The sequence below is a fragment of the Sesamum indicum genome, linkage group LG2 (genome assembly GCF_026168435.1).
Source record: "Sesamum indicum cultivar Baizhima isolate 11 linkage group LG2, ASM2616843v1, whole genome shotgun sequence".
Taxonomy (NCBI): Eukaryota; Viridiplantae; Streptophyta; class Magnoliopsida; order Lamiales; family Pedaliaceae; genus Sesamum; species Sesamum indicum.
In genome coordinates this window covers 16512512-16569770 of record NC_142658.1, presented here as the reverse complement: position 1 = coordinate 16569770, position 57259 = coordinate 16512512, and the positions used below count along the sequence as shown (strand labels likewise).

The following is a 57259-nucleotide window of genomic DNA, read 5'->3' as shown; positions in this document are numbered from 1 at the left end:
TAACAATATTTGTGTAAATAAGTTGGGGGCTTCATATTGAGCTTTGATAGTACAATTGTCTTATGAAACGTATATTTTTAGCACACAAATAATACATTAAGCCCAAATGTTGGTCTCGCCCATTTGGAGGCTCAATCCGCCCAGACGTATGGTTGGGCCCGACCTATTTGGAGGCCCAATCAACCCAGCGGTAGGGGGGTCCTGAGGCGCACATGGCCCAAAACGGGGTAGCCCCCCATGGTTCGGACCCCGTGCATTGTCTTGTGGGGGGATAATTACAGTTTTGGTCCTCATATATTGCCACTAATTCGTTTTCAATTTCTAAAAATTTTGTAGTTTTATTTTAGTCTTTCAATTTCTAAAATATTAACAGTTTCGATCCTTGGGCCTAATTAGTGACCATTTTGCCCTTTCAAAGAAAACATATAGTCCAACTATCTTTTTTTCTGTGCTTATTATCATGCCCAATATGCTTCCGAAAATAAAATTAAACCTCTATAAATTCATACATTTCTTTGATCGCCTTATTACCGTGCATTCCAGGTCCTCGGTATTCCTAAGCAATGTGCCTGGAGAAAGTCCCTAAAATAGAGGACTTGGAATACTCCAGGAATAAAGCAGCCAAAGAAAAATATATATGAATTTATAGAGGCTTAATTTTATTTTCAAAAGTATGTTGGGCCTGGTCATGAGTATAGTGCAAAGATAATTGGACTATATGTTTTCTTTGAAAGGGCAAAATAGTTATTAATTAGGCTTAAGGACCGAAATTGTTAATATTTAAAAAATTGAAGGATTAAAATAGAATTTTGATATGTTTTGGGACTGAAAGGACTTAGTGATAATATGTGAACCAAAACTGTAATTATCCGACTTGTGGGGGATGGGCCACATAATCCACGACCATCAGCCCAATGCACTCGATGCTGACTTGGTAGCTGAGTTGGCCATCCTTCCCAGTGGCTGGAGATCATTAGCTCTAAAAGTGAGCGAGCATCAACATAAACAATCACAAGGATTAGGTGCTACTCATGCCTCCGATAACCTCATGAAATCTCTGCACATATCCCTTAGGGAGCTTATTCCATAAAAACTTTTCCTCACGATCAAGACTCTTTAGAGATTTCTACCTACAATTTTGGAGTTTGAAGAGACTTATCCATAAAATCTACTGACCCGAGTCCCCCCAAGATCTTGCTTCCTCATCCGCTAGGGGTTACAACTATAAAAATTAGCCTTCCCATTTGATTTAGGGCAACATTCTCTTAATACAAGCATACACATCAACTTATTACTTGAACATCCTTATCAGCAAGATTAATTTTTTACCTTTTAAGCACTTCTTGCTATTTTATTCTTCTTGGGGTTTATCTTTCTACAATCATTTACTAATTTGATTGTCGGAGTGCTAACATCTTTTGCAGGTCTCATTTATTAGGCTTTCTAAAGATTCAACTCAAAGATTTTAAGTCCAAAAAATTCTTTAGTGGGGATTTTTGCTTGCATCAATTTCAATTTAAAATATTAGTGTACCTAATCAATTTTATTATTTTGATATGTGTGTATCGTATAATGTATATGTGATATCTCTTTCAAAAGGAAAAGAAAATGGTAATCAATTATACCCCTATATTGAATTTGATACTATTTATGCTTTTTCAATAATTTACAATATATATCAAGGAGAACACTTTTTTGGTGTCTCTCTTTTTTTTATTTGTCCAATATATAATTGAATAATTTTACGAAAAAATTACTTTTTTAGCCCGTTAAATATATTTAATATTAATTTTAGTTCAATAACTATGCTCATTTTTTTTAAATTTAGTGAGTTGAAAAATTGATTAAAAAAAGTCCTCTAATGAACATTTTTTTTTAATGGCTGCAAATATTAGGTGGCATGCCAGCTGGATATATTTTGGTGATTTTTAAGCTTATATAGAAATGGAGATGAGGTGGAAAAATATGTTGGACATATTTTTAATTATATTATAATTTATAAAATTAAAATTATTATTAAAAAAATAACCCACCACCACTCCCTCCTCCTCCCCTGCTGCCTACCCTTCTCCCTGCCCCAGACCCTCCCCCCTGCTCCGTGGCCTCTAGAATCTTGCCCCCTCCATCATCGCCTGTCCTTCTCCCCATCTCCAGCACCCCCCCCCCCCAGAAGGGGGTGATATTGGTCTGAGTGACTAGCGTCGACCTTGGGCGACAGCTTCGCCCTCTGCTGTGGTGGGTGACGACGATGAGGGGGCGGGACGCCACCGTCATCCTCTCCAGTGGCGCGACAGCGACATTCAATTAAATTTTAATTAATTTATTTTTATTTAATATAAAAAGCAATTAAAGTGATTAATTTAATTTTGATTAATTTAATTAAAAGTGATTTAAAGATATTAGAAATTTTAAACTAAATAATTATTCAAATTAATTAAAATTTAATTTTATAATTAATTAATTTAGTCATATAAATATTTCATTTGAAAAATAAATTCATTATATTAATTTTTTTTAATGAAATTATAATTTAATTTTTCATTTTGAAATTACAAATTTTAAAATTTTTATATATTGCTTTAGAATTTTAATATTAAAATAATATCCAGTCCACAATAATGGTCACATATTAGGGGTGTGCAAAAAAACCGAAAACCGGCCGAACCGAACCGAAACCGAAAATTCGGTTCGAACCTTTCGGTTTTTTAAAAAAGAAAAATTCGGTTTTCGGTTCGGTTTTTTGGTCACCAATTCGGTAACCGAACCGAACCGAAAACCGAAATTTTGTAAATAATAAAAAAATATATATTTTTTATACATATAAAAATTATATAATTATATATATATATATATTATAATATTAATATTATATAATTTATATTAGTAAAACTAAAGAAAAGTGTACTATTTTTAGATATTGAATATTGACATATTGAAGTTGTTCTACACTTGTGACTTATACTATTAAATTAGAATTTAATTTTGGTATTTTGGTATTTGTATTTTTGGATAAAGTTGCAACATTATCACAATTTCGACTTAAAATATCAAAATATATTATTTTAAAAAATAAAAAATAAAAAAACGGTTTTTTTCGGTTTTAAAATCGAAAAAACCGAACTTCCGTTCGGTTTTAACCGAACCGAACCGGTTGGTACCGGTTCGGTTTTCGGTTTTCCAAACGGCCGAACCGAATTTTCGGTTAACCGAAAATTCGGTTCGGTTCGGTTCGGTTAACCGAAATGGACACTCCTATCACATATCATTCCACATGATTGTCCACGTGTATAAGTTGTCGGAAGTTCACAACTTATATGCCATGGATATGTCACAAGTTATTAGTTAGCAAAAAAAAGAGACTTTTTGTCTTGGATTGACAATATTTTTTTCTTAAGTTTCTCTTGAACTTGTATGTTTGTTTCCACTTTTTTCTAAGTGGTAAAACTAAATTTTAGGTTTTTTTAATATTTGTTTCTCTATTTTCTTTCTCTCTAGATCAATAATATTCCATTCATATACATTTAAAACAAAATTTCTTTCTTTTTAGCTTTTATCCAGTTCTTGATTTCAGTCTTCTTTTATTTAATTTAATTAAATAAATATAATAAAATTTCAAACTATGCATATAAATCGAATGTGGTATTGAGCGGCCGCATGCCACTGGTGTGATAAAGCATCTATAATATACGGATATTTTAAAAAATTATCTAATACAATACTGGACACAAAAATAATTCGAACACGACATCCGCATATTTAAAAATATAAAATTAATGATAAAAAAAAATGGTGCCGGACACGTCATAACTCCTTTTGGCATATCCAATTATTTTATATGTTATTTTGATGTTTTTATATTACACTCCACTTTATGAGGTTTGGCGCAATTATATGTAGACCTCATGTAGTTTGAAAAATTACATCTAACACCCCTAAGGTTTGCTTTTGTCTAACAAATAAATCTTTTCGTCAGTCAAAATTAATTGAATTTACTGATGTTAACAAAAAAATCTATATTTACCTCTAATTGACTTATTACTGGTTTATTGTAGGTAAAATAAATCTTTTTATGATCAAATTATCCTCATACGTCGTCACGCTTTAATGCATATGATAAGGTATATCTTTACTGTTATAAGAATAGTTTAGTCGGAAAAAATTATTTAATCTATAATAAGTCAGTAATAAATCAATCGATGGTAAATAACAATTTTTACTCAGTTTTTTTTATTAATATTAACAAATTCAGTGAATTTTGACTAATAGAGGGACTTATTTGTTAGACAAAAGCAAACCTCAAAAGTGTTAAATAATTTTTTAAATTATAAGATATTAGGTATAATTACATTAAACCTTAGAAAATAAAAGTGCAATTATCCCTATTATATATTTTAATTTTAATCTGTACCATGTCAGTGTCCGTGCATTGTATTAAAGCACGACCACCTATGAGGTACTTTCTAGTAGAGATGTGTGCATTTCGGTGAACCAAACCGAACCACGAATTTCCAGTCACCGATTCCAGGAATCAGAACCGAACCGAACATCAATTATAACCGAATTCGTTTGATTTTTTAATCAAAAAAATCAATTTATTTAAAAAAATTATATAAAGAATTTTAGTATTTTTCCAAAAATACCTATATAAAAATATTAAAATCTAAAAAATAAAATGTATAATAAATAAAATATTTATGAATGAAATTCAAAATTTAAATCAAAATAACATTATTACAATTCATTCATTTAATTTAATCTAAAATCAAAATAAAAATTAAAACTAAAATATAATAGTACAATATTTAAGATCCAAATAATAATATAGCGAATAACATTGATGTGTTTGTTTAATGACATCACGTCAGTTGCCAGTTGAGACTTGGAAATCCTGAAAATCTTTCTCTGACATTGAAGTTCTTGCGCTAGCTATCGACCATCAACTTATAACTATTTATTAAATATGCATTATATTAAATATTTATTTACAAAAAAACTATCAAAGTGTATTAAATTATTGATTAAGATTGTTAGTAGATAATATAAACTAAAATACCATATTTTAGATATTTGAAGAATGAAGAATTGAAAATTGAGAAATGAGTTAGAAAAAGAGAGAGCGGACAAAAAGTAAAGTAAAAAAAAAATATATAATACATTATATAATAATATATTTTAATACAATTAATAAAATTTAAAAATATATAAAAAAATTCGATTTTCAACTCGATTCAATTTAATTATCAAAATGGTGAAAAGAAAAAACAACCGAAAAAACTGACATAGTGTTTGGATCCACTTTTTGAGTGTTTCGTTGTGTTTTATGGAAATAGAGAGATAAAAACAAAGATAAATAAGTGTGTGTTAGAGATAGTATGTATGTTTGGATTTGTTTTTGGAGATAATTTAAAATAAGTATTATATGTTTAATGTTGTGTTTTGGGAATAAAAAATTACTATTTATTATCAAATTATATATTTTTTATGTATATTTATGTATATGTATGTGTATATATATGTATGTATTTATGCTAAAATACTAAAAACACCTAAATAAGATATTTTTGAATGATGATAAATATTGAGTATATTTTGACTCATCTCGAATATAAATTAAAAATTAAAAAAAAAACATAGCGTGAATGTTTTTAATAAAGCCAAAAAGTTAGAACCGAATTTTCAATCGACTTTGGGCTGGTTAACCGAATTATGCAGAGACCCATCATTATGTTTGGATTAATGTTTTGGATGTTTTTGTTTTGGTTTTCTTGGAGATAGAGAGAGAAAAATAGAGATAAGTAAGTATGTGTTTTGAGATAGATGATATGTTTAGATTTGTGTTTTGATATAATATAAAATAGTGTAAAATGAGTGGTGTAGGTTTGATGTTGGGATTTGGGAGACGTAAGTTACTGTTCATTGTCAAATCATGTCTTTGAATATATATATTTAGTAATATATATGTGTATGTATATAGTATTTTGTTTGTTAGTGAAATATAATATATATATTTATGTTAAGTAATTGTTTTTATTGAGAAATTTCTTTTTATATTTTAAATAATAATTATAATTTTAATACATAATTAAATACATTGTTGTATTATCTCCAAAATGATTTTGTTAGACTTTATCTTTGGAATGAAAAAATATAATATATAAAATTTAAATAAAAAATTTAGAATTAAGTATGTATTATTGGTATATTGTCCTCAAATTTCAAATTTCTCAAATATTCAGTGAAATAGGAAAAATTATAAGTACAAAAGATTTAAATGATCTAAGTTGAAAAAATTTATAATCAAGAGTTAAATGCATTATATAACATGTTGAAAATACATTCATTAGAATTTTATATGTGAACTGATAAATTTTAATAGATAATTGAAGTAATAAAAATACGAATTAGGTATATAGTACTGATATATTGTCAGTAGTGTACGCAACTGCTAAAATATTTTCGTTAGGTAGAAAAATTTTATATATTTTAACTAAGTATTATTGATATTAAATATCTTTAATACAAATGATTTCATAAGTTAATAATTAGTTTTTAGTAGCAATTATTAATTACATTTCACAAAGAAAGAGAAGAAGGAGAGAGAAGAAGGCTGCGACAAGACGCAAGAAGAGAGAGAAAAGAATAAAAAAAATAGAATATTTAAAATTAAAATTACACACCTAGTGTAAGTGTGTAAATTACAAAAACAAATACATTATGTTTGGTTTCGATTTTGGGCCATCTCAGAAACCGAAGCAATGTTTGGCATTCAATATTTTGCCAATTTTTGGCTCGTTTCTAGGTATTTTGCAACAGTGAGTGGGGGACAAAATTGAAATTTCTCTCTCTTTATTTACAAATAAATTATATATATTTATATATATATATATATAGAAGAGACATGATTTGACAATAAACAGTACTTTTTGTCTCCTCACTACCCAACATCAAATATACCATACTTATTTTATATTATCTCCAAAAACAAATCCAAACATACATACTATCTCTAACTTATTTTTATTTATCTTTATTTTTCTCTCTCGATCTACACAAAATACTAAAAAACAAGTTAAAAACAAAACCAAACATTATGATAAGATTTTGTACTTTGGCCCTCTAATCACAAAACCAAACATAGGGTGCTTTTTAGACATTTCAACGTTTTCGAAGTGCACGTGTTCTGGAACACGCTTTTCCTCCGTTCCCTGTAGGAATATAGGATACCTGATGGCAGCTGTAGGTGAAAAGCATTCGCTGACCCAAGAACGCATTTGAATTCACTTCTGGATCCTAATCAATCGAGTGGGGATTTGAGGGAACCAGATCTCCTGTTCATCTGAGTGGATCGGGGGTCTCGAGATCGTAGCCATGCCCGTGGCAGCTTCCGCTATTTACTTCCTCAATCTTCGCGGCGATGTCCTCATTAATCGTCTCTATCGTGATGATGTCGGGTTAGTCCGTCCCCGTTGCTTTATGTTAAAGCATTTGTACATGCATTTCTGTTTGAATTGTTTTCGGTGATATAATGTTTGTTTCAAGGTTGAATTGAGCAGTAGTGGTGCGTATATATGAAGTTCGTTTAGTACGATGGTTAAGTTTTGCGGTTTCTCGTGTTTTCTTTTCTGTTTTGGGAAAATGTAGTTGAAGATGTGAGAGGAATAGAGCAAGATATTGGTGAAGGCTAGGAACCAAGCTAAGTTGTGATGTTCTGTCGTTAAACAATGCGTGGTAAAAGAAATGGATTTTGAATTCGAGGTTGTGTTCTGTGAAAGAAAATTATTATGATAGAAAGAATTTGGTGTTTAAGGGCTTGATTCAGCTGTTCAAGGTGAAATTCAGGGAAAGAAAGATGATGACCCTTTGTTTCTATGAGATGACTGTCATTTTGATTAAAAAAGACTGATGTTTGTGTTCTTCAGTAAGAACATATCATAGACAGGACTAGATGTCTGAACTAATAGCAAGGACATAATTCTTCCATCTGAGCTCTCAATGTATCAAGATTTGATTGCTTGCATGAGCTGACTCAAAATACATTCTTCTTGGCACTTAAGGCAGTAAATGTGCTGCTGGGGATGTCCTATTTCCTTCTCGTTAATAGTTCCATTAAAAGACTTAATCATGAAATTAATCCCCTTGATTCTTCCACGAAACATGATTCGCATTCTCCCAGTCGTTATGCAGTCAATTTGGAGGAGAAAATATCTAGTTATCTCCATTAATAAACTAAAAGTACCTACCTCCTCTATTTGAAGTGGTGAAGTTATGAAGTAAACTTGGGGATTTCCACTCTTGACCTAGTCGTTTATAGCCATTAATAGATTAGAAATCTTTAGATAGTGAATCAATCATAGTTGTTCATGTAACATAAGTAGCGTCAAACTCTATAAGTTTCAACTCCATCTTCTTTCTATAATATACCTGACTGAAGACATGTCCAACCAATTTACGACTTGGAGCTCTACTACCATTGATCAAACCCACACCAAGTAGGCTGATTTCAATTTTGGACATGGATAAAAATATAACAAAAAGCATTCACATTTATGTATTTATCATACTCCATAGTACAGGCTAGCAGTATAACGTTTCAATTAGGTATAACAAGTTATCTTCCTCTAACAACATGGTGAACTAAAAAAATACGGTTCATCAGAAGAGTTTAATTATCTATATCAAGCAGGAAACCAGGAATACTCAAGACAAAGTTTCATATTGTGTTGACTTCTTGTAGTTTGTTCCTATACTCTTTTCTAGTGAACTTGTGAAAATAAAGTTGAGTTACATAGCCAATAGAGGAGTCTCAAACATGCACTTCATGAAAAATGGGTCATTAACGGAAGTATAAGAAATCAATAGTGCAGGTTATTCTTAATATCAAGGTAATATTATGATACTGATTTTGTGTGCAAATCTGCTGAAGAACAATCAACTTGATTACTCTCATTGGTGAGTTAGCCATTGTTCAACCTTTTAAAGAAAAGTCACCCACATGCGCAAATGTGATGTATAGCCTTTTAAGACCTCCATCTGATTTCTGAACACAATGTGCAGTTGTAGTGTTTTGCCATGAGCATAATAGGCACCACAACTAGCACTTACAACATCTTTACATCAACATTCAAAGTAACAGCTTCCTATATCTTTAGAGCAGGTTTTATATTCAGAAAAATTGCGTGAGATGCAAGTTACGGTTACATGCTCAAAATACCTTAATGCAAATTAGTTGGAACTCAGAATCCGGAACTTTATCGTCAATAGTAGTCAAAAGGTAGCAGAATTAATGTGCCTACAACTTCTTTTGTTTTATGATTAAAAACCAAATTTAGTAGTGATTATGATCTCGTAACTACCCATGATGAAACGATTAACTAAACAAGTACAACCGAATTAACCATGATAGTAAGCACTATTTATTAGTATAATGTCTTAAACATTCATAATTTTGGAAAGAAGCGGAAGTATCTTGTTGACCAGACCATGTATTAGCGATGCTCAAACATCACTATCTCATTGGTGATAAGTACTGCTTCTAGGCACCCTGACATACGATAATATGGCTAGAAGGGTCCTCATCCTCATCAAATTCATTGGAAATCTTCTTAAGTATACATCATTAAAGGATGATTGGTTCTGATACCCACACTCACCTTTTCCTAGGAGTTAAGCACCATTAAAGGTTGAAATGAAGCTGGTCTCCTTCAAACAAAATTGATTGGCCCACTGGCATATATTCTTCTTGCCAGCTAGCTGACTCCTGCAACTGATATACAAGTGCAAATTGGACTATTATTATCGAGATTTTATTCATTTTAGGCTTCTGCAGCTTATAACTTTGCTCCATTTAGCTGCTTATATATCACTACTAAATTGATGTTTTTTGCTTCTAGTTCCTTTTTAAGCCTCAGCTCTGTAATCTTATTTGAAAACCTTATGCTGATCTCTTTTGAATGTCGTTGCTGCCATTTTCTAGAGGTTAGTGCTTAATTTGTTTCTTGAGCTGTGTTGATTGTCTTATTCAGTTTGATATGCGACTTGATGATTGCATTTACTGGAACAAATTAATTTTATTTGGAATAAAACTGCACATTCTTATATGTTTATATTATGAAACTAATCAGAGGCAACATGGTGGATGCTTTCCGAGTGCATATAATGCAAACAAAGGAACTTGGCACTTGTCCTGTGCGGCAGATTGGGGGCTGCTCTTTCTTTTACATGAGAATTAGCAATGTTTACATCGTGATTGTTGTAAGCAGCAACGCAAATGTTGCTTGTGCATTCAAGTTTGTTGTTGAGGTATCTCATCCTAAGATGATTTTGAACTGTATGCTTTCCTTTATGAACTAGAGTAGATTTCTGATTTTCTTTTGGGGGATTGTCTCATTCAAGAAACATTTTGTAATTGAAGAATTTAGCGAATTTCTGCTGGGTATAGGTAATGGATCACCAAGAACATCTCGTAGTTTAAAGATCATCATTCTCATTTCTTAGTTTCAATGACCTTAAAAATTTGGAGTAATTTATTAATCCGAGCTCTTACTTCTACTTTTGGATAGATGATCATAGTTTTGGTTCCTATACTTTGAAGGATGTATTTTAGCTCAATATTGTGGCTCTGATAGCTGTGAATACATTTAAATTTCTTTTCCAGACGTTCACTTTTAATCTGCTTTGACTTGTTCATCTGCTTCCTATGCAGGCAGTCACGCTATTTAAATCTTACTTTGGCGGGGCTTTCGATGAGGATGCTATCCGCAATAATTTCGTTTTGATATATGAACTGTTAGATGGTATGCCGGCTGGAGATTTTTTTTCCATTAACAAAGTTTTTTCTGTTATAAAAGTTCTTTTTTCATGGAAATAATCAAATTAGCACATAACTGGCAAATGTGGCTTCTGATAAAATAATTTGCTCAGATTCATATCTCCGTGAAGATGGTCTAAAGTACAATAACTCCTCCCTGCGCTTCTTATAGGGAAGAAATAAAAGTGTGCCCATTATTTAATCGCCGCAGATCCAGCCATAGGTTAGCTATGGAGATTTTTGGTGCGGGGTATCTGTATTGTTCATAGCTCAGAAGCTATTTAATGTGGTTTAGCTTAAAATCCAAAACAGGAGTTCTTGGCTCCTGCGCATCTTTTGTTTGTATTTTGATTGATTTACCATCATTTGGTACAAACTTTTCATTGCCGATATATACTCAATGGGTGTAAACTGGAATTCAATTGCTCAAGGTTGGTTACTGTAGTGGCAAATGTTACTGTGTGGTGAACAAGTATATTTGTTGCTTGATAAGTGTTTACAGGCACTTCGCGATACTTTCACTACTCTTCATATACTGCCAGGCTAACTGAATGGCTGGATGAAAGTTCTGATTTTTGCATTTTGATTGCAGAAATCATGGATTTTGGGTACCCTCAAAATCTTTCTCCCGAAATTTTGAAGCTTTACATAACTCAAGAAGGTGTACGCTCTCCATTTTCATCTAAGGTTAGAGATTCAGTTGCACAGTTTTCTCATAGATGTATTATGATCATGAAAATTGCATATTTAATAGATCAAACATTTTATATATTCGTATGGGTGGGTAATCCTGATTTTTCCATATGTGAATAACCAAACAGGCTGCTGACAAACCAGTTCCAAATGCGACTTTACAAGTGACCGGTGCTGTTGGCTGGCGAAGGGAAGGTCTTGTCTATAAGAAAAATGAGGTAACCTCTTTAAATTGCCCACTACTTTCTAACGGTTTCATTATTGTTGTTAAGCTGATTAACTTCGGTTCCTTGACAGGTTTTTCTTGATATTGTGGAAAGTGTCAATCTTCTTATGTCTTCAAAAGGTGAACTGATCCACTGTCTGTGAAATTTTTTCATTAGTGTATTTTCTTGTTTTCCTTTCACTTTTTGTGGAGCAATTTACAATGTTTGTACTTTTGAATCATTTCATTGGTTGGTACCTATTATCCATTTGGGCTTTACAGGTAGTGTTCTACGTTGCGATGTCACTGGGAAGATTCTTATGAAGTGTTTCCTTTCTGGAATGCCTGATTTGAAGTTGGGATTGAATGATAAAATTGGACTTGAGAAAGAGTCACAGCTTAAATCCCGTCCAGCTAAGAGGTAGCTTTATATTATCTGCTAAATTCATGTCTATTATATCCATCAACTTACAACTCTAAACTGGCTGGTTAAAAAATGTAAATTTATTGAAATGACGTGTTTATGACAGCATATGAATATCTCTTTTTACTTCTAATTGAAAAGAATACCTGAGTTTGGTTTGGTTAATTATATATTTTTGGCTTAATGCAATTGCGAGCTATGAGGACAGATCTCAAGTAACCTTATTCTGGAATGTGAAATGTCAAGAGCCTGAGTCATGGGCATGAAATAGCTAATGTCTTCGAGTTATTAGTTAATTGGATAGAATCAGGTTAGAAAACTGCATGTTTCTTTAGCTTCCTTATGGTTTCATGGTTGTATGTACACTTACCCATTTGTAGATGATTTATAGTATAGCTAGTTCGTAATTAAGGTTATGAACACTCTGTTGTTCTGTTATGCATAATCCAAAATAACTATTTAAATTCTACCTTTATGTACTTTGTTCTTCCTGATAAGTTTACCTGTGCTTCATTTACCAGATATTAGATATATGATTTAAATAACTAAGTTGCTTGCTGTAATGTAGTGGTAATTTTTTAGATTCTCTAGAAGGCAGGTGTCGTTTGAGATTAATTTATGATTTCCAAGCGTTTTTGTGACAACTTTTAAGGCGAATCCTAGGCTTAAGAGTTCTGAGAAATATTGAGATCTGAAATTATCATTACACTTAATTAAAATTAGTGGGATTGCAAAGAAATAACTTTTGCGGTTCATAACCTGAGATCGTCAAAAGCACACTCCAAATTGGAAGTGGTATAATGATCTCAGAAGCATCAAACATCTCTTCTTCGGAAGAATTGAAACACATTGAATGGTATCAGCATTACTTAACAATAGAAGGATTTGGCAGAAGAATTAAAATGGTACCTGATACCTCCTAAAAAGATTATTCCAGGATAAATCAGTTAGAAAACATGATTTTGTGGGTGGCGGATGCTATTTCACCATAGAGTCTAAAATTAGAAGATATCTTGGACACTTTATAGGCTTGCATGTTGTCAAATAATTGAACTAGCATTTTGTTTATGCAACAGTTAAAAGTGATGACTTTCATTCATCTTAATAGACATTGAGTTCTTGCCATGTTCCCCTTCATTCATGCTATTTAATTCCCTATGATATAATTTTGTTTGGCTATGGTTTAATACCTGCTTTCTAACATCATGCTGCATTTACTTTTATTCGAGAATCACGTTTCTTGCTTCCTGCAGTTGGTTCAGCATTTTCCTTCCCTTGAAAATGGCTTTTTTGTGTATGTTTCTTTGCAGTGGAAAAACAATTGAGCTTGATGATGTCACTTTCCATCAATGTGTAAACCTTACAAGATTCAATTCAGAAAAGACCGTCAGTTTTGTTCCTCCAGATGGTGAATTTGAATTGATGAAGTAAGCTGATTTTTTCAATTCAAACTTGCGAACAAAATGGACTGTATGTTAGTGCTGGATGGATTAGTAATTACAATTCTCTTATTTTCAATTTGACATTCTTTCATAACCATTGTCATATGAGAAGCTCTTATGCCCAGCCAGATTTCAAAATCTGTTTCATGAAGGATCTTTTTAATTTAAGCATATTACGAGAAAACAAGATAAAAACTGATGGTATCCTTTTTTTACAGTTTGCAAGAGGCCCTAAGTAGGAAACTCTTGGCAAAAAAAAAAAATCCAAGTGCACTAAAAAAATCTTAAAAGGTATTCTAGGGGAAGCCCCTTGTTTCTGGAAATTTTCTGGATCTCTAAGAAAGCATATTTGTTGTGTCTACTCCAGGTTTTACTTAGCACTACTGCGGCTTCATTTCCTCAATTACGTAGTCTACAATCTTTGAGAGTGATAAACAGAAATTGGACAGTTAGGGTCATATTTCCCCTTGTAAAAAGTTCTGTCTTCCTGCTTTTTCATTTATAATCTTATTCCTTAAATATTTTCATGCGGCTTGGAACATATAGATTTTCCTTTAAATTTATTTTGTTACAAGTGTTAATGCTTTCATATAGGTATCGTATAACTGAGGGAGTTAATCTTCCATTTCGGGTTTTGCCAACTATCAAGGAATTGGGTCGAACACGTATGGAAGTGAATGTAAAGGTTAGTCATCTAAGTTTGATTTTCTTATTGTTTTAAATAACTAACCACATGGTGAAACCTCATTCTTCATCTTAGGTGAAGAGTGTTTTTGGGGCAAAAATGTTTGCGCTTGGAGTGGTTGTCAAGATTCCAGTACCAAAGCAAACAGCTAAAACAAGTTTTCAGGTTACATCAGGCCGAGCGAAGTACAATCCTTCTATTGACTGCTTGGTTTGGAAGTAAGTTTTTATTTCTGCAACTGTAGCATGAGCATCTACACTTTTGTTTCAGCAGAACGTCTGTTCATTTTGTTTCACCCAGCTCACTTACCATCTGCCACCACATCCTGTTTCACCTGTTTTCTATTCTAATCATGAGATGTCTCAGAACTCTAGTAGCCCAAACAATAAGATATCCAATTAAAAAGAATATGACATTCCTTTCTAAACCCAACTAACCATCAGTTTGAGTAAAAATCCAAAAAACTAATTAACACCTCTGCTCCATGATCATATACATGGTGTTTTGTGTAAGCCACTTCTATATTCTGTCTTGTTGTTCCTTATTTATGAGTTTTATTTACTATCCTACCTCTCCTTTACCTGGCAAAATGAGATGTGAGTAAATGAGCTATCAAGTGCAGTAAGTGTCAGTGTGTGTACATGCAGGGTCTTACATGTACAGATGACGTGTTGATCATTATAGGAGGGACTAAATAATTAAATAAAAACAAGGGATAATTATGTTCATAACCCCCCTGCACAATAGTTAAATACAGAAACATTCACTTTGAATAATTACACTGAAACCATTTAGTCAAAAGAATGGGCTGAAAGTGGTAAATGACTTATTACCCCTCCTTTTGTAGCAGCAAAAAGTATGAAAAGAAATTTATAAAAAGGGAAAAGAAGTGTGTAGACAATTTTAACCATTATTTTAAGATTTTCAAATGCAAAACTTTTCCCACCTTTAAATTCTGTCCAAAATATGTCTAGTTTCTCTCCTATATATTTTCTTTTATATATATATATATATATGCATATACAACGCCTAGAAACAAAACCACTTATGTGTACATACTGTATTCAAGCATGCATATGTATATAGCAGAAACACGAGTACACCCGCACACACACTCTTATATATCACAGATAAAAATGTATCCCTACACAAGCATACGCAGAAAAGATACACACAAATAAACAGAAAAACACCTATACACATCTATGTTCGTGTGGAGATGACACACATAAATACACACACATCTGACATACCCATATGCATAGATACACAACAAAAAACACACATGAAGATACAGATTTAGACAATAACACACTACACATGCATACATGCACCATATTCCAAAATACATACACACCTACAGAAAGCACACAGTAGGGAAGTTTTGGAGGGCGTTTGGGGGTGAAGGAGTGGAATGGGCAAGAGCGGGTGGCAAAGAGGTGATGGGTTTGCAAATGAGTGAGGTTAGTTGAAATGGGAGGAAGGAAGAAGGAGATGGAGAAGTAGAAAACAGAGAAAAGAGAGAAAAAAGGAAAAGCAGAAACAGTTTTAAAAATTAATAATAAAATACTGCTTTTAATTAATGAAGTAAGATGTATTTAGATTATATTTTATTAACTAAAATTGTCTAAATTTTACTTCATGATGAAAAGAAAAATTTATGTGAAGTTGTGTTATTGGTTCCATGGCAATTTTTTGGGGATTTCTGTACCTGAACTTTGTTTCGTTTTTCTTATATTCTATATGTAAGTTACTATTACCAGAAGTTCTAATATTTTTGCACAAAGCTCCTCGATGCTAATATCCACTATGGGGTTCACAACACTTCTGCAATCAATATTTGAATTAGCTAGCATTTTCCCTCTTAGTTGAAACCAATAATATCTACCCACGATACAGGTTCCTACTAATACGTGGAGTCATTGCGTGTTACCAGACTGATCAAGTGATTATAATTGATGAGGACAAATTAGAGCCATAAGACTTGCCTAACAAAATATTAAGACGAATCATGTGGGTTGAATTTTCTCAAGGGGCATGAGAGTTTCAGATATGAATGGTTTTTCACATTTGGATGAGCATGTTCTGGTTTAAAATGTTTGCTGCCAACGGTACTGACAAACATGGTCACTATTTCATTCTTAGGATACTCACTTAGAAGGGAAATAATAGTTAGGTTTGGGTTTTATCTTTAATCAGGGTGTAATGAACTTTCTCGTTTCTTTATTAGAGAAATTGGTTTATTGAATGGTCTGTAGACTGTTTTTTCAAATGTTGTTTGGTAGTTGATAGCTATATATAAGAGTTTGCCAATTGTCATTGTCATTACACCCTCTTAACAAGGAGCATTTGTGTAAATATTTTGTTATTTACAAGCCTAGAAGCATCTAGTTAAGCTGCTCCTGATTTATATTATTAAGCTTGATCATGGGCATGTGTTCTTTGCAGGATTAGAAAATTTCCTGGGCAAACTGAGCCAACGTTGAGTGCTGAAGTAGAGCTAATATCCACAATTACGGAAAAAAAGTCTTGGACTCGGCCTCCAATTCAGATGGAATTTCAGGTAACTAAGCAACTGATTTTCTTTTTGATAATAATAGTTCAATTTGCTAGCATTGCATTATCTTCAACATATAATCTGAAAGTTCCATAATCAAGACATAAGGGACATGTGTAAGGTCATTTAATTATCATCCTATAGTTATCCTTTAATAAGGTTTTGTGCTGTTGTCAACTTTTCTAGACTTCAGTTGATTTCCTGCCACAGCTGGAGTCTTCTTAGATTGAAGAATATATTTTGAATTGTTAAAGCTTGCATAGTTATGAATGGATGGTTTTGGTGGTTTAGGAAGGGAAGTTTATGGGAAGATCAGGAATTTGGCTTGTGTATGGAGCTTCTCTCATGGGAGTTTCCAGGAATAATCAGCAACAGATCACTAATAGCTTGTGGGCCTGTGGTAATAATTAAGATGTAAAAGACAATAAGATGTAGAAGCTTGTATGCGAATTTAACTCAAGGAATAATTGTACGCCGGGGTTGTTTAGAGCATAAAATAATGGATAGAAAAGAAAAAAACAAAAAGAGTAGACAAAATAAAATTATTGTTGGACCTTGAGGTTTATTTCATATTTGTGGTCTTGTTTTTAATATAGGTAGCGGTAACTTAATCACATATTATTTGCTAAAATTGCAAGCATTCAATCCACTAACAAAGTCAATTTTTACGGATGTTTCTTTAAAAGAAAGATATATAGTGTCATCACTAACTCGCTGATGTCAAAGGCGTGGGAATGAACTGATGCATAACCATGTTAGTTGGTATTTAGATGTAATTATCTGTGCATGGGTGGGCATGTTATGCATAGCGTTCCTGGAATTGGACCGGATCCATTGGTGCGACCTGTCAAATGGTCACGCTTATGGACCCTGGTGGACTGGCAAAAACTGCCAGATACTGCAACTCAGACAAACTGGAAAAGACCAGGTTCCAGATTTCAGATCCACCTTTTCTTTCTTTATTCTCTGGGTTTGGATTGATGAGCTGAAAACAGAAAATTTGATTGCTCTGTCGGGAGACAGGTAGTAGTTTGAGGTGGTGGTGTGACGGTGGAAGCTGTAGAGGGTGTGTAGGCTCCTGCCTTAGAGAGAGCAGCTGACATTATTTTGCCAGGTGGAAATGGGGGTGCAGGGTTGATGAAGGAAAAAGAAAAAGAAGTAAAATAAGAAGGGAAACACTGTGACAAATAGTTAAGAAACAATAAAAGAGAGTGACTCCTGGAGACTGAGATAAGAGAGGAGGAGGAGAGAGAATGTAAGTTGAGGAAAAGAGATAGAAAGAGAAAAAGGCCCTGTGTGAAGGGAGGAAGAAGAATTAGGCATTATTCTATTTTCCTAAATTCGATTAACCTTTCGAAAACAAAAGAGGTGGTGCGAGTGATGAAAGATATTATATAGGTAAATCATATGATAAAACCCTATATAAGGCACAACCATTAGACAAACCACACAGATATGATGAAATATATTACAAAGACCTGGCCTTAGTTTTGCAAGAGCTTGTAGATTTAATACAATTGAAAATGATTTTTTGTTAATGTAGACACTTTCTATTTCTTATGCTGTCTCATAATCAAAGTCATGTGTGCGGCAGGTTCCTATGTTTACAGCATCTGGATTGCGTGTTCGTTTCCTCAAGGTATTTGACATTCTCCTTATGATATCTTGGCGCTTTTTTACAATTTATTCTGGGACTACAGTAATTGTGATTATTGTAGGTATGGGAAAAGAGTGGATACAACACCGTCGAATGGGTTCGTTACATTACAAAAGCCGGTTCATATGAAATTAGGTGCTGAAATAAATAAAAAGAGTGATGAAGTTTTATGAATGGCCTGTGTATGGAGAACATGAAACACAAGTAATTGTCTTCCAATCTTCCATCTACACAACCCCATTTGGCCCCAACTCGATGCAGCTTCTCCTTCTGCATGATGTACTCTCCAAGGTAAAAAGGTTTATTTGCTGATAGAAAGAACGTACAAAATATGATTTAAGGTCAACGTTGTTCATGGCATGCTATCAGTAGACACCATTAGTTTTGACATTCGTGTTCAGATTTTGTTGTATAGAGTAGGGCTCTGATTAGGGCTGCAGTATGAGCATTATTACATTCTTTTCTATTACATTGCCGCAATCCGCTCATCGCTGATTTTCAGATTGTGTAAAATCAATGTATTTTCTGGGAGTTGAAGATTTTCTTGGATTATTGTAACTGCGGGATATCTGCATCTGTGTCGCCCGTTGTGGTTCCATTGTTTGTGGCAAAAACGTAGTATATTGATTTCAATGTTTCTCTTCTTTGCTATGGTGCTGGTGGCTTTATTATTTTGGTGTTTCTTGGCTGATTTCATTCCCTTTTTCATCTCTCTTTGCAAAGTAAATAGGTCCATGTTTTTTCATCCATTCGCACTTAGGCCCATCATATTGGAAAAACTCTAAACTTAAAATTGTGAGAATTGAAAGATCAGAATGTAATGGAATGAGAAAATGAATACCAGGTTATGAAACATGGACATGGAAACGGTGATACAGATATGATGCTACACGACTACAACCACACGGAAAATATAAAAACATTAGGACAAGACTGGTGCTCACACGGCTACATATAGTATAGTTTTTATTATATATATATTCTCAATCTTTAATAAAATTAAAATATGCAATATAAAAGATATAAAGATAAAACATAAAATAAGTATATTTTACATCTAAAAAAAATGTTTCCAAAATGTGTTTGACATGTTTCCAAAACATGTCTGTCGTATTCAATGTTGTGTTCTTTTTTATTTTGTTTTATATTTTTGAACACTTGGATTTTATTTTTGAACACCGAAAAATTGGGCTTGCCTGTTAGCACTTAATCCTGAAAAAAAGGTCTAGTACATTAGCATGTGAAGCTTCTCGGACAGGAGCTATTTATGTCAATTTGCATTTGGGCAGCAGCAAAGATGTGCTTCTAACTTCTAAGTGAAAAGAGAGTATATAACAATACGAAAGTGGAAACAATTGCTTTGTAGACAAATTAAGATTAGTTTTTCTTTTCTTTTTTTTCTTTTAATAATAAAGGTCTAGGGGATTGATAAGTTGATAGCACTAGGCTAAGTTCAAGCTTTTTCGGTCGTTAAGGCTTGATAGGGCTTGCCTTCGCCTGTGATTTTAAAATAAAAATTTATTTATTAAAGTTGTTATCTATAAGTTTTAAATTCAAGTGTTTGAGGTTGAGCGCAGGATGTGCTCAAGCTTGAACTCAAATTCGCCACGTATTTTGATTGAATTGATGGGTCAAGCTCGAACTTAGTTTTAATAGGTCGAATATCACAAAAACTCCATGTATTTTGAAATCTTAGCTAAGAACCCCTATATTTTAAAAGTAGGTTAAAAGCACCCTATATATTCTCAAACATAGGCGCAGTTAATTCTTTTACAAAGTGGCCATTATATCCGTATATATTATATATTGATTTTTATTATAATGATAGTTCGATCTTTTTTTAGATATATCAAAGCCGTAGGATGTAATCAATTCATGTGAATCGTTAAATCATAAATTTATAAAAAAAATAAGGGTTTAAATTAATTTTAAATATATATTTATATATAATTAAGAAAATTGATAAAATTAACCTCTCCCCCATCACCAACCTCCCACCCAACTCAGAAATTGCCACCGTCGTGGTTGTACAAATCCTTTGTGAATGTGGTCACACCCAGATCTAGGCCAATTGCCCAGTTCTGCAGTGGCGATGCGACCGTTGTCTAAGATAAATTTGGGTGACGATCGCAGTCACCTAGCTCTGCCCTGGGCGACGTGACGGTCGTCTAGGGCTGATTTGGGCGACAACAGTTTTAAAAAAAATAAAAAATAAAATATTGATTTTAAAAATTTTCAAACTTAGAAATAATTAAAAGAGAGTTCAAATTTTTTATTTTAAATAATTTTAATATTTATTTAAATTTAAATGTTATTTATAATAAGTAATGTAATTTATTTATATATATTTTAAATATGTAATAATTTAAATTATACAATGATTTATAATTGATTAACATTTAAATTGATATTGATACTTAAATTTGAAAAATAAATTTAGTATATTAATTTTTGTATTGTGATTCTAATTTAATTTTTCCAATTTAAATTATAAATTTATAAAAAAATTATATTTTTTTGTATTTTGAGATTTAAATAAATATATTTAGTAGCATCATTTATTTATTTTTAGAATGGATTAAAATGCAAAAAAAAAATAAAAATAAGTAAATTGATCATATTAACTTTAAACACAGGGGCGTTTTAATCAATTAAAGGTGATGTACATAAAAATAAGTTGGCCCAAAGAAGTCCAAACGGCCTAAAAAGAAGAAGGAAACGGAAGGCCCATGGTGCCCTCCAGAAAGCCCAAGACATACCACGCCCATAACACTTCCAGGAGACCAAGAATATCCCAAGTCCACAGTCAAACTAGGTAGGCCTAGACACCCCAAGAAGCCCAGAAAAAATGAAGAAGGCCCAAGACATCCCTGACTTGGATTATGATTAAAGTCTGACAAAATATTCGACCCAAAAAATCCACACATGGCAGCCCACACTCCACCATAGCATCCAGTTGGCTTAGGTGTCAGCAACCACCTCGAATCACATCAACCTTGCAAGGAAGACTCCCCTGATGGTTGGGACTCCTCGCAGGGGTCTCTTTAGACAAAGAGAACTCCTACTAATACACATCCAATTGCGGATAAGGACGACCTATCCTTTATCCCAACCATCTTAACCAACTTCCTCAGGCATCTCGGGAGTGGGATACACCCCCTGCAGATAGGGGCACTCCCTTTATAAATACAAGTTTACTCGTCTATATGGGGATGCCTTTTTCATTCTCTAGACACTCATCTCACTCTCTAGACTCCCTTCTCACTCTCAAGACACATTTTTTACTTTCTAAACTATTTCTAAATATATTATCACGTATTCTTACACTTTTCACTAATTTTATTAATTACATGTCGATCTTAATTAAATTCATTTACATTTTTGCTTTATCACATCTCAACCAATACATAAGGATATAATGGATTTTAGCCGCTTGAATATACAAACTCATTGAGGTAGACCGTGGGTAATGAATCTCCCATATAACTTCATTTGGGGCCATTCCAATCCCAATCCCAAATAAAAAGAAAAATATAAAAACCCTAATTCAAAACCCCCTCCCCCTTCTTTCCCTGATCGCCCGACTCTTCACCTGCCCATTGCCCACTGCCCACTGTCCAGTTTTTCTTTTCATCTCCCCACGCTTGGAACTCACTCTAAATTTAGATTCCGTATCAACCCTCCATTCTCAATGTTCGAATTTATTAAACTTTAGTATTAACTTAAGATTCTCTTCGTCACATCTTTCTCCAATGGATTCCCAAGATTCCTCCGCTCCGCCACCCCACCATCACCTCCACCACCATCACCATCACCATCATCATCACCCTCACCAGCCTCAACCACCGCCCTCATCACACCATGGCGTCCTACTGGTTCCACACACTCAAACCCATCAACTTCCGTCTAACAACTCGTACCCACTACCCAACAGTAACAGTTCTGTCGCCCCCACCTCCTCCGCTACCTCTAACACCGCCATGATGCACCAACAAAACCCCCGCTTCCCGTTCAACTCCATGGCGGCCCCCGCCGCGGCCGCCCCTGCCCCGAAGCCGCTAGATCATCAGTATTCCGATGGGTCACCTTCTGGCAGTGGTGGCGGTTGGTTCAACATTGAGCCGACCAGAAAGAAAAGGGGCCGGCCCAGAAAGTACTCACCTGATAACAGCATTGGTCTGGGTCTGTCCCCTGCCCCAGTTACCCAGATTGCGTCTGCTGTTGGCCACACGGATTCTGGTGGGGGTGGTGGCACCCCATCGTCTGAAACCCCCGCCAAACGCAACCGTGGAAGGCCTCCTGGTTCTGGGAAAAAACAGTTGGATGCATTAGGTCTTAATCTTATCCACTAATCATATGATGTGCTTATCATATATGTACATATCTTATGGGGGTGCGATCTGATGTTCCTTGTTTGGTGGGCAGGGACGCCGGGAGTTGGGTTTACACCTCATGTAATTACGGTAAATTCAGGAGAGGTAAATTGCCAATGCTGGTTAGCTGATACCTAAATTTGGTTATATTATTAAGATGTTCCACTCCAATTGCTTGCTTTCTCCTATGTAATCATTATGTGGAGCACATTCTGTTTTGCTGAATTTTCGAAGTGATTTGGCAATTTCCTCTCATAGCCTGACTTGCAAAGATAAGATGCTTATTGCTTGTGTCAATGGGAGAGGTTGATATGTTACATGGAAGTTATAGCTTGAATAGAATTATCAGTCATGAGTATATTTTGGAAGATGTTTGAAGTTAATAACCTTATTGTCTATGAGTATTGTGATATCTGTCAATTCATAAGCAAGCAAGGAACTATACATTCTGGTGCCTCCTAATGGAGGGAGTTCACAGGTTTGTTTGATAGAACTTGGTGAAGCGACGTGATTTTTTTGGTAAAATTTACTGAATGAGTAGTTAGTTCTCATTATGATGGCGTTTTCAGGTTTTTGTGCCTCTAGAAACGATTTTTAAGTCACTGATCTTTTTACTAATGGTTGTGAATTTTTATTTATGTTATCTACCTACGTCGGTCAATAAAGAAAATGAAGTTGAAGAACATGAAATATTTATTGACAAGTGAGAGATCATGATCCTGAGCTTAGAATTTTTGCTTTCAGTTTGAATAATGTATCTCTAACAATCAAGGTTAGATATCACTTTATTTGCAAAAACAATGGTGTGTTAGGCAAGGTCAAGTAGTGGTATACTTGTCCCTGTTGTTCTCCTTGTAAGACAGGACAATCAGTTCTATTTTTGTCCTGGCTTGTTCTTCTTGTAGTGTCAGTATTGCAATAGAAGCTCTGAGGTAGATATAGCACATGGTTAGTAACTTAGTGCATGGCAGTTAGTGGAAAGAAAAAACGTGTCGCACTGGGCTTCGGAAGAATTAGGGATAGTAAAAAGTGAATTCTCTAGTATTGGATGTGGAAACTTGTTTTCACTTGTACTCCAAATCCTCCATTTGCCATTTGTGCTGTAGTTATTTGGGATTTTTGTAGCAGATCCTGTATTTAGTGTGACCTTTGCTTTTACTCAACGCATGCAGCTGAATGTCATTTAAGAGTAAAATCAACCCATGCATCCAAATGTCGTTTAGTATGGCATATGGCTCAGTTAAGTTGATACTTGTTTACTGGTTTACTATAGAGCTGTCAAAGGGCTGTAGGAATCATGTATTGCTGTGAAAAGTTGGTTTCGTGCAATTTGAATCTTGATGTCTAGTGTTCTACTTACTCTCTTGCTTCATGTCTCCCAAATGGAGATCCAAAAGGATGAATATCATTAATATTGAAATGAGAAGTCAAATTAGGAGTTAGCCACTACCGTATGTAACTAGTTGTACTCAGGCCACTCGAGATATCTATTAATGCAGTAAGAAAGAATAAAAGCAATTGTCAAACGAAGCATTGAAAGAAAAATGGTAGAAGATGAGGACCAATTGTGAACATAACAATTTCTCATTGCATGTAGAAGAGTCCTACAATCATATGATAGAAAATTGAAACCTTTTTCGGCAAAGCACTCCCACCTTATATAGAAAATCTGATTAGAAATCTTATTTTGATCTTTAAAAGATTGAAAATATCTAATTTATATCAAACCAGAAAATCACTTTTAAATTACAGCAATTGAGAGACCAATACAAAGTCACACTTCTTAATTATTTCCTGGAAGTTTGATATTATACTCCCTCCCTCTGTTGTAATATTATTGCTTCCCTTTGACTTGGCAATAAATTGAAGAGTTGAAAAAATTATGCCTTGTGGTTAAGCGTTTGTAGTGTCATATTATTACTTGAAGTGGGTAGTCTTGGTGCGAAAAGTACATTTCAGGTAAATTAGTCTTGTTCTCTGATATCCTAAGAAGGGAATAGAAAAACTTATGATTATGCACTCTGAGACCAAAACAAGATATACTTCAGCTGTATAGAATGGATAAATAAAACATTAATTGGACTTTGGAAGTTTAATGAGTATGCTTATGTTTTAACATGAAGCGGGCATTTGTGTCCTTTATGCTGAACAGCATTCGATCTCTAGACTACTTTCTCCCAAACTCAAAGTAGTATAAGATCAAAAAGTAGGAAGTTATTGGCTTTCAGAAATATTGACTTTGTTTATGTCACTTCATATTCTAGTATGAGGGTTAGTTGGGTTAGGCAAATAAGTGAATGCTATTAACTTTCTTTATTTTCCTTGTATTCAAGTATTAGGGATAGTTCTGTAGATAACCTTCGGCAAGCCTTTCCTAGCCAACCTGACCTTGTTCACACTCGTTTGAATTGCTATTCAGGTCTAGTTCGTGGTTCAGAGTTGGTTGGTTAGTATATGTTTTTTTGTGCTTAGAAGTTACCAAACTGGACTTCATTTTCAAGCTGATCTTAGTCCATCTATAGTGGAGGAAGGCCTTTAAGTTCTTGGTGATGCTGTACCACTAGGATGCCAGTCACTGCCATATGGAACCAATACTCTCATAAAAAGGAAAAACAACAAATAAATAAGGGAGCATTTTCTTGAAAATTTGAGTTGCTGTAAAACCAAAAAAGGAAAGCAATGGGGCCAACTTAACAATTGACCAAAGGCTCAGAATTTTATCTTGTATTAATCTTTTTGCTGATTTCATCTTTTGTAGGACATAGCTTCGAAGATTCTGGCTTTTTCGCAGCAAGGACCACGGACTGTTTGCATTCTATCTGCTAATGGTGCCATCTGTAATGTTACCCTTCGCCAACCAGCAATGTCAGGTGGCACTGTAACATATGAGGTGTGTGCTACTGAATAAATTGTATTGCTATGACTTGCTTAGATTTATTGATGGTCCATCAATAATTTTCTTTCTTTATCAAGAGTGCCTTTATCTGATACCGATAGATCCGGATATCTGCTCAATAAGCTAAATGATGCTTGCAATTCATGTTTCAATGAGTTATGAATAAATACAGGCTTACATACAGCTAAGCATAGTAGCCACTCCTTCCATATTCTCTTTGTGAGGTTTCTTTGGGTAAAACTGGTTAGATTATGCCTACCAAGTCTTTGAAGATATGGCACATTAGATATTATTGAGGTGCTTTGGCCCATATAATGCATCTTTCTCTAATGACCTCTTAAGAGCTCTTTACTCCCTCTTCCTCGGTTTGGGATTTTTGAAATGTCATAGTTCTCTTAAATGATATCTCTGGCTGACATATCAGGCATGTAGCACAGGAAACAAAAATTGGTATGTCCATTTACAGCAATATTTGGGGTGAATTTATGGTGGTTAGGTGGAAAAATACATGTTCCTTTATATTTTCAATTATTGGTTACTCTAGTTTTTAAAATGCGGTGTTTCAGTTTCAGGCGTCGTCGATTCTAGAATAACATCTGAAGTTGTTTTGTAGCAACTATCATTTGGGTCTTTTATTGGGTAAAAGATCCTGAGACTCTACAATAGTCTTAGCTGAAAAATTGTTTGTTTATCTAGTTCCATGATGCCATGCCTTCAGTTAGGATTTGGCAACTCTTCTGGTTTGGCATCATAATATGTGCTGAAATTTCTGAGCATCATGACTCTCTAGTGCTGCAATTGCATGTCGAGCATTACTAAAATGATGGAGATCATCATGAAACTCTTGTGGTTTGGCATCATTCTAAACCTTTTTTAATTCAAAGTTTGAGCTGATAGCATTTTCAGAGTCAACCGATTTCTCTTTTGTTTTATCTACCTTCTGATGTAATTCAAATAACATCCATTCTTTTTGAGCTCATTTGCTTGAGGTAATTTGGCCTCTGAAATCAGTAGCAAATTCTTTCGTTCTTTTATTTAAAACCACTACTCATAAACCTAAGGCATGTATAAAACCAAACATTTATATGTGTTTTCTGCCTCTATAAGGGCTGTAGAATCCTCTTATCATCAAATCATTTTTACCATTCCGTATATTCAGCTGCGATTGTGCATCCATTTTCCATGAAGGGGCAGCATTGGACATGCTTTTCAAGTTTTTGTATGTATTCTCATGTATACCGAATACCTTTTACAACTAGGGCCTAGGTTTGAGTAAGGGAAAAATAGCTTCAACATCTCTGTAAAGTCCTCCAATCCGTTTATTAGGAGATTATATCAAGGTTTAAATATATTACGAAGATCCTAAAACAAGGGAATCCAAATTATTTTTGGGGAAGCAGTTAACTGTGTAAGGAACTAGCACAGTGAGTAACATAACAATGGCATGACTTGACCTAAAATAAGAAGACATCCTGACAATTTTCTGCCACTTGCAAAATAAGAAAATCTCGGAATACTTATGGATTCAGCTAAAGTTGATTGTACACTAAACTGAGCTTCAGAGGCAGCTTTTCTCCATTTGTATTTGCTTTTCCACATACTTTCACCATCTGCTTCAGAAAGCAGATCCATGAACTGACTAAATAAATCTTTATTGTTTAAGAAGACATTGTTCCACCCAAATACCCAATAACCAATGAACTGGCGCATGCATAAGTTATGTTATCAATCCGCCACAAAAACCATACTAGGAGAGCTCATGAGGATGCGCTAAAGTGTCCTGCATTTCAGAGAGCTTTTCACCAGTGTTTTAAAGGCCACTCGCGGCAAGCTGGGCAGTCATAAACAACCTTGAAGAAATGGCCCCCGGTTATGCATGAAGTGCAAAGTGTCAATTTGTTTTGGGATGTCAAGATACCCAAAAATTTAGATCAACAACCCATTTAAAATACAAATTCTCTGGACCATTTAATTTTTGAAAAACATCTTTATGTGTCTTATGGTAGAAATTATTCAGCAACTTTCAAATTAATAATTATTACCTTGGGAGCTATTAATATCCTTTCCCTCTTATTCATTCTATGTAATGCCTTCTTGATCTCTATCTTCTATTATGTTCTTTCTTCTAGTTTCCTAACCTTTTAAGCTTATTTTTAATTTTTTTGCATTTCTTTTAATATTTAATGTGTTAAGTAGGAAGATTTCACGGGGCACATGCGTTGCCATCAGCTCACCTCTTAAAGCACTGTTTTTGACCATGTGATGCTGCTGTTAAGCAAATTAGGAAAGGTCTTCTGGTGTGGGTTCTCGGGTCCCATTCTATTGATTCCTTTATATATTTTGCTGATGAGCTATATGGCAGTATAGAATGATGATAAGTTCATAGTGGACCCACTTTCTGCTTTGGAAGTCAATTTTCTTCCAGTTATCTGATAATGAGTGTCTGTAAACTGTTATCAACTTACGATGTGTTTGGTTACGAAAAGAATTGCTTTTAGGTTGCTGTATAAATAATCACCTTGCTAGGATTCCTCACCCCTTACTTATGGACTTCTTTCTTTTCTTGGTTCTTATTTTTTTCGTAAGCCTCTATACGGGTATTTTCTGCACCCACTGGATCAACATGGAGTATATCATCTCCTAATACATAATTTGGCCAAACAGCCCCAGATATCGCTAGTTTCACTAACTGTTCATCAGCTTCTAGCACTACTCTGCCTGATGCTTCTAGCCCAGTGATTTCCTTTTTTTATCCTCCAGATTTGGAATCTCGCAACAAAATGTAACCTTCATAACCTTCCAAGGGGTAATTTTTGAGCAGCTTGCCCCTGTTACCGATCTTCTCCTGTCAGTGCCTAAGAGTGAAAATTTTCATATTGAAGTGAGATGCTGCTATAAAAAGATGTTTGAATCATTGTTGCCTTGGTTCTTTGTGCTTGTAAGCTATAGGGAGAGCTTTGTCAGTGTAGATAACACTAACAGAAGTCTCAGACATCATTTATTGTGTGCATAATATGTATTGCTTTGATCTGGAAACTATGCTGTGTTTTGATCTGGGATTTTAGTGACGGAAATAAAAAGCATAGCAAATTAAATTTCACTACATTTTTCTGTGGGAGAAATAGTCATTTGGAAATGAATATGCAAAAGAGGGTTGCAAAAACACAAATGGAATATATTAATCCGTCTCATAATTGAGTTAGCAATTACCTTTATAAACTTCTGGAGAAAATTTTTTCTTTAACATTATTCTTATTGAAGGTCCGAAAGTATCTATGTCCTCGTCTTTGAGCATGGTCAGACATTATTTACAAGTACTTTCCTCTAGACATTCCTTGTTTCTAGATGTATGGTTAACTTACTGCCACCATACCAAAATGTCATTAGCTGCTGGAGCCAAGAGTATTAATTGTCACCTGTCCTCTGAACGCCTTGTCCGTTTCGAGCACAGGAAGTTCATGATAAATGTTTCTTTGCTGCTCAACACGTATTTACATCCATATGAAAGATGGTTCCTGTATAGCCTATTGCAAATTATGCAACATAGATGACAATGAGAAGGTTTTTGAATTCTTTTTAACATTTTACCTGGACACTGAAATGACAACCAACTAACTATTTGTTTGTTGCAGTAACAATTGTAGCTATGTGATTTGTTTTCTCTGAAGATGTTCTCTGGCGTTGAAGGGAAACATTAGTCCAAGAATTTGGAAGATTTGGAATTTATAACGTATTAGGAGAAATGCTTTCTACGGCATAATTACTTTGGAGTTTTTTATTCTCCCTTTTCACATTAAACACACACTGCCACCCACTCACAGACGCACCCAATCGGGTTAAAACCAATACCTTAAGTATGAGATGTTGGACTCTAAACCATTGGGGTGTCCCTTGGGGGGCTAATTAGCTTTAAAGATGCATGTTTGAAATCTCAGTTCCTTGATGCTTTAAGGCATACTTAGATACATAGCTAACTTTAGCTCGATTCTGTATTGGGAGTCAATTACCGTTGCTAGTATAAGAACAATGCCTAAATGGATGCTTCTCTTATAATTTTACAGAGTATAGTTCAATAGCAAGAATAAATCTGGGTCAAAACCATTCACGTTGACCATTACCGGAGATGTTTTAGTTTATGCCTTTTTCTTGTACTTCTAGCACATGCATAGGGTTCACATTATCGATTTGCAGGGCCATTTTGAGATCATCTGCTTGTCCGGGCCTAAGTAGCTTCAAAGATGCATGTGTGAAATCTCAGTTTCTTGTTGCTTTAAGGCATACTTACATACATAGCTAACTTTAGCTTGATTCTGTATTGGGAGTTAATTACAGTTGCTAGTATAAGAACAACGCCTAAATGGATACTTCTTCTTATAATTTTACAGAGTATAGTTCAATAGCAAGATTAAATCTGGACCAAAACCATTCACATTGACCATTAATGGAGATGTTTTAGTTTGTACCTTTTTCTTGTTCTTCTGGCACATGCATAACAGTTCACATTACTGATTTGCAGGGCCGTTTTGAGATTATCTCCTTGTCCGGTTCCTTCCTGCTGTCAGAGAATAATGGCAGCCGCAGTCGAACCGGTGGTCTGAGTGTGTCCTTGGCTGGGTCAGATGGTAGAGTATTGGGTGGTGGAGTTGCAGGAATACTTAAAGCAGCATCACCTGTTCAGGTACTGGTTATTATGCATCCTTACCACTGTCTATCTGGAGCTTCTGCTATTGTTTCTGTCCATCAGAAATCACCATCTAAATCACATCTTCCGCTTCCAGGTTGTGGTAGGAAGCTTCACTGCAGAAGGCAAAAAATCAAAAAATGCACCTTCTGCTTCACCTTCAAATATGCTGAACTTTGGTGGTTCAGTCACAGGGACAGGGGCTGGCCCTCCTTCCCCAGGTGCTTCAAGTGAGTCGGCTGAGGAGAATGATGGTACTAGTCCTCTTGATCATGGCTCCGGACCTTACACAAATGCTGGGCAGCCAATGCAGAATATGCAAATGTATTCAAATATGGGTTGGCCAAACTCCATAAAAATGCTCCCTAATTAAGATCACATTTCCTGCAATACATATCTGGGGATCTCAGCAACACACTCGGTCTGCAAATGCTGAAATCTGACTATAGGACGGCCTTCGCTTTCCATCCTTGGTAGAGTTTTTCTGTAGTTTTTTTTTACTTTACATTTTCTGTAGCTTTCTTAGTCTTTGTAGGTCCACTTTTCCTACTGTCGATTCAGATCATGCTAATTTGTTGCCTGCTAAGGAGCAATTTCTGGCATTCGCTTGCTCATATGTTTGGTTCTTGTTGCTGTTTTGTGTGTTTATTATTTGAAAGTGTACCCTCCTTCAGGTATTAATTTTCTCAATTCATAGAATGAAACAAAATTCCACAACCGCTTATGTATTGATGCTGACAATGCCTGATAAGTGAATCATAACTTAAAGTGCTGCTCCTCCTGATCGGGTAGAATGTGGTCTTAGTTCATGCATTTTGGGCCTGTTTTGGTTAGCTAATGATTTCTTGTGATGGGAAAAATGCCATTCACCATGTGATATGAGAAATGAGCGAAAAAGCCTCCTATAAAAAAACTACCAAATTATGATATGTGTTTTGAAAATGAAGTAAATTGTCCTTTATCTAAATTATTCATGGGGTGTAACTTTAATAAAGATACTTGTTTTTTTAATGGATGAAGGATGAAATATTAAGGTAAGTCAGAGTTCAATGCTGCAATAATGTTGTCTGGAGGGTGAGAGACACCTTTCTTTACAACAAGAAGCAGACTTAGCTAGAGTATGGGCGGCAACGTTCCTAGTTCTACAAACAATGAAGAATTGATTCCACTAGTGTCATAAAACACTTAATATCTGTCAGTAAAAGTCCAAGCTGTTATAGTTTTAATAAATTATGTCAAGAAATTCATAGATTAGATTGAGAAAATAAAAAAAAGGGACTTATCTCACGTAAGAGAATGATGGAAAAAGTGAAGGAATTGATAAATATACAAAATGTTGTGGGGGTGAGTGTAATACAACGTAATTCCTCCCAAGATAATACGATTGCAGTTCTTTTAGTGTAGCACTATATTGAACACCTTGATCGAATACTCAAAAGTTTGTTCCGAAACTTAAACTCAAATCTTAAAGAATTTGTCAATTGTTGTTTTGAGCACTCCATTTTTTGTTAAATATTTGAGTGTCACTTTCAATTTTCCAAGTTATTAAAAAAGCCAAATCAATTTTTGTTGCAATTCTGATAACACCAAAAGTCGACTTAACCAGTCTGTCGGTAAGTTTTCCGGCTAGTTTTTCAAACGCTGGCAACAACGAATGAAAATTTAATCAACGATGAAAGGACTTTAGTGATTCAGGTGACCAGACTTGAACCTACTAATACCAATCCCAGAACTGCGGAGTTAGCACAGTGGACAGAGAGGGATCAAATATGCCGAGGAGTGATTTTGTCAGCTCTATCAAATACGCTATTTGACTTCTATTGTTCCGACACTTATATTGTTAAGTCTCTGTGGGATGAGTTGGACGAAAATATAATACTGAAGAGCAATAACTCGAAAAGTTTTCTGTTTTCAAGTTCACGAGGTATCAAATGGTTGAGGACAGGTCTGTAGCTGAATAGACTCACGAGTTTAACCTTGGGCATGCTCTGGTTGTGCTGAGATGAAACTTCCTGAGAAGTTTCTGGTTATATCCATAGTGGACAAATTTTCAAAATCTTGCAAAAATTTTGGCATGATACTCAAACATAAAAAATGGAGACTGTCTCTGGATGATTTTATGATTGCTATCAGAATTGAGGAAGAGCATAGAAATTACACCCATAAGATGCCGGTCGAGCATCAACCCAAGGCCAATATAATAATGAGGAAACAAAAAGTGAATAAATTAACTCGAACTCAAAAACCCATCAATAAAGACAAGGCTACCAAAAATAAGAAACCAAAAGCAAACAAATCATGCTTGAATTGTGGGCATTGGACACTGGGCCAAGCTTTGTCCTGATAAAAAGGCCAAGACTGGGCAGACAACTGTCAACATGGTTGTGAGAGGTTCTAGCAGTGCTAGCACCTTAGGAGCAATTGAAGGGTATGTATTAGTACAACTCGAACTCCTGACTATTTACGAACTTTGTGATTACTTGATTGATACTGGAGTAAATGTGCACGTTTGTGTTGATAAATATCTTTTTGTGTCTTATCAAGCTATCGTGGAAGGACAGTAAGCATGGGGAACTCCAATGTAGCTGAAGTACTTGGGATAAGAAGCACAGACTTAAAGTTTCCTTCAAGCCGCATTTGTCGTTAAAAAGAATTCATCATGTACCCACTGTCAAAAGGAATATTATTAGTTGTTTTGTAATAGTTAGTGAGGGATATGAATTAGCTTTTAAATTCAATAAAGTTGTAATTCAACAATTTGATATTTTTGTTGATAAAGGTTATTTAGACGGTGGCTTGTTCAAAGCTTGAGTTGAGAATAATAATAAAAATGATAATTCTGATTCTATTGGATTGAATGTGGAATCTTCTAATCTTTGGCATAGTAGGTTAGGTCATGTAAATTTTAATTCAATCAAACGAATGATGAATTTAAATTTAATTCTTAGTCAAAATATTAAACGAAATCACAAAGGCCAAGCATGTGTAGAAGCTAAACAAGTTAGAAAACCTTATCAGTCAGTTGAAAGGGATTAAAAAATACTTGATTTAGTTCACACATATATTTGTAAGTTCAATGAAGTTTTGACCAGGGACCACAAACGTTATTTTATTACCTTTATTGATGATTACAATAGATATTATTACGTTTTTCTCATAAAAAATAAGGATCAAACATTAGATAAATTTATTTTGTTTAAAAATGAAGCAAAAACCTAAACTGGAAAGAAACTTAAACAACTAAGGTTTGATAGAGGAGGAGAGTATGAGTTGAGTAAGTTTAATAAATATCCTTAAAATTTTGGCATTATTAATGAAGAGACTTCTCCATACTCCCCTTCATCTAATGGAGTAGTTGAACAAAAGAGTAGGACATTTAAAGACATGATTAATAGTCTCCTACTAACCTTCGGGTTATCAAAGTATTTGTTAGGAGAGGCTTTGAAGAATGCTTGCCATATTCTGCATAGAGTCTCTCGAAACACAATGTGAGTATTCCTATCGAGTTGTAGAAAGATAGGAAACCAAGCCTTAAATACTTTCGAGTGTAGGGGTTCCTAGCAAAAGTGCTGGTCCTAGAACACGAGAAAAAAATTGGTCCTAAGACTGTTGATGATATGTTTTTAGGCTATGTGGAGACAAGTTATGCTTTGAAATTTTTTGTTATTAAATCAGAAAGTCTAGGCATTGAAGTCAACACAATAGTCGAATTTCGTGATGCTATCTCCATATAAGATGTATTTTCTATGAAAATAATAATACCTTCAAGTGTTTCACTTGCCTTCACATCTATCCCTGAACATGTAGAAAAGGTGTCAAATGTGGGGTAGTAGAACTAGTCCGACTCATGAGGAGTTAGATGAACCAAGACGAAGTAAGAGAGCTAAGGTTGTCAAGGATTTTGGAAATGATATTTTCACTTAGAACATCGAGGACGATCCAGTAACTTTTAGAGATGCTATGGCTTATTCAAAAGCTAAGCAGTGGAAAGAAGCTGTCCAAAGTGAGATGGACTCCATTGTTTCTAATGGAACATGGGTACTAGATGATCTCCCTCCGGGTGTACTACAATTGGGTGTAAGTGAATTTTTAAAAAGAAACTGAAACCTGATGGGGCCATCGATAAGTTTAAAGCCAGATTGGTGGCTAAAAGTTTTAAACAAAAGAAGGGAATAGATCATTTCGATACCTATTCTCCAGTAGCTCGATTGACTATAATTCAGGTGCTTATATCACTTGCTTCGTTGTATAATCTCCCGATTCACCAGATGGATGTGAAAATAACCTTCTTGTATGGTGAACTCGAGGAGGAAATATACATGGATCAGTCTAAGGGATTTGTAGCACATGGTAACGAGCACAAGGTTTGTAAACTTGTTAAGTATCTCTATAGACTTAAATAAACAACCAAACAGTGGTATGAAAAGTTCGATAAAACTATTGTTGCATTTGGCTTCACCGTAAATGAGAATGATAAGTGTATATACTGTAAGGTTAAGGGAGATAAAATGATAGTTCTACGTCCGTATGTAGATGATATTCTTTTAATAGAATCATGTCTATAAATTATAACCCAAACCTAGTTATTTTTGAAAAATAAGTTTGAAATGAAGGATATGGGTGAAGTTGATGTATTTCTTGGCATCAAGTTGATTCGAAAACAAACATCAAGATGTTAGATGTAATTTTTCAAAACTATAGGAGATTTATATATAATTACACCAAACTTTAGAGAAAGGAAGTGTAATTTTCCCTAAGAAAAAAGGACAACACTATCCCCAATTTTTTGAAAAAGAAATTTACCACCTCCCATGGAAGTTGCTTTGTGTTCTTTTTCCAATTTAGAAATTTTTTTATCTATTAATATTTGCAGTAGGAGTGATCATAGTGTGATTTCAATTTTTCTAAATTATATAAAATCGAATTGTGATCAACAATTTTATAAAATAATTTTTCAACTTGCCTCTTTCAAAACCAAAATCAGAAGTGTGATTTCGAACAATTTAGGGCGATTTTCAAATGATTTTGGCAGTTCTCCAAACGTTGAAACTAACAAAAATATAGCTGAAGTCTTTAAGTAACAAAATGTAACAAGTTTCAGAACAATTCCAGTTAAATACACAATAATTCAATATATAATACAATTAAAAGTCTTTAAAAGCATTTTGAATGCCAAATCCCCACTAAAAGGCTTCAAATATTGATTTTGTTATCTTCAAGACTCAAATACATTTTTTTGTTGTATGTAGCTCAAATCTAAGTTTTACAAAAATAAGCCTTGCAATGTGGACCTTTGACAATATATGAACATTGAATTTCTATATTTTGAATATGATATTCTTCTGAATAATTAATTAATTTTATCAAATTATTTTATGTATAACTTAAAATTTCAATCATATAGTTCACGATTCGATTCAATGTTCTGTGACTTTATTAGTTCTAAATCAAAATCAAACCAATAAGTGCGACGTAGTTTTTTTAAATTTAAAATTGTGTTTCGAAAGATAAATTATAAAAAACGATTCGTTTCTTTTTGGTCCGAGCAGTTTGGGATTTTTAAGTTTCTGATCACCACTAATTTGCTGGCGTCTAATTTAAAAAATATAGAAATAAATTATATTGACATTCTTTAAAATTAAATTTAGTACACAAATATTTTCTAAGAGGTGCTAGTGTAAATTTTGACCATCGAACAAAAATATATATAATTAAAATTATAATATAAAAAATATATTTATAATTTTATTGAAGATGGGAGGTATTTACATATTTAGACTTATATTAGCGTAGCGAATACCAATTTGATTTATACAAAAATATAGGTACACAGAGTCACAAGTGACTTGCGGTCCTCGGACAAGGGTTTTGGCTTTTAGTATTTGTTGGAGTCTTGCACGCAGAGAGATTTGGAGTGTGAGAAATGGGGAGATCCGCGACGACAAAGGATGCCCAAGCTCTTTTTCATTCTCTCCGCACTGCCTACGCCGCAACTCCCAATAATCTCAAGGTCTGTCTCCAATGCTCCCGCTTCTTTCCTGTGTAATAAGTGTACAGACGCTACGTATATGTGGGTAATTTTCAGAAATTCAAGTGATTTTTTGGTAACTTAAAATGACATTATTTCATTGACATGCAGATAATCGATCTCTACATTGTGTTTGCGGTTGTTACTGCTGTAATTCAGGTTGGTTCAACACTTAATTGGGTATATCGATCTATGGTGCTTTCTTCATTGATTTGAAGTGATCTGAAATGATTTCCATGTTTGGGAATTCGTTTTCTAAGTTTGAATATGTATCTAGTAGTTGATATAGCTCCTTGCTTTCGTGTGGGCTAGGATAAAGTAAGATAGTTTTCAGAATTTTTAGGTTGGTTAGTGTGATTACAGTTTGCCGCGTAAAATTGGGAAGTTTGTAGGATTTTCTTAGTTGCTGATCTGGTTGGTAATTTGGGGTCAGAAATAAGATGTTTCAGCTAACGACAGATATTTGTCATGTATTCGAAGGACTTTTTGCGGTTAAGAGCGAGATCAAAGGCTTTGTTCCTGGTGTAGAGTTGAGTTGTGATGTTGGATGGGCATAAGGTAATGTGGGTATGTTGGTTGCATCCAAGCAAATTGGCTGAATCAAGAGAAAAGCATGGAGAGGTAGTGATTCATGCAGTGAGGCAGTACAGTGGTAACAGTGTGCAAGACCGTTGGTTTCAGCTTGTATGGTGGTTGAAATCTTTGGACAACCATATAGTCTGGCCAGATTCTTACTTTGAGTGCTTAATAGAATCACAGTCATTTCTTGTACTTCTTTCTGGTGCTTTAGCATGAATATACTCCTTAATGCTAGTGTAGGTTGACACTCTTAAGTAGAATTGAGTGCACCATTCCTATTTAGGGACATTGGGACTTCACATCACTGCATCCAATCAAATGTTTATAGAGGTGTGACCTTGGGTTAGATAGTCAATTTGGAGTTAAGAGTTGTCTCTTGGGACCTTCGGAGACAAATTTCTCACTGCTGAATGATCTATGCTGCATTAGATCACCGGCGTTACATCTACAAATGCAAGGAATCTATCCAAGCATAATGGAGTAAATGGACGCCTTAACAGATTGGCCGAAGATCATGAGCCTTAAGCTAAAAAGTACAAAAGTTACCATAATGTTGGAGTAACGAGATACCCAACCCTTTACATTGACACATAAATAGAAGGGGGATCTTTTTGTTTATTTACTCTGTTGGGATACCTTGATAATTAAAATACTTAAAAATTTCATGTATGCACAAGCTAGTATTTGATGGGAAAGTTGCAATTTTGGTCCCAGTAGGTAGGGGGTTGTCCACTTTTGGTCCTACAGTTTACGGGTTTGATGTAGTACCAAAACCCTAACGGCAACAAGACGTGCTGTTAGTGAACAGGTCTTGGAGGAAAAAAGTTGGACTGCACATGCTGGAAGATGATTTGTGGAGGGAAAATTAGTGACAGAACATCATTTTTCCTCAATTTATGTACTTTATATAGAGTAAAACGGCCTTCAGTTTAGCTTTCAGTCATGCTACTTCCCGTGCAGCCAACTCCTTTGCTAGTTCTGGTGTTGCCACTTGTTTGATACGATCAGAGAACCATTCAATGCACGAACGAAACTCTTTCGAGCAATGACTCCACGACCCACCCGGCGGACCTCTTCAAAGATGGCACCGTTGGAATTTACTTTGATACTACCCGAGGGAGGTTTCAACCAAAAAAAGGGTGCGCCCATCGTCTCCACGTTCCATCTTTCATGTTGGGCTCCCCCTAATAGCATGTAGGTATGAGATGGCGAAATCAATAGTATGATGTGGAGCAGCCTGTTGCCCTTCAGAAACAACAACATTTCTATGATACCAAATGGCCCAAACAATTAACAGAAATAGGTTAAAGTCATCGTCTCTAGGTGTACTGTTTCCTAACATGCCGCACCCAAAACTCAATATTATCATTCAGGTCCGAAATAATATTCCAATGAATATTAGATAAAGCCCACGTTTGTCGAGCAATAAAATAGGTAATTAGCGCATGACTAGCATCCACGGGCTCCATCGCGCACTGTTGGCATAGGTTAGGGACATCTCCAATTCTACAAGCAAGATTAACGCACATAGGGAGGCCATACCTACATGCTTTCCAGGCCTGGACACGCACCTTATGGGGAACTCGTGCTTTCCAAATGAAATCCCAACAGATGGGATATGAAACGAGGTAGCACCATTCGACTGCATGCGATAGAGATGATATGCACTTTTGACTGAATAGGCACTATTTGTAGAATAATGCCATACTGGGATATTAGAGTGCTTACCACGAGCAAGGGGTGATCTCACAATCTGCATTACAGAATAAACTTTCCACTTGTTCCCTATTCCAGTTTCCTGATGATGCATCAATATGTGTAGAGACCGTGGCTCCAACCATCGTTGAAAAGTGAGGAGTGATCGGTTGGACTTGTGAGGATCCTCCAAAATTGTTTCCCAAGCATTGCCTTAAGTAAAGCAATGCCTCTGTCCTGCTTAGATGGACATAACTTATCCCAGGTGAGCCAGTAAATTTCCATTTGACCTCGATTATTCCACTAAAATCCAAGATCATAGAATGGAGCTCTCGAAGGAAAGTGTGCGCAAGCTTGAAGACCCACATAGCGTAGGTTGGGATAGCCTGAAGAACTGATTTGACCAAAACTTCCTTTCCCGCTTGCGATAGGAACTTCTCATTCCAACCACTAATCCTTTGCCACACTCTATCCCGAATAGATCCGAAGACTGCTTTTTTTTGGTTTTCCCACAATAGCCAGAAGGCCTAGGTACTTCTCATGACACTCCTGTCTTCGGATGCTAAGAACAAAATGAATATGGTCTAGTAAGTCAAAACAGATCTAAATAAAATAGTGGACTTGCTGAAGTTAATTTCCTGGCCGGAGGCATTTTTATAAGCATCCAACAAGTTGGCAATGTGGTGCATTGCCTCCATTGATGCTTGGCAAAACACAAGATTTTCATTGGCAAAAAGATGTGAAATCTTTGGGGCACGATGACAAACAACCACTCCAATAATAACTCCAACCTGTTCTGCATTACTTAACAAATAACTCAAAGCTTGAGTGCACAAAAGGAAAAGATATGGGACACAGGTCCTTGCCGCAGTCCCTTTTGAGGGTGAACCAACCAAAAGCATTGCCTATTCACAACAAAAGAATAGGTCACGGATGAAATACACAACATGATAAGACGAACAAGCCTATCTGGAAAACTATTTTAGTAAGGACACGTCTCAAGAAAACCCACTCAACCCTATCATACGCCTTACTAATAAATGCCTTGTTACCATTAGTTTTAGATTTCGTGAGGTGGTTCAACTCATATGCAACAAGTACATTATCAGTAAGGAGCTTTTAATGATCTTGTCCAGAAAAGGTTTACTCTATTTGCAATGGTTTTTGATGTGATCTTGTAAATGACAATGCAAAGGCTATTGGGGTGGCACTGGTTAAGTGTGTGTGGCTGTTTACACTTTGTGATAAGAACTATGTTTGTATCGTTGATAGTAGAAGGTAAGATGCAATGGTTAAGAAGGTCAAGGACACATTCAAAAACATCATGCTTAATGATATATTAGAGATGATGATAAAAGATAGGGGGCATACCGTTTGGGTCGGATGTTTTAAGGACCCGTTTGAAAGATTGCTCTCGTATGCTCCTCCTCTGTAATGTTGAAATGGCGCTAAGAGACCGTGTAATGCTGAAATAACGCCCACGTGAAATAAATAGCGCCCACGCTAAAAACATCATCCTCTGTAATGCTGAAATGGCGCTAAGAGACCGTGTAATGTATTGCACTCCATACTCGATCTCCTCAGTTGGGGTCCGTGATTCGAACAGCTTGGGGAAATACTCTACCACCAACCACTGCTTACCTTCCGCCTTGTCAAAATAGGTACCACTCTCATCATTCAGCTTACGGGTTTCATTAGATTTCCATCGCGCACTAGCTTTGTATTGAAATAAAGTTGTGTTACGATCTCCCTCTCGTAACCAAGCCACATGACTATGCTGTTGCCAGTATATTTCACGTTGTGCAATCAAGATTTTTAGCTCATCCCGAAGTTTGTATTCCTGTTGTTGACTCGTTGTCATAACCAAACCTTTCTTTCCTTCTCTAATTGAGGTATGCGATGGATATCAAAATTTTTCCTACTGCCACTCCAGCTGTTAAGCACCCGTGCACATGCCTCTAATTTACCTGAAAACTGTGAGGAACTCGCTGTAGCAGTCAGATTCGACCACCATCTCTTAACATCCTCCTCGTACTCGGGATCCTGCCTTGAAGAGCCAAATATTCTTCTTTTGCAAATTTAGTCCCAGTCCAGAGCTTAGCCTTACCAAGATGGGGATATGATCAGATTAAACGGGGGATAGGTGATAACTGAAGCATTAGGGAGAAGTTGTGTCCAAGGTGGTGAATAACAGGTTTGGTCCAATCTTTCATGGATGGTGTTTGGCTCCAAGTGATTATTACTCCATGTGAATTCCTAGCCATGAAATCCCATATCTGCAAATTGCACTATTGATGTGTGTCCCAAAAGTCATCGATATGCCATACGGGTCTCGCTCCCCCTCCTTGTTTTTCCGATTGCATTAGTATTTCATTTAAAACCCCCGTGCATAGCCAAGGTTTGTTTTATTGTGTTCCCAAAGATGATAAAACATCCCATACATATTTACGTCGACTCCTCTCAGCTTCCCCATAGAACCTGGGAAAATGCCAAGCATCTCATCCATCATCCAACTAAATCGTGGCATCAATGTGAAATCTGGATAGCGATTGGAGTTGAACAGTGACTGATTTATCCCACAGCAGCTCGAGGCCTCCGCTTCCGCCCGTGAATCCATGCCTACTCCAAATAAATCCAATTTCCGCTTTAAGAACTCCTACCGGCCTGAGTTACACTTGCTTTCAGCCAAAAACACCAAGTTGGGGTGGGTAGACTCGAATAAGTGAATTGAGTTCATGAACACTATCGAGGTTCCCCAAACCTCGACAGTCCCAAGCTAGGAGACTTATAGCTCTTGGCGGGACTGCTTAGCAGTCTCCCACATTCAATTGGTGATGTCTGAGAGAGCTTCGGGTGTTTTGCTTTTGCTCTGTGAGCTGTGAGCTGTGAGGGTGTAACTGATAGTGCACCTTTTTTAGGGCGGACAGGGTTATGTTTGGTGTATGGATTTCAAGGGTTTGGGGTATTAGATTGCTTGTCAGTTTGAGCATAGAGGCGGCTAGGGGAGGCTGCAAGATGAAGGTAAGAGGTATAGTTGCAAGAGTGGTTTGATCAGTTGGAGGTGGGGGAGACGGAGCCGTTAAGAGTAAGTGGTGGGGTACGTGTGAATGGATTATGGGTGGCTGATCGGTCATAGTTGCGGGAGGGGAAGTAGGAGACGGATTTGTGTTCTAAGGGGGTGGATGTACTGGAATAAAGTGAGGAGTCTGGTGTGAATGGATGGGTTTGGAGAGGTAGGGAAATCATCAAAGCTAGCCGTGCCCCGAGCGTGAGGAGGAACACCTCTATTGGGTCTCCCAACACCAACAGGTTGCATGATAGGAGGGGAAGCATTAGTACCACCAGATTGGCCGGAACGGAACCTGTTTCTAGATGGGAGTGGAGCATGGAGCCGTGGCCTGAAGGGGGTGCTTTCCCCCGAATCTTGACAACCGTCGTGAAACTGAATCGGACACAATCTGGAGATATGTCCCAAACAGCCACATAGGGAGCAAGAATTGGGTAGTCTCTCGTAAGTGAACGGTACTTTATGTTCATCTCCCATAACAGTATGAAGCTTAAGCATATGATGTCACATCGATGGCAGCACGCATCCGAAGATTAGAGCCCCATGAGGAACCATTCGAGTCCAAATCAATGTCAATAAATCTCCCAATCTAGTTACCAATAAATTCTGCCATATTTCGAGTCATTTTACTGAGGCAGACCATGGGCTAAGACGAAAAGCTCGCACCAATCTAGATCGACAATATTCGGATTCTGATCTCCAATCAAACAAGCCAAAACAATCAGTTTTTTTTTGTATGCCCAAGGGCCTTGCTCACGATTCCGAACCAAGGTGGTTGAAATGAAGAAGAAACTTGTTTGGACCAATGATTTTAAAGTCCATACCTTTGACGGCACTAAACACATTACTAAGCGTAGATCGAAGAACGTCAGAATGACCAGATCTCTGGCTAAGGACCCGGCCAACCACAAAGAAACCCTGATTATCCGATTCACGATGCCACAATCCATGCGGTAAGGTGGCCTCCTTCTCGTCCATCCCCCCTAGGGATAGAGAACTCCCCAACCTATCCAGATCCATTCCATTCCAGGTTGAGAAGCAAGTATTGGATGCAATACCACAATAAGCTGACTGAAAGATAGCAAACCATCTGCACCAAACAAATGGCAAACCGACTGCAGAAAACAAATAACCGAGAAGGGAGAAAAACATGAGACAATCTAGGCAAGGAGATAGTAGAAAGGCCAAGAAAACAAACCAGAAAAAAAGTAGAGAGACAGACCAAAGGCAAGAGAATAACACACGGCACAGACAAACAAGGACAAACTAAAATCCAAAAGTAACAAACATTTATGGAATAAACTGATTGGTGAGGTGTATTTAAGAGATAGTGATATTCCTTGAGCAAACAAACAGAAATCCTAGATGCACCAGAATAAAAGGAAACCCTCATTCGAGGGGAGAGAATCTCTCATATGAGAGAATTCTTTTTCCATGTGTCGATGTATACTGAACAACCTTCTATCTAGTGGGACCAAAAGTGCAATTTTGCCTATTTGTTAAGAAGCATCTATCAGCTTCTTGAATATGATTATAAAATTGACGACAATCTACAGGATATAAGAACAATGGTGGATTTTTGTAAGATGTGATTTTTGAACATTAGGTAATTTGTTTAAGTGATGTATAAATATATGTGGGCTCATGCTGTTTTAACTATGGATAACGAAGGAAACGATCTAGAAGAAAGTAGCCAAATGTGTTACTCAGTTATGTTCTCTGGTCTAATATCGAATAGCTGATTGTGCCCTAAATGCAAAACACCATCATATTTTCTATTTCATTAGACTTGTAATGTCACTCATCTTACTCAGTGGTCTAACCATGTGCTTTGTTGAAACGATTTAGCAGTCCATCGAATCAAATCAGACATATCAGATGTGCTGTGACCTTGTAACTATATCGTAGCAATTAGCTTTTGATTTCTTATGCATACAATTCTTAAAAAATCTGCTTTCTTGTTACTACCATGGGGAAACTGATGTTCTGCTTGATGTTTGCTGATATCAGGTAGTTTACATGGCTATTGTTGGATCATTCCCATTCAACTCCTTTCTTTCAGGGGTTCTTTCGTGTGTGGGAACTGCGGTCCTTGCTGGTAAGTTTATTGCATGACTATTTGTTTTGTGCCAAAATATTTATTGGATCTATGGAATCTGAGACTATCAGATTGTTGCTTTTTTTGGTGACAGTTAGTCTTCGGATTCAAGTAAACAAAGAAAACAAGGAATTCAAGGTAATGCTTCTCAGAGTAAATTCTCTGTCCCACCAATAGATCAGTATCAATCTTCTCTTGTTTGTCATGGAGAATTATGAAAACTTTTAAGCCCTGAAATCGCTATTTTGCTTTTCCAGTTACTTAATCATTTATCAATTCAACTGTTGGCATTTGTACTTTCTGGAAGTATTAAGCTAAAATACTTGGCTGTGAGGATAGGTCTACCTTTGTTAGACTTCATCTAACTATTGAGCATGAAACCCTGGAACTTCTGGCTTTTTCTTTGAGAAGATAAAAAGGAAATTGTTCTATCTCGTAGTCCTACTAACAGATTGGTTAAAGTCAGATCAGTGTAGCAACCATATTGGTTAATACTACAGAAGGGAAGTGTGGATACAGACAATATTATCACATGGAGTCTTCCGAGGTTATTTTAGTTGAAGTCTTGCTTGGTAGCCCTTATCACTTGATTTTGTATCTACTATTTGCAGGATTTACCTCCAGAGCGTGCTTTTGCGGATTTTGTTCTCTGCAATTTGGTACTTCATTTGGTTATCATGAACTTCTTGGGATAAGTCAATCTTCTGCAAAAGAAACAAGCTTCTCCAGATTCAGATGGTACTCTGTGATGCAACCAGGCAGAACGATAGCATTTTTCATGGCCTTAATTTAAAGTTCTATCCGTTGCTGAGGTCGATACAAGGAAAAACAGCATTGGCCCATAACTGATATAGACTTTCAATGTATTAGTTTGACAAAATATATTCCTGAAGCCTGAATCATGCTATACAGTTTAATCTTTTTATCTTTTTTGGTAAGACATAATAATAGGTGGCCGAAGTTCTCATAACATATCTTAACTAACCTTTTATTTTTTGTCCGTTTCCCCGTAGAACTATTATAATGTATTTGTGCCTGCTGCAAATCTACTGAAGATTTTAATAAGAGGGAATAAGTAGGCTGCTTCACTGGACTTCTGCATTTGAGGGTCTTAATTTTTTTTGATAACATAAGCAGAGAGTGAATGGTTTCAATGGGAAGGAAATTGATGAGTGTGTTGAATTTATCATGGAAATACGTATTGCTGATGTTTTTATTAAATACTAGTTATTGTTTATTTCTGTATGTATATAGTAAATAATTTTTCATGCTTTAAAAATATATTATAATTAAAAATAAAGTATTTTAATTGATGCATTACATTAAAAAACTGAAATTAATTTAAGAGTTATGCCTAAAAAATGCTCTAGGTCCAAGAAAGCACTCATTTGTATGATCACTTGCTATTATATCATCCTGTACTGCTCTATTTTTATGTCATTTTTATTTTTCAACTATTTATTTACTTATGTGTCGCAATGCTAATGTAATTTTTTGTAGGTTCCTCTCAAAACTTGTGAAAAAGCAGGCTCAATATCTCAAGTCGGATACAATCCTAAAGAGCAATTTTTATTTTTATTTTGCATCAAAGAGTATTATCGACACAATAAAAAAGTAATAGAATGGTATCATAAATGTTATTTTTTAAATAAAAAGTGTCTTCCTTGGTGTTATATTAATTTAGATGTAATCTGCTTTTCGCTATGTTGCGTTTTATTGGGTTCAACATTAAACAAGAAAAGGTGATGGTTGGGATGAAGCTGCTTCATTAGTGTCTTTTTTCTAGTGAATACCAATGAAGAAGTATTTGAGATCATAAGATAACTTTTAACAAGAAGCAGATGGATTTGCTACCATTTTTTATTGAAGATATTGATTCGGTGTTTGTTAGTTTCTTTCATAAATACGAGGAAAAAATTTTCACGTGTTATAAAAATTTAATTAAAAATTCTTTGTGTTAAAAATATAAGCAAAAAACTTCATGTATTTTTTTAATTTTTGCACGCTTTTCCCTTGCCGTTTATTTGGTTTAACGGTGTCAATTTTTTTTTGTCATTTTCCATTATATCCTTATATATTATAAGTTATTGTTTATTATAATAATAATTGGATCTTTTATTATTGCATCATAATCATAAAATTTAATCAATTTTTAATAATCATTGATTTTAAAATAGTAAAAAATAATCGGTCTAGATATAATATATATATATATATATATATATACACACGCCGGTGGAGGGCCTTTGCTCCATCTCCACCGACCATCACTGTCTAGTGAGCGACGGGCAGCGATGTCGTGCCAGATACCCAGATCCGTCGCAGAGATGGGAGTGCTTGGAGAAATAGAGACGGGGAAGTGACAACAGGCAAAGGTGGTCATGAAGTAAGGTGGAAGCAGAGATTTTACATAGAGACGTGAACAAAAAACGGAACCAATTTTCCTTCCATGGAAGAAAATATGTTACAATTTTTTTATAACAAAAAAATAGAGAATAAGTGTACAAAATTCATTACTAATTAGGAACGATCACCACCCAATAGTTCCAAATAATTAGGAACATCATCTATTACAACAAATGAGCTCCCAATCCATGGCCATTCCAAACTCGGGTCCAACAGTGTAGTATTTTCTCGTTAAAAAAAAGAATAGTTCCTGAACCCGCTCATAATTCCTTTTTTTTTTTGTAATGAAATACTATTGACTCTTATAATTCTGTTAGAAAAACATCACATGTACTGTGCATATGATATTTAAGAGCAATATGTAGGTAAAATATCATGTGCAGTGCATGTGATAATTTTTTTAAGCAGAAAAATCGGCCAGAAAACGGCCATATATGGCAATGGACAAATTTCACAAAGTGGAGATGGGAAGTTGACATAAAAAAATTTAAAAATAATAAAAATAAAAAGAAATACAGTTCAAATAGCAAAATGTAATTTACCTTAAAGAATATTAGTAATTAAGCAACTACTTAAGCATTACAAGTTTAATTTTTTTGTAGTTATAAACTATAATTAATTATACATAAATAGATAAACCATCCACATTTCAGGGTAAATGTTATTTTGGTTCTACTGCAAGAAAATGACTTGATTGTAATAAAATATAATCAACATCGAGTTAAATAGCAAATAAACTTCTTACTGCCAATTCTATACTGTTTAATACAAAAAAATTAATTTCTAACGAATTTGGCAACAAATGTCAAAATTTATGTATTGAATAATTTAGATTAAAAACAAGAATTTTTACTTGTCAATTAGCTCGACACTGATTTTAGTATTAAATTTTTTATTGTTATTGAGCCGTTTTCTTGCAGTATCATGTAATTATAATCTTTTGGCATTTTGATTCTATAACTTACTGGGATAAAGTCTTAAGTTTTTAAATTTTTGATTTTCAAGTCAATTGGATGGAATTTTCATCACTTTCCAACCAATTTTAAAATCACAAAAAGTAAAACATACAAAACTAAATTGTCACTCTAGTAAGTTATATCGTGCTAAAAATATCGAATAACTATAATTATAGTATAAAAAATGGAATTAGTATTTGGATTGATACTCAGAACTTTGAACCCAATATCAGTAGACAATATATCTTACAAGGAACAAATCCAGCCAATCCATACAAATTAATGAAGAGGTATATGTATATATTATTTATCTCAAGAGGATGAAGAAAAAGATTGTTCGACACTGACGTTGTGACGACGTTGAAGCCAATGCACAGAGTGTTCCTTTCTGTACACTAACCAAAGGGTGGGGGGTGGGGTGGGGGGAGGGCAAGTTATTATATTGTTCATCTATGTCTTCACAACTAGAATCCAACTACATACATGAAAACTTTGTTGATATCTTCGGTGCTGAGACTTTTGTCCCCATTTCCCCACTAAGCCCATCCCCAATTTTGAACCAGTCTTCATCTTCTCTTGCAGCAGATATATCTTTCTCTTTCTATCAACTTAGTATTTTACCTTTAAATGTTATTAGTGTCATGGCCACTGAGCTCGGGCTTCAACCCCTAACTCAGTTTCAAAAATCAAACCAAATTCAAACGCACTCACCAAGCAGTGAGTTGATGTGGAACAAGAAGCAAATGTCTGGAGACGACGATGATTCTTGGGAAGTCCGGGCGTTCAAGGAAGATACAACGGACAATGTATTGGGATGCACGTGGCCGCCACGGTCTTACATGTGCACGTTCTGCCGGAGGGAGTTTCAGTCCGCCCAAGCCCTCGGCGGTCACATGAACGTGCACCGCCGGGATCGTGCTAGGCTACAAGAAGAGCCGCCACTTCCCCCCTCTCCAACCGTTTCATCGTCCCACCTACTTATCCCAACGGGCCATGAATTCCTTGCTAATGGATTCTGCCTTCTCTACCCCTTACCTAACCATAACACCATCCTAATCCCAACTCGACCCTCCACAGATTTTCCATCTCCTCTCCTTCCCATCTCACACTTAAATGCTCCTCCGATGCCAGCCAACAGCCTCGTTTCTTCACTATGTCACTCCAGCAACACGGAACCCTCAGCATCTAATTATAGCAACGACAACAACCGCGACAACGATGAAAACGACAAAGATCCAGCCATCGAAGAGCTCGATCTAGAACTTCGTCTGGGACGACGACCGCCTCCAAGGCCATGAACAGAATAAAAATGTATTGTTCCTCACTTGTAAGCCATTATTTCCTGTTTCTTGCAAGATATATATATCTGAATTCTGTCAAAATTACTTAGTTTCCATGGTGCTTTTGATCTTTTCAAGCATTGCTTCATTTGTTCATCTTGTTGGTTTTGGTAACCTTTGAAGTAGCCAAAAGAGGATTAGGAATGAACGTCGAAAAAGAAAAGATGGTAGCTAGCTAGGGTTGGATTGGGAGCAGTACAATATGAGTCGATAAAGCTTGCAGTGCAGTGTCATTTTCAACATTGAAGTCTGAGCATATATATATGTCCGGACGTGTATTTCCGCAGGGATTATTAAGGAAACGTACATATTAAGTTTGGCCGCTTTCTGTCGCTCACCATGCATATTATAATTGCACCACATGTTAGACTTTGCTAATTCCTTGACTTCATCCCTAATTTTTCAAATTTTCAGTCCCAAACTTCTATGAAAAAAATGTAATTTTGGTTCTATAACTATTGGAGATAAAACTTTTGATCCTTTTTTATGTTTTGAATTCGCAAATAAGGACTATATTTATCATCAAGAATCAGCACATGCATGCTTGGCACGTGACCCTTTAACTTTGGGATTTGACGTGGTATTTTTACTCTAGTGATGTCTGGATTACATGTGTCACCGACTCTAACTATATATAGGATCAGAATTGCATTTTCTCTTTGCATTCCTCGTGCCATGTAGATTGTAAAAGTCCGAAAAAATTAAAATTCAACAAATTTACTAGGTTACATATTAGTCATGTGATAATTTTCGATTAATTTAATTTTTTTAAACGAGATTTGGACTGAATGTACTTTTTTTTTTTTAATTACAACCCTCATTGTGACAATTTAAAAGTGCCAGCACCCTATAGTTAGTGGATCAAACTTGCATTCTACCCCAAACTTCAAGTCCTTTTACAAAAATAAAAGAGTTTTTACATTAAGATTGAAATTCAAGATTATAAAACTCAAGTTTAGTTCATTCTACTCGAACCTAGTCTAAATTGAAGTCAAAAGTCATGCATCTATAATAAAATTATGAGTTAATTTGACTCATCAATTAATTAACAGGAATCATATAATTTTGTAATTCTAAGTATGATATTACTGTTACTTAAATATCTTTTAATTATTTGTATAATATTGCCACACATATAATTAAAATATAATTTAAAAAAGTTATTGATAATTGTGATTATAACAACAAATATATATATGCCAATCATGTCTTCTTCAATTAGCGAAATTAAGGCCCCATAACCTTAGAGGTTATGGATTAAAAATACTGTTATATGTGTAGGATATTATTTTATTGCATAATAGGCGTTGTCCATTCTAATAATAAATAATATTTAAATTTTATTTATTTGATATTATTGATAACGGAACTATTTCTAATACTCTTTCTGCTATTTCTTAGTTACTTTTTGACCCCACGTACTCTGACAGAATCTGCATATAATTTTTGAAAATGTAGGTGGGCTGATTGTCATATGGCCAAACTTCAAAGGGTACGCAGAGATAATTATCCCCATTTTGTTTAAAATTGTTGGTGTGGTTATTAATTATAATATATAATTATTATGATAAGTAAATTTAGTTTGAAATGGATATTGTTATTATCATTACAAAAGAATTATTTATTTGCAAAGAGAAGTTTGTGATGGAAAATATAAAAATTCCATCACAAAAAGACAGACTGCGGAGGACTTTTCAATGCCATAAATTGAAAAAAGCAGAAAAATATACCCATTGGAAATGGAGGGGAAATCAAATTTTTAGTCCCGTAACTTTAAATATGCATGTCTTAGTCTCATTAGAACATGTTTATGTGCGTTGTACGTATAGAAATATATATTTTTAGGTGAATTAACTACAAAAAAATATTAAGTTTATAATTTTATTTATACTTATATCATTGAAATATTAGTATATACAATTATATTTTCAAAAAAAATTAAAAATAATTGTTTTAATTGATGAGGAAAGTTTTGTTATTTGTAATTCACTTTTACATTTTAGGATTAAAGGCGATTTTGGTCCTCTAATTATATATACTTACTTTCCATTTTAGTCCTTTAATTTTTTAGGGTTCCAAAATAGTTGTCAAATTTTTTAATTGCTCAATTTTGATCCTCCTTTTGTCGGAATTTTTCAAAAGTTGTCGGAAAATGCCACCAGAATCTCATGTGGCATTATAAATTGGGAAATTAATTTTATTGGTTAATGATACATGATAAGGCTATTACATGAATTTAATTTAAAAAATATATGATGTGGTATTAATTGACACATCATATAAGGGGAACCTTTTTTATACGTACACAATTAAAAAATTAATTAGTCCAAGTTTTTTATTTTTGAATTCTTTTTAAAAAAACTCAATTTAGTAACATTGATCATGTTATTATTTTACGTCCATTATATTATGAAAAAAACTTATAATCTAAAAATAATTATCTAATATTAATATTAAAATAAAATTAATTAGTGTGATGTCACTTAATTTAAATTTATCAACAACATTTTTAATTAATTTAATAAATTTGAGGTTTTGTCGGACATATATTTATATTGTATTCTAGTTTGAAGTTTGGATTAGTATTACATATATGTTACTCATATACTCTGCATTTTAAATTTTAGTAAATTATTTTTTTTATACTATTTCAGACTTTCCTAGTAAATTAAGAGTGTTAAAATATTACTTGTCTATTTATATTTTAGTTAGATATATTATTCATCTTTTAAGTAGTATAGAGGAATTAGAAATACTAAATATATTTTTTTCTTTGATAGAATTATTCTTGTCCTTCAAATTCATTTCTTCCTCAAATATTAGTTTTTGTCTCAAATTGGTCATTCTGATTAACCATATTATAATAAATAAGGGTAAAATCACTACCAAAAAAAAAAAAAGAGACGGAATTTAGAGTTTGTTTTGGAATAGTATTTTTTTTTTTTTTGTCTTTGGAATAGTTTACAGAACACAAAATTTATTTGGAGCGGATTTTAGAACGGATCGAAATTCGTCCTTCAGGCGGCGTTACAAAAATTTAAAAATGGTTATCAAATAACCGTTCCTAGTTGGGACGGTAACTGTAATTGTCTTTGAAAACCATTTCTACTGTCGAATTTGTCCAAATATTTTTTATTTTTTGAATTAGAACGGTTAGGGACGGGTTTTGGAACGGATAAATTAATTTTCTCAGGGAACTTTTGAAAAGGCCTTTTTAATACTCATGCCTGAAAATGGAACTATCTTCTTCTTCTTCTTCTTTTTTTTTGGTAATTGAGATTAGTTTAGGAATGATTTTTGGAACCGTAATTTACAATGGAATAAGAATGATTATCTTAATTAGGAACACATTTATAGAACTGTTTTAGTAACGGTATTAAAAAAGATAGTTCTTAATTTGGAACACATATTAGAGACTGGAATAGTAATGGTATTTGAAATGGTTATCCACTATTTTTGGAACTCCTATTTGAAATGGTTTTAGCAACGGTAATTGGAATGGTCCGTCCAGTTTAGAAATATCTTTTTGGGACTGTCTTTGGAACAATATTTGGAATGAGTATTTACTTAAACTTGTAATATTTTTCTTTGCCATTATTAAAATCATTCATGATTTTAAATTTTATAATTCTTTTACAATTTATTAATATATTTCATAAATTAGAATAAATAAATAAATTTATACATTTTAATAAATTTTCATATATAATTAAATTACTTTAATAAAATTTTAATTAATTGTATTTATAAATTTTATTAATTTAATAAATATTATGAAACATGAATAATTAAGAAAAAATATTAATCACAAAAATGAAAAAAAACGTATAACCTAATCGTTAGACCCCTCATCGTCAACAACATTCATATCATTCGAATTCGAGATCGAGGGGTCTGTCGAAAGCGGTGCTGCAATCGAGGAGGAGGTCTGCATCTCCCTCATCATGGCCATCATGAGCTCGAGGCAACTAATGCGGTCCTCCATGGCCAGGTTTGGCGGTGGCGATGGTGATGTGAATATGCGGCTGGAGACGTGGGCCTCAGAACCAAGGTCGAATACTCGGCCCTTATTTTTGCCCCCGACTGTAGCCAGCCACATTTGCAGCTCCGTCATCACCACCGAAGCTTCCAATTTGGCGGGGGAATCAAGGTCCTTGGGCAATAGGCTAAGCTAACGATCTTCCAACATCTTTCGGAACGTCTCTTGCAAAACGAACAAAATTGTTAGTACTTTTATTAAATGAAAAATTAATCATTAAAAAGAATAATATTAATAATTTAGGTGCTTACCGCCACCTCCGCCGCCCTCGGCTTGCTCCTTCACTGTCCTCTTTCTTTTGTAGCACCACTCGAATAATTCCATTTGCTTGGGCGGCAGACTACGCTCCGTCTCATGTAGAAGAAAAAAAATAGTTAACATCGATTTTAAAAAATAATTTTAAAGCATCGTATTTACTTACCAACTTTCTCTTATGCATGTCGACTAAGGAAGACCCCCCTTGGTACACAGTCAAGGATGTCGTGGGGTTCGCCGCCAGGTTCGCCTTATCCTTCGAGGACTCCTGTTGGAAGTGTTTGCTGATTCAGTATGCCTGGAGCTGGAGCCACACCTCGTTGGCCAGCCAGAGTGGCTTGACCAGGTTTGATCGGGCGACGAAAAAAATCTTTCGGATGTACTTCCCAGCCCACATGTGGATGACCCAGAACATGGACTCATTGTCATAGTCCCACCAATAGGTCATTTACAGTAATAAAATTAAACAAAATATTAGTAAAAAAAATTAAATAATTAAATTATTAGATAAAATTAAATTAATTTAAAATTGATTAACTTCATCCTCTCGAAACAGAAATGTTGATGCTCTGGCGACACCTGCCTTAGACACGGCCAAGGGAAATGTCCTCGCACGACCGCATTGATGTGCTTGGGGAACTGACAGTGGAACCTTAAAGAACAGGTTATATTAAACATTTTCAAGATAAAATAATTAATACTAAAAAAAAATTAAGTAAACAAATTTACCTCGAGTCATCGAGGCTAATGTACTGGTGCGCTGATGGTGGGGGGACTGATGGTGGTGGGGGAGCAGCCGTCAGGGTGGCAGGCTGCTGTAACGTGTCATCAATAGCCTGTGCAGCTCCCGATGCTCTAGCATCATCTGATGTTTGCGGGGTGGGGGACAGTGCGGGCGTATCAGGTGGTGTGGGTGGTTGAAGAAATGTTTTCCCAACTTGGGAAGCATCTAATGGTACTGGTGGAAGTGGTGGGCAATGATCGCGGCTATGACCAGACCACGCCCTCGATCACGTGGTATAGGCAGCATACAATAAACATTATCTAAATAAATTATTGAGAAGTATTAGTCTAAATTTTTCTATTATTGACATTAATATGTTAATAAAAAAGAATATACTAATTTTTGTTATTATTATGTAAAAATATTAATATTGGGGAAATTGGTCTAAATTTTGTGATTATTTACATTATTATGTAACTATGTTAGTATTGGGAATATTGTTCTAATTTATTTTAATTTTTGTGATTGTTATGTAAAAAAAATATTAATATTGGGGAAATTAGTCTAAATTTTGTGATTATTTACATTATTATGTAAAAATATTAGTATTGAGAATATTGGTCTATTTTTTTTAATTTTTGTGATTATTATGTAAAAATATTAATATTGGGCAAATTGGTCTAATTTTTGTGATTATTTATATTTAATCATAAATTACACATAAATTGCATTAATTACTACATTACACATAAATTGCATAAATTTATTAAATTACATAAATTGCATTAATTAGATAAAAGTTTTAAAAAATTACCAAAAAATTACAGAAAATTAGAAAAATTACAAAAAAGTTACAAAAAATTAAAACAAATACAGAAAAAATAAAAAAATTACAAAACAACTACAGAAAATTTCGAAAATATGTTCTAGAATATTTTCTGGAAATATTTTCAGAACTTTTTTGTAAAAACCAAAATTTTTGTAGTTATTTTTTTGTGAAAACCAAAAAAATTTTCAGAATTTTTTGTAAAAACCAAAAATTTTTCAAGAAAATTTTAGAAAGTATTTTTAAAAATTCGAAATTCATTAATTTATAAAAATGGGGGAAATTTTTAGAAGCAAATGGGGAAAAAAATGGAACAAAAATTTGGTAAAAAAAAGAAGAAAAATGGTGGGGGAAGAATAAATAAGGAAAAAATTCTACTAAGTGAGAGTGAGGGAGGGAGAGAAAGAAAAAAAGGAAAAAAAATCTACTAAGTGTTGTATATATATTGATTTTTCAAACGAGATTTGAAACGGTTATTTTTAAAAAAATTATTCCTAAGACCGTTCCTAGTAATAAAAACGATACCGTTTCTATTGATAAGCATTAATTAAAAAAATGTTCCTATTTTCTAACCGTTCCAAATAAAACAAGACGGTGTCGTTTTTTTTTAAAAATGATGTTGTTTTGGTATAATATTAGATAGACGGTTCCTAATTATTAAAAATCGTTCCTAATTGTATCTGAAAATTATTTTCTCAAAAAAATCAAAAAAATAAAAAATATAAGAAAAATCATCCCAGCATGTTAATGATCAGAAAAAAAATAGACCAACAAGTAATTAAAACCATTGAAAGCATATAATGCTACAAATTAAATTGGTAAATATTCAAAAGATGAAGTATATTTGTATATATAGAATTGTTAGTCTTACATAGATGTAAATAACATCGTATACTATTTGTATAGGATCGCGTAATCAGACCATGGGATGTTATTAAATTGTCAAAATACTACATTCGATAAAGTTTCGGACATTTTTATTATACGGATGCTGAGGTATTGTATCTGGTACACAATCAATAATATTAAAAATGATGCAACTGTCCATTAGACCATTTGATTTTAGATCAGACCGTTAGATATGTGCGCATATGAAAAGTATTGTTACACGTTTGAATTTAAAATTAATCAGCGTCTCGAATATTGAGATAATGTAATCGGAAATAGAACGAGCAATCTGTGTACATATTTAGGGACGGTCTTTGGAGCGTAGGAACGGGAGGACTTAATCATTTTCAGAACATATACTTCATACATTTACGAATGTTTTTTTTTTTTAATTTCACCGTTTGGAATGGTGAAAAACAAAAAACCGTCCCTAAATGATTTTTCGTCCAATTTTTTTTTTTGGCTCGAAATTAAATTTGTTGAAACTTATTTAAGTTTTGATTTTTCCTCCCTTTTAATTTAGGATATTGTAATACATATCAGAACTTTTTTTTTTTTTAATTTCCTGTTCCACTTAGGAACGGTCTTAGGAATGGGTTCTTAATTTTTGACCGTTCTTAAATAAAAAAATATTGTATTTTATTTTTAAAAAAAGTAAGTTTGAAAATTATACTTCTACATTAGCTGGTTAACTATTTTTAAAAATTGATATCTGTAAGTTTGTAATTTGTATTAATTTCTATCGTCAATACGTACACAAACACTTGATACAGAAATGCTAAATGTCAATCATAATTATTGTTTTCTTCAGTCTCGTATTCTTCGTCAAAGTTATGTTTGTCAGAATCGTCATTAGATTCACAGTCCACCAATCGGGATGTACCTGCTCCTTGTTGATTAGCAACAAAAAGATCAACGACTAATTGAATACCATTTGGGCCATGTAGGTCATAATTATGGTTGTTTCTCATCCTCTTGAAGCGCTACTTCGGTCCATCGCGAGTCATCGATGACTCTTCTGGATTTTATGTTTAAACAACAATCCAGTCCACTTTGGCTCTCTTCATGCTAGGGTACTCCATATAACGGACTTATACTGCTTGTTGTGCAAGGATGAATGGTTCATTCTTTTGGTATACTTTTTTGAAATTTACATCAACGAGGTGCTAATGAGGATGTACCTTCATACCTCTCACGGGATCGACCCAACAATATTTAAAAAGAGTGATTTGCATGTTTGGAATAAGTGGGTAATCCAACTAAATTATCTCTTCTAGAATCCCATAGAAGTCGCAGTCCGTGTTTGTACATGATGAGCTTTTGATACACACTCCAAAGTTCATTGTTGACTTGTCTACGCTGTGCAACTCAGTGTGAAAATTATAGTCATTTACAAAGTAGCACGGGAATGTTGTGACCTCAGGTGTAAGACCCAATAGTGCAACTTCAAAAGCTCGTTATCCGTGTAATTCAATTCGGATTTAACCTGTGTTTCACATATTAGAGAAACTATATAGTTGTAACACAATTAAAAACACACAACTTACACGATGTTTGAACCAATTCTTGAATTGAGTAGCTTCTAACTCATCAATAATAAGGTCCTCCGCATGATGGTGCATGTAAAGTTCATTAAAAAAGGACCTGTTCACATACATATTAATACATAGGTTAAAAGTCCAATATAATTATGTGAATACATTATATTCTGAAGGTTCTTCTCGTACATCCATCTCTCCTCAACTGTCTTTATATGATGATGAGTCCTATACACAAACATCATATATATTATTATAACATTAAATTTAATTGACAAAGTTACAACCAATATAATCAATTGACAAATAAAGGGTTAAAGTTGTTATTCGATCAAAATAACTCCAAATATCATTGAAAGTTCGAGACAGATTGACGAACAAGAGTAGAAAAATATTAATG

At 34.6% G+C, this 57259-nt stretch overlaps 4 protein-coding genes across 4 annotated transcripts; all 4 read left to right on the top strand.

Annotated features, from left to right (window-relative positions):
* Positions 1-7194: 7194 nt before the first annotated feature.
* Positions 7195-19121, top strand: LOC105155950 (AP-2 complex subunit mu). The gene is made up of 13 exons (XM_011071939.3): positions 7195-7451; positions 10122-10299; positions 10703-10793; positions 11400-11494; positions 11629-11718; positions 11798-11846; positions 11988-12126; positions 13440-13556; positions 14166-14256; positions 14332-14474; positions 16705-16819; positions 18408-18452; positions 18532-19121. Exons 1-13 carry the CDS (start codon positions 7369-7371, stop codon positions 18610-18612), a joined length of 1317 nt encoding a protein of 438 aa, XP_011070241.1. The 5' UTR covers positions 7195-7368; the 3' UTR covers positions 18613-19121.
* Positions 19122-21984: 2863 nt separating this feature from the next.
* On the top strand, positions 21985-31034 carry LOC105155949 (AT-hook motif nuclear-localized protein 8). Its single transcript, XM_011071938.3, has 5 exons — positions 21985-22802; positions 22896-22948; positions 25602-25733; positions 30256-30417; positions 30518-31034. The coding sequence occupies exons 1-5, from the start codon at positions 22223-22225 to the stop codon at positions 30791-30793; spliced, it is 1203 nt and encodes a 400-aa protein (XP_011070240.3). The 5' UTR covers positions 21985-22222; the 3' UTR covers positions 30794-31034.
* Positions 31035-36249: 5215 nt separating this feature from the next.
* LOC105155948 (dolichyl-diphosphooligosaccharide--protein glycosyltransferase subunit DAD1) lies at positions 36250-44859 on the top strand. Its single transcript, XM_011071937.3, has 5 exons — positions 36250-36430; positions 36560-36607; positions 43800-43887; positions 43982-44025; positions 44499-44859. The coding sequence occupies exons 1-5, from the start codon at positions 36344-36346 to the stop codon at positions 44580-44582; spliced, it is 351 nt and encodes a 116-aa protein (XP_011070239.1). The 5' UTR covers positions 36250-36343; the 3' UTR covers positions 44583-44859.
* A 2818-nt stretch (positions 44860-47677) lies between these two features.
* LOC105155947 (uncharacterized) lies at positions 47678-50278 on the top strand. The gene is made up of 2 exons (XM_011071936.3): positions 47678-48560; positions 50048-50278. Exon 1 carries the CDS (start codon positions 47702-47704, stop codon positions 48545-48547), a length of 846 nt encoding a protein of 281 aa, XP_011070238.1. The 5' UTR covers positions 47678-47701; the 3' UTR covers positions 48548-48560; positions 50048-50278.
* The last annotated feature ends 6981 nt before the right edge of the window (positions 50279-57259 follow it).

Excerpts from the sequence above, each read along its gene's own strand:
- LOC105155950 (XM_011071939.3), top strand. The coding sequence starts at position 7,369 with ATGCCCGTGGCAGCTTCCGCTATTTACTTCCTCAATCTTCGCGGCGAT. Across the intron at positions 11,847-11,987 it reads TCTTCTTATGTCTTCAAAAG|GTAGTGTTCTACGTTGCGAT; the intron begins GTGAACTGATCC and ends TGGGCTTTACAG. Across the intron at positions 12,127-13,439 it reads AAATCCCGTCCAGCTAAGAG|TGGAAAAACAATTGAGCTTG; the intron begins GTAGCTTTATAT and ends GTTTCTTTGCAG.
- LOC105155949 (XM_011071938.3), top strand. The coding sequence starts at position 22,223 with ATGGATTCCCAAGATTCCTCCGCTCCGCCACCCCACCATCACCTCCAC. Across the intron at positions 22,803-22,895 it reads AAAACAGTTGGATGCATTAG|GGACGCCGGGAGTTGGGTTT; the intron begins GTCTTAATCTTA and ends TTTGGTGGGCAG. Across the intron at positions 25,734-30,255 it reads GTGGCACTGTAACATATGAG|GGCCGTTTTGAGATTATCTC; the intron begins GTGTGTGCTACT and ends ACTGATTTGCAG.
- LOC105155948 (XM_011071937.3), top strand. The coding sequence starts at position 36,344 with ATGGGGAGATCCGCGACGACAAAGGATGCCCAAGCTCTTTTTCATTCT. Across the intron at positions 36,431-36,559 it reads CAACTCCCAATAATCTCAAG|ATAATCGATCTCTACATTGT; the intron begins GTCTGTCTCCAA and ends ATTGACATGCAG. Across the intron at positions 36,608-43,799 it reads TTGTTACTGCTGTAATTCAG|GTAGTTTACATGGCTATTGT; the intron begins GTTGGTTCAACA and ends TGCTGATATCAG.
- LOC105155947 (XM_011071936.3), top strand. The coding sequence starts at position 47,702 with ATGTCTTCACAACTAGAATCCAACTACATACATGAAAACTTTGTTGAT.